Source organism: Epinephelus fuscoguttatus, linkage group LG8 (assembly GCF_011397635.1).
Source record: "Epinephelus fuscoguttatus linkage group LG8, E.fuscoguttatus.final_Chr_v1".
NCBI classification, from domain to species: domain Eukaryota; kingdom Metazoa; phylum Chordata; class Actinopteri; order Perciformes; family Serranidae; genus Epinephelus; species Epinephelus fuscoguttatus.
The window spans coordinates 31,294,057-31,366,145 of NC_064759.1; the positions used below are offsets into that span (position 1 = coordinate 31,294,057).

General features: G+C 40.2%; 2 protein-coding genes across 4 annotated transcripts; both read right to left on the bottom strand.

Moving 5' to 3' along the window:
* Positions 1-1,629: 1,629 nt before the first annotated feature.
* On the bottom strand, positions 1,630-33,459 carry mroh1 (maestro heat-like repeat family member 1). 2 transcript variants are annotated; one of them, XM_049583516.1, is made up of 45 exons: positions 33,324-33,459; positions 31,788-31,867; positions 31,387-31,532; positions 29,873-30,004; positions 29,614-29,776; positions 27,309-27,407; positions 26,938-27,089; positions 26,031-26,171; positions 25,819-25,911; positions 23,594-23,672; positions 23,085-23,198; positions 22,814-22,887; positions 22,529-22,651; positions 21,909-22,016; positions 21,524-21,668; positions 21,031-21,071; positions 18,780-18,921; positions 18,502-18,554; positions 18,153-18,260; positions 17,550-17,669; positions 17,284-17,406; positions 17,028-17,174; positions 15,974-16,000; positions 13,818-13,940; positions 13,636-13,715; positions 13,358-13,499; positions 12,730-12,825; positions 12,116-12,220; positions 11,724-11,859; positions 11,345-11,457; positions 11,006-11,158; positions 10,802-10,858; positions 10,494-10,591; positions 10,182-10,347; positions 9,719-9,888; positions 9,464-9,601; positions 8,955-9,069; positions 6,930-7,076; positions 6,728-6,794; positions 6,368-6,489; positions 5,978-6,127; positions 5,740-5,874; positions 5,368-5,470; positions 4,512-4,577; positions 1,630-4,413 (listed from the first exon to the last, which is right to left on the bottom strand). In XM_049583516.1, exons 2-45 carry the CDS (start codon positions 31,807-31,809, stop codon positions 4,337-4,339), a joined length of 4,911 nt encoding a protein of 1,636 aa, XP_049439473.1. In that variant the 5' UTR covers positions 31,810-31,867; positions 33,324-33,459; the 3' UTR covers positions 1,630-4,336. The 2 variants fall into 2 exon arrangements, with proteins under 2 accessions (XP_049439473.1, XP_049439474.1); XM_049583517.1 differs by lacking the exon at positions 15,974-16,000.
* Positions 33,460-38,831: 5,372 nt separating this feature from the next.
* On the bottom strand, positions 38,832-48,063 carry ncam3 (neural cell adhesion molecule 3). 2 transcript variants are annotated; one of them, XM_049583527.1, is made up of 16 exons: positions 47,766-48,063; positions 46,954-47,025; positions 46,622-46,822; positions 46,308-46,445; positions 45,910-46,050; positions 45,252-45,369; positions 44,618-44,772; positions 43,863-43,996; positions 43,431-43,566; positions 43,107-43,274; positions 42,459-42,578; positions 41,843-41,970; positions 41,556-41,724; positions 41,252-41,441; positions 41,005-41,130; positions 38,832-40,411 (listed from the first exon to the last, which is right to left on the bottom strand). In XM_049583527.1, exons 1-16 carry the CDS (start codon positions 47,830-47,832, stop codon positions 40,369-40,371), a joined length of 2,106 nt encoding a protein of 701 aa, XP_049439484.1. In that variant the 5' UTR covers positions 47,833-48,063; the 3' UTR covers positions 38,832-40,368. The 2 variants fall into 2 exon arrangements, with proteins under 2 accessions (XP_049439484.1, XP_049439483.1); XM_049583526.1 differs by having other exon boundaries at positions 45,910-46,053.
* Positions 48,064-72,089: the final 24,026 nt, after the last annotated feature.

The following is a 72,089-nucleotide window of genomic DNA, read 5'->3' on the forward strand; positions in this document are numbered from 1 at the left end:
AGTAGTCATTGTGCTGTAAAATGCTCCCAGCAGGAGTAAAGCCGGATGTTGTTAACATTCAGGGCTCAGCCCAAACCTTGATGGGTCCAGGGGTTTGCTACTCCCCCCCCTGTTACTATTTTTTATGTTACATAACATTAGCAGATAAGCATAAATAGCATTACTTATTATTTTGGAGTAGTGTTCACAGACTGAATGTTTAGCCGATATATCCGCTACATGTGAATCCATCGCATAATAATCTGAACTGCTCTCAGTGCAAATCAAGAGCCCCCAACAATGCCACGTAAATGTGGTCTTCAATACTCTAAGGTAACTATTAGACCAACAGAAGAACATTTACTCACTTTGATTAGATTTCTTTAGGAAATAGCAGAGTGGGATAAACAACATTATATCATTATGTAAATAACACGCAGCTGATGGTATTTTATAAACCTTTAAGACTTGGGGCCTTTGGGAAAACATTCAGAGGTAGAGCGCCAGAGGCTGTATGTTTGCACTGCAATGCCCTGTGAGAATCACACATCTCCAGTGTCAACTTTTCATGGTGTCAGAAAAGCAGCCCTGGTGTCAGCTTTGTGATGATGCATTTTCCAGCTGATCCAAGAACAATTCATTTAGCTTCATAAGTAGAATGTTGTCAACACAAAGGAACATCATTCAACAACAACAGACCTACATACATGTACGGTATGATCTATGTAAAGAACTTGAGCAAATATACTTATGGAATGACATGTTTATAATCTTTAATTTCTTCACCTGAACCTTTAAGTTACATAAGGTGTATTAATTTACTAAATGCATTTCCACACACTATCTATCTATATATATGTGTAGATTAGGAAGCAAGACACAGCAGACAAGCCTAGGTCAGTGGTTTGTCCCACTCACAGACACGAATCACCATGTACATCTCAAGAATACATCTGTTCATATGTAATTATCCTGCTGCCTGAGACAAACAATAGCAGTGTTTACCACCTGTCTGCACATGAGGCTCTTATACAAGAGCTCAAGTGGATCATATTTACTCTGCTGCTGTTATAAAACACAAAGAGAGGACAGTTGCAATTTCCCAGTATGTCACACTCACTCTTCTCGTCTAACATGGGTCAGTCAGTCCACATGGACACAAAGACTGATAGACTCAGTATGAGATCATGTGAACATGACACACAGCCACTCATAAAATAAAATCCCAAAACACGACTGTAACGCTTTGTTACGCTGGAACATTTACATTAATGATGAATATGATGGAAGAGCAGGCACCAACTCAAGGAATAAAATAAAGAGCGGTGAGGGAAATATGCTACAATTAGGCTGGGAGCATTATTTGACTCATTAGTGCACCTTTGTGTTTAAGTTACTTCTAATCTATTCTGTTGTTGCATTAAGGCAAACTGCACCTGAGGTACACACTGGAACATTGTGACATGAAATGAAATGATCTTGGACAACATCAAGAGGTTGAATCACCTAAGGAAAAAATATATATATATATATTTTCTGGTATCCTTGTTGCATGATCGCAGTACGTTGCTCTTTACTGCCCCCATATGGACAAACAGAAAAGTACATTCATGTTGAACATTCAATTTTGCAAACCAAAGAAATCACCAGTTATATTTTTGATGGATGTTTATTTCTTCATTTTAAATACACTGATTGCCGTCATCCACTCTCTCCTCTGATCCAGAAACATGAAAAATGACATGCACACATTCACACATGGAGCCACGTGTCACACACATGAGACATTAACAGCATTCAACATGTTAAAAAACAGGTAAATAACATGAAAAATGATATCAATGGTATAAAGTTCAAACAGCTTTTAAAACTCAGAACATTATTTATATTTACCTTTCACCCTAAACCAAGCCATAGTGTTACAAAGTGCTGGAAGCCACGAGCCCCTGTTTGTTGAACGTCTAATACAATGGGAGCAGCCGTTTATAATTGACTGATAATTTTACAGTATGAATGTTGGCTTTTTTCTACACATTAGGGAAAACATTTTCTTTCCTGTTACATAATCAAAAACTAAGCTGAAACCAGCTTTTGTCAGTTACCTAAGGGCAAAAAAAAGTCTCATCTCTTGTGAAGAAAATTAAAATTACGATACAAGTATAAACAGGTTCAGCTCCTCGTTTGCAATTCAGTTCTTAAAAATTAGGGATTACATGACAGAGCATGAAAGTGCAACAGAAATATTTAAGGTAGACAAACATATAATCATGTATTCTACAACAAACAATATTGCTTTCACCTGACTCTCTATGTGACGCTTTCTGTCACCAAATGGATTAAAATAAAGACATATAATGGATTATTTTCGCACTTCTTGTTGGTATTTGAGTGAATTAATTTGGAGACATAAAAGTTTCAGTATCATAAAGACATCCTTACACAATACAGCACTCACACGTATATTTACACAACAGTAAGAGACCTGCAAACCAATAGCTGTAGCCTAAAACTGTACAAACATTTGATGGAATAATGACATAGAAACAACATTAAGTGCATTCAAAGAGAAAATCATTTACAGCATGTCTATGGTGCTATTATAATATATGTTATAATATATTTTATCAGTGAACATTTGGCACTAACTGGCTACACTGGTCTGTTCTGCCTAACAACGTTGGTTAAGTAATAGTTTGATTGACAGGAACTGGCTGGTTCAGACTTCGGACTGTAGGTTTAACCTGGCTCACAACATAATATTCACCTCTCACAGATATATGTTAAATGGCAATGCAACTGACTAAGACGATAAGAATCACCACATCAGTTGGCAGATGCATTTATCATGGCTGCCGCAGAATGCCTGACAACGTTCTTGTGGTAATTAGTGCTCATACAGAACGCAGCTGAACGCTCTTGTGACCGGTAATGTGAAAATAAATCATAAAATGTGTGCAGAATAAAGAGAGAGCGGTCAAAGCAGCCGTCTCAGGTGGACCAAAGGAATTCTTGTCATGCCAGCAAGTGCGGCCATTAAGTTGTAGCGGTGGCAATGATTTGTAAACAGCGAAGTGAGCCTGGCACCAATATGTCCATGTGGTTCAAAATCGTGGCTAAACCATCTTTACTCTGTTCTGAACGAGCCAGTTCACATGTTAGCTACTGCACCGCTCCAAAAGCAGGACTGTTAGTACGCACGAGTCCTGCTGATAAAGATTGGTTATAAAGTTAAAAGTAAAAGTAGTTACTGACTGGTTATTGCTGGCTAGATGACCGGGACTACTTGACTTAATTGACGTGATGAGACCGTAACCATCCTGTTTTCTTTCAGTTACATCCTTCACACACAACTAACTCACAGCAGTCCAGCATTTTTAGCCGTTTATATATCATATCACATTAACTTACTGACGGTGTCGTGTATTTGGTGGGGATAAAGCTCAGATTGTAAAAAAAATCCAAACATGTTAATCAGAGGGAGGGTGTTTTTGACACTAATACCAAGCCCGCTTCATTGGAACTATCTCTAAAAGAGATTGTCTCAAACTAAAACTAACATCCACAACACTATCATGAAATGCTGGTACAACTTCACACACACACACACACACACACACACACACACACACACACACACACACACACACACACACACACTTCAGCTACCAGCCATGTGGAACTGTTCTCGTGTACTTTAAATGCACATTTCACATAACATTTGAAGAAACTATATCAATTCTAAAAAAAACTTTTTACTTAAGTTCAAATGTGTTTTAACATCTGCATTAGAAACGTCTCGGTACATGGTGTATTTCATTGATAGAACACAGTATATCTCTGGTACTGTCACTCTGACAGAATGCTAAACACTGCAGACGACGTCTCTCTGTAAAGAGCAACACAGTCTTTGGTCACTAAAATAAAGTTAAGAATTATCACCTCCTTTTAAGTACCATAGTTAAGCGTCAAACGAAGCTGCTAACGGCTAAATATATGTGCATTTGTGTGTATGGATAAGTACTATCAGTGTTGATTTTGTATGGTTTCGTGACATTGGTAAATCTTAAAGTTTGGCTTCTGGCTCTTCCTGCTTTGGTCCCTGTTTTGGTTTTAATGAAGGGTGCATTTGCGTTACTTGAACACTTATAATGACTGCACGTTTAAATGACAGGCTCTAAATGTTTCTGTAAACTGCAATCCAAATCATAAATATTACTTTTCTTGTCTTCTATGTAGCGGCAACCTACCACTTGTGACTAAAGGAAACACTGAGATTTGTATATGTAGATCATTGTCTTTGTGTGTGTGCGTGTGTGTGTGTGTGTGTGCGTGTGTGTGCGTGTGCGCGTGTTGTGTGTCAGTGGAAATGTCCCATGGCCTCAGCAGCCTTCACTCTCACCACAGGATCTGGATCTTGGAGCAGCATCACTAAACCTGAGGACAGAATACACACCAAATACACAGTCAATGCCAGGAGACAAACAGAATGAGTTTACATGTTTGAAGGAAGAGATAATTGTGCAGTGAATCACCTTTAGTGATGGTGCCCATGTTGAGGTGGGAGAAATGCTCCTCTGGAAGATTCCCGAGCAGAAACCCTGATAGCACACACACACACACCTCATCATCAGGTCACATCATATACAGTAGGAACACAATGACTACATGTACATGCACACCAATTTTCCACTATCACTCCAAATATGGCAACATTTATGGAGTTTCCTCATGCAGCATTCTCAGATTAAGATGTGAGATATGTTGGTATTATTTGGGTTTTAATACTTTTTTTTTGGAAATGTATACCGTGCATTTGGAATATGCATCTAATGTGGGAATTTTACCACAGTTTGCAAAACACTCCCTCTTGCCCATAAACTGTCAGCTCTGTGCGTTATCATGGATACATTGTGTACAAACCATCTAGCCAACAGTTTGTAAGGTTTGGGCAGAGATGCATGTCCAAAAGAAAAGCCCATACTTCTGGTTGAAAGGAAGAACACACCTACTTTTAAACATTATGAAAGACTTGGATATCAACGGGTTTTTCATGATGTACAAATATCGCAACACGATCTTTGAAAAAATCTTAGCACAAGCAACAGCTGTTCTACTTTTCCATATTTGACATGATAAAGGACATATTAGGGCATGTTAATCCTGGATGCACGGCTGCATGTTAACAGGAATATTAGTGGAATCTTCATTTTATCTTCATTTTAAGCCACGTCAAGAGCTTAGTAGGAATATCCCCTTTTTCAGAATGAGGGCAAAAACTGGAGTATTTTGTGCATGTTAACATGGTCACAGTTTCTGATCCATACATAAACTTAAGTTCAAGAAGTTAGTTATGGCATGGAGCGAGGTGACAGAGTGGTGTTCTCATACCTATAAACATGGCAGCTCCTGCTCTGACCTCAGGCCAGTTGCTCTTGAAGAACTGGATGACTGAGATGTGATAAAAGTTCAGCATGCCCGGAAAGTCCTGAATCTATAAACCACAAAACAAGCAAAGAACAATAACTATCTCTGATCTGTTGGTTCAACAACACCATCTGGTCTGCCTTTGCAAGGAATCTGTGAGGTGAAATACATTTTGCGTTAAAGCCAGAAGTACAACTAATTTGGATTTTTTGTTCAGATTTCCATAGGATCATTTCTTATTACAAAGTTACAAAAGAACCATCTGAATACATTTCATACTTTATAAAAAGGTGCACCTATTCATCCATGCTTTATATTTCACCGTGTGTGTCTCACCAGGTACTTGGTGAGGTCATTGATGAACTCTCCGTAGTGCAAGCTCTTGTCTTCGTGGAGGTGGTTCTGAAACATGGCTGTGATCTGCTCCGATCCCACCACCGGAGCACACACTCGCATTGAATACTTGCATGCCTGGACACATTTAAAAAAATAAAATAAAATAAATGAAACTTAAAGAAGCTGTTTTGAAAGTTTGTGTGTGTGTGTGTGTGTGTATGAACGTTTCCTACTGTACCTTGACCACCTCTGGGTTTGGGTCAACCAGGTGTAACAGCAGGCTGACCAGAACATTGTGGATCTGGTCTTTGAACACTGGCTCTCCTGAGCCAAACTTGGACAGGTTCCCCATTAGATGGATGGAAGCACAGCGGATCTCATCATTCTCCTGGATGAGCCAGAAGAAACTGTTAGTGTTGTATGTGTCTGTATGTGTGGGAAACAGCTTCACCTTCTAACAAGGTTGAACAGAGCTACAGAAGACTTGTAACATTAAGTTTAAGAACTCCTGCAGACAGGCACTGATAATATAAAATAAACAATTCTAGATACTTATGACTATTTTGAGACTTATACAAAGTACAGCATCATACAACATCTTAAAAAAAATATATACATCAAAACTTACACTTTCCAAGAACGGTTTAATCTTCATGAAGATATAGACCACTAGTAAGTGAACGTTCTTTTTGTCCAGATAGAGGAGAACTTTAGAGAGACCAGACATGGCCTCGAGGGTAATCAGCTTACCTGCAGAAAGACCAGAGGCCAGAGATGAACAATAGCCATTTGTAATAATGACAACATCCAGGATGAGACACTCGACATGTTGTATGACAAACATGATGGATGCGAAGAAGGAAAGTGAAACCCCAGACCACTAGACTGTAAGCTTTAAGAAGCACTGCAATCAATCAGGAGAGCCAGACTACAGATTTCTGTGACTTTACTTTTTCCAGCACAAGAAATGACTTGGCAGTCACTTTACCTGGATCGTCTTTCTCCTCCATGCCTGAACTCATGGCTGCCAGCAGCTCTTTGGCATATTTGTTCACCTAGCGGGCAAAGGAGGTCAAAGTAAGAAGAAGGACACAAGGATCCCATAAAAATGATATCTGTCAGAGATCTAACAGCTAGTCTGCATGTGTTAGCGCAGAGGATGTGTTCTGGTGTGCGTGTGACCATCGTACTTTTTCAGGTGATCCCACGGCTATATTGCCGAGCCCCCGCACAGCCAACATGCGGACATTACAACAGGGATCTGATATCCTCTCCATCATGTTGTTCATTAACACATCTATCAACATCAACTCCGTCACCACATGATGGTTTAAGAGCTGAAGAGAAACAAAATATATCAGGTCATTAATTCTCTCTGCCTCCTGGTCAATAAAAGCTGATCGATATTCTTTATCAACTGATGGCATTTTATTTTCATACATAATGTCACTTACATGGGGGTTAGGGATATGACAAAGAAGTCATTGGTAGTTTAGATATGATGATGGCAACAGGTGGGAGCAGTTACTGTTCATTTCACTTAACTTAATGAAACACTGGGCTATGACGATGGTGTATTAGGGCCACTGCAGGTAAAATAAAGGAGGCAGAAAAGGAGCCAGAGGAGAGGGGTAATATTCCATGAAAAACTCTGACATTAAACTGGCATACTTACAAAAAAAAAAAAAAACGTGGATACTCTTTAAGATTAAAGTGGTAAACGTATGGGTAAAACCTGACAAATTTACTGGCAGAAGGTCAGGTGATGTCGTATAAACACTGACAAAGTTAACATGGGGAGGATGTGGTTGTGGATGACTAGGTCAAGCACGGGACTTTTACCCAATACACCAGGGTTCACGTCCCCAGTGAGTCAACATCAGTGTATTATTTTTAGACTTGGCTGACTTCTTATTGTCAGTGTTCAGGATGTATAAACCTGCTGAATGCACACTGTGGCCATAAACTTTAGCCGAACCCAGTTTTATGTACACAGTGTGCATTCAGCAGCTGTATACATCCTAAAAAGAGAAAAAAAGTAAACCAAGTCTAAAAATATGAAAATAAATGCAGAGCTGTAACACAAACATGTGAGGCCCACCTCAGCTAACCCCGAGTGGGCCCTTTCCTGCAGCTCAGAGTAAGCAAATTTTAACATCTTCTACAGTGAGGACACTTTGCACAATGGAATTTAATGGACCACTTTAGAAAACTGGACATAGATTATTGTACTGAGTAATTGTTGGAGCTTTTTAATATTACAAGCTATAAAGTGTCGCAACCTTTGTCAAGCTGTCAGACCTTTCCCTCACCTGACAATGAGGCTGCAGGAGCACTGTGTCTCTACCTCACTTGACGCTGAAGCTGTGGGGTGCATGGTGGTCTCTTTCTCATCTGATGCTAACAGTGCTGCAGCGTCTGCCTCATCTGTAATGTAGCCCATTCTAATCACTGTCTTTACAATCAGGTAAGCCTGTTTCATCCTTGTGGACCTCACTGTGACCCGCTGATGTATATGTCAAAGAAAACTTTGGACCAGCAAAGATTTTTTTTGTTGAAATTTGTTTGTATTTTACACCAATGTGTCTCTGGAAATGTATGATATCATGATGTGCATGTGAATTCCTATCAATATGTAAGTTGACAGGTTTGGGATGGGATCCATTTAGACTGTGGGGCCCTGGCCTTGTGGGAACTGTGGAGGTATACTTTACAGGGCAGCTCAAGGGACATGAACCCCGGTGTCCTGAATTAAAGTCCTGTGCTAGACCTGCTCATCCACCACGACTTACCTTACTCCCTAAGTGGACTTTGTTGCTCTTTAAACTACGTCATCTGACTTCCTGGCAAATTTCTTTTCTTTTCTTTCTTTCTTTTTTTTAAGGCTTTTTGCCTTTAATGGTCAGGACAGATTGAAATGGAGTGAGAGAGAGAGAATGGGGGTTGACACGCAGCAAAGGGTTGCAAGCCGGAGTCGAACCTGCAACCGCTGCAGCGAGGCATCACCTCTGTACATGGGGCGCAGCACTATCCACTACACTACCAACGCCCCGGCAGTAGATTGTGTAGAAGAAGTGTTTTCTCAGAATATTACTCCTGTCCTCTGACGTTTGTTTTTTACCTACAATGGCCCAAATATACAGTCATACTGGGCCTCTTTCCAAATGTAGAAAAACTAAAAAATAAACATGATGCAGTATTTCATGATGTATCACCTCAGAGAAGAAAGCAGTGACTGTGATTCTCTGGCATTCATAGATGTTGTTCAAGGAGGGACACAGACACTCCACAATGGCGGGCAACCTTGGACCAGCATGCTTAGCCATTGCCCTAGAGACAAGGTAAACACCCAAATTTACACAGCCTTCATATAAAGAATGGATTCATTATTAAAAACACATTCACTAGTTATGTGAAAGAGAAATAAGCAAAAAGACAAGAGAAATTATATTTCAGTTCACGTTTTAAGACAGGAAAAGTTCATGTTTCATTTGCTTTTTAATATCAACTCCGAAGATACACCTTCATTAAAGGGTTTTAAATCTTTTTGAACCCCTGACAAATTTACTGAGCATCATTATATTCATACTGATGAGCAGTTTAGCAGAAATGTGTTGCAAATTCACACTACATGTTCACTGGATGATTCAAGCATTTATTCTAGTGTGAATTTGTAATTGAGATCTCAAACTGAGCCCACCCAGCTTAGTGTGTGTGTAGGTACCTTGCCAGTAGCGCAACTCCAGTAATGTGTGTATTCTGTTCCTTCATTGTATCCCAGGCCTTATCCTCATCCAGCCTTTTCATCACCTCATCTAACTGAGCCCGCGCTAACAAGATTCGCAGGGCATCAGCTGCTACCCTGAAACACCAAAAACAGTGACACCAAATTGTTAGCCCACAGATACACCTGAAATCAAATGTTCATAAAGACAACTCATCTTGATTTTACTAACTATGAAGACAAAAAGATGCCCACCCTGCTACATGGAGAGAGGCTGTGTGTTTAGTGTTGTTGTCCTTCGGTGCTGAGACCCCAACACTTGATCCGAGTCTGACGGTGAGACAGGAGAAGAGCTGAGCGAACTGACTGACTGCCGGCTCCTGACTCTGGCCATTTAATAACAGTTCTTTGAGACCACATGTCATCTGGAAATAAAGAAAACACAGGCACACATGCAGGTCAACATGAGAATCATCCTCGCTCCTTCTCAATAAAACGGTCTACACAGACTGCGTAAAGAAAATGGCTAATGATCGATAGTAAAACTACCAAATTTAACAATTATATCTTGCCAGAAGACATAAAACTGAAAACCCAAAGACCTTTGTGGGCATTTGCTACTTTAAAAACTGCCTAAATATAATCATGTATGAATAACTTAATTAACTTAATAGATGTAATGTATTCAGTGACATGTCTGTGAGTGTTTGTGACTTACAGCCAGTGGCTGATTGGTGGCCACCTTTGTTGTCCCTCCTCTGATGACTGACTCCCTCTGGTCTACATAGGGCGCCATGATGAGAAGCTTCTCCATCACCATCTCAATGATCTGATTGGCTACAATGGGGTCTGCTCCCAAGGCCATCCACATCTCGCTGGTCCAGCTGGACAGAGAGACAGAAATACCTCATGTTTTGGGGTTTTCCATTAAAAAAGTGACAATCAAAGAATAAGGTGACTGAATTAACTTAGTGAAACATTTTGTGGCCATGCTAAAGTAGAGTCGTTTACATAGATTTTGTATGTTTACCTGTCATAAGGAAGTGGTTGGTTAATCAGTGTATTGATAACAGTCTGTAGATGCTGAGAAGCCAGGATTAGTACCGTCTGTCCCACTGCCACTCTCACCTAAACAATGAAGATGTAATTGCACAGTGAGCAGATCATTGTTGCAAAATAAGCCAGAAAATGGAGAATCAGATCTGCATGATTTGTTATTCAAAGCACAAAAAAATAACAAAATATCTTAATATCAAAATATATTGAATAACAAAATAAAATAATATGAAATAATAAAATGTTCATGATGAATATTGCCATACTGATGTCTGTTCATACCTGCTCCTCTGTGATGCTCTGCAGACGCACATGTAGCACCTCCAGCATCTCTGGGACCTAACATACAAACAAGCACTGTGGTTGGTGTCCCACTACAGCTGTGTGTGCGTCACATATTTAATGTCTATATAATTATCGACCTCAGCAGATATGACAAAAGGCTGTGTGAGAGTCTGTTTATGTGTGTGTGTGTGTGTGTGCTACCAGCTCTTGAAGTCCCCCTCCTCTGTTCTTCAGCAGAGTATTAAGGATGACAGATGAGGCTCTGCAGCAGTTTGCCTGACTGTCGACCAGCCCTTCAAACAACATGAACACCAGCGTCGTCAGCTGCTGCTGAGGCAGACGCTTACTCATCACCTGACACACACAGGGAAGGACACAATTACACAGTTATACTGTACAGATTACCACTATGTCTACTAACTTGACACAAACATTAAAAAGGCAACACTGACTGTATGATTATATAATGATGGACACAGGAAAAAAAAAAGAAATTAATACATGTATTACAAATTTTAAGACAGCCTTGCTAAACTGTACCTTGGTGAGGTCAGAGCAGGCCTTATATAGAACTGAGTGGTCAGGGTTTTCTAGTTTGTCTTTTAGGGGTAACAGACCGTCCACAGCTTCATCCTTGTAATCCAGAGAGAAACCTTCACACAAAGAAAGAAAAAGACAAAAATATGACTCAGTCAACACAGCAGGCTTTACAAAAACTAGTTGTTGTATGTTGACATACAACAGCAGGCTTTACAAAAACTAGTTGTTGTATGTTGACATAAAAAGTCTAGGTTATAGTTTGACTATGAAGGTTGAATGAGAAATAATTATTCTAATTATCATTAAGTGACAAATAAATAATAATAAAACAGAATAATATGACAAAGGTAAAATAGGTCATGGCCCTGTGTCTTTGTACCTTCATAGCGTAGCTGTATGTAAAGCAGTGAGTATATACAGTCCACAGCAGCAGTGCGTACAGCAAGGTGAGGGTCAGAGCATCGTGGAGACAGTCGACCCAGCAGAGCTCCAAGGTTGTGGAAAGACACCATGTTCTACACAAAGATGCACAGAAATACAAAGAAAGGAAAGGCACAAAATGGCTGTCACACAAAATGTTTAATATTTAATTTTAACATCAAGTGAAGACAAAATATTCTAAATACTTTGGATCATTGATTATGTTTAAATAAGAATTATACACCCATTGTTATTACAGCTACCATCTATGGTGTGTTCAGGATGGTTATGTTAGAAATTCAGGACAAGACAAACAACCAGAAGTGTGTGTGTGTGTGTGTGTGTGTGTACCTTGACAGTCAGGTTATCCAGGTAGTAAGCCAATATATGAGCAGTAGCTGTGACAGCTCTCTCTCTCTCGTGGTCCTGTGCAGAGCTCAACCATGATTCAATGTGCTGCGCAGGATAATAAAACACGTCATGTCAGATGACACAGTGCCACAGTATGATACAGCTGGGAAAGTTACTTATTGATGTGCAGCAGCTCACTGAGGCCAATTATTCTTTTTAATTAGACAGCTGAACAAGTCATAGGGATACAGGAGAGACACACAGGAGAAAGTCGAGGGATTCAGCAATAGCGAGCAGGACTACTTATGTATCCCCAGACACAGCAAAAAAACTTACATTACTTGTTTAGTTATGATATCAACTCTGTCAGTACTAATGTTTGAAATAACTATTTTTAAAATGGCCTGAAAAATGCTAAATAAAGCTATCACCTGAAGTGGGAAGTGTTTTAGTGTTAAGGATTTTCTCTTGTTCAGCAATGTTCAGCAATGTGATGGCAACAGCTACCACTGCTTGCAGCCACAGTATTAACTACTCAGTTTGCAATATTAGAAATAGTACAAACACTCAGTACTATGACAAGAAGAGCTGATTAGTGCAACACCATGCTTCACCTTGAAGACACTCTGCAGACCATCAGGTGTGGGATCCTTGGCCAGTACACTTTTCAGCAGCTCCTGCAGTGCAGTCAACGTGTCTTTGTACAATGCCTGTACATATTTAGTTTGACAACATGAAAGAAGAGACAAGAAAAGAAAAAACACAAAATTATTTTATGAAATGTACATGTTTCAAATGTTCTTGCATGCCTCTACACAAGAAGAAATGTTAAAATAGTGGGAGTAGCTCATAGTGATCACAACCGTGCAGATCATACCGATTACTATAAGTAGCTGATTATTATAACAGATTACTTTTTCTGTCTCCATGACTAGCAGCCAAAAGCTTTGAGGAGACTACATTTTTCAGTGACTGACTTTCTTTTTCCTACGATTTCAATGTGCACGCAGCTGCCTCGGGTAGCCAGCAGACTGGTTAACTTGAGGCAAAGTACCATATAGGAGTGATTCTGTCCCAAGCTTTTTGATCCATGTTAGTGACTGATCACTGTAACTATGACCATTACAAGTGGTTTCCACTGTAGTTGTGAGCATTAAAATTTGTTTTGGCATAATTGAATTATATATAGCAGATTTGTGAGGTATAATGTGTGCATGCACATGTTGCCCTACTTTACTTTACCTTTCTCTGTTTGGGGTCCAGTATGTCCTCTTCTTTGGTTTTCTCTGGAGTGTGTGTCTCAGTTGGCAGGGAGAACACACTGTTCACACACACCTTTAGCAGGTCAAAGCTCTCATTTTCACTCAGCACAGGGTCCAGAGGCCTGAAACACTAAAGGTCAAGGATAACACACTGGAACAGATGGACAAATGACAGAAACCCTAGTGCAAGAATGCAGGGACACCTCAGATTTTTGTGAATGTGTGTGATAAACATCTGCCATTGTAGCTGAAGGACACATTAGGTTGGCACAGGTGGTCATCACAAGATGGCGTACTGGAGTCCTCAAAGAATCAGCTGGCTCTGCCTTGATAAAATCCTGATCAGTGCAGATACGACAGAAGAGAGAGAGATCAGAAAAAAACGTTGCCGCATCAGCAATTAAACATTTACGACTTGTTTGTGATGACTGATTACTGACCAGCATAACAGTAATGAGCTCCTGTTTGCGTGAGAAGATGTAGCCTTGTTTCTTCACACACTCACTGATGGCTTTGGCTATGAGCCCAACACTCTGGACCAAACTGAGTTTCATAGTCAGGTCCTGAAATAAAAAGAAAAACACAAATACATACACACAATACGGAAAGTATGAAATAACAAACACAGATTAAAAGATTCAAGTCAAGAGGAAAAGTAGGCTAAATATGAAGAAAATTGGATAATAGCTTTTTCCTAATTGTCAGGAATGCAAACAACAAGGCCAACTGCAGCCTCTTTCAGTGGATGCAACCCTACAAGTGTCAGCGGAGCAAACACAATCCAAAGTCATTCCAGCAATACAAAAATGAAGCAATCAATCCACTCAATCAATCAAATCAATCCAATAGTGATATTGTAGATTGATCCTCCATGCCTATGGATGGAGAGAAGTTTGAAATCAGAGTTGTGTGATTAGAGATTAGATATCAGAGATTGGTTGAACAGCAAACCACCCGCAGGCCCTGGTCTGAGAGGTGACAGAACACACACCAAGAGCTGTTAGGATTTAGCAAGAAATAATCAAAGCCCTTTTACACAGAGAGTAAGTCATTGGTGAGCATTTAAAAGACAATCCACTGTTAAGAAATGAAGGAAAGAAAGAAAAATGAGATGCCCTCATGTGTAGATCAAAGGGAGATGGATCTAAAAGGGAAGGTATGGTAGCTTAATGTAGATGCAGTTTGTGGTGTTGTGCGGTGGTTCTGCCAAACTATGCACATCACATTAGTCGTGCTAACAGCTTACAACTGCATAAATAATGCAGTACCATTGTAAAAGCTTTAAAAAAAGAGCCAAATATAGCAAATGTTAAAGGTGTATTTAACATGAACCTTTCCCTTTAAACTCATTAAACAGACATAAGTAATGTAATTGGCTTTATGTTAGCAATGTTGGTATTTTAAAAATAGTTTGTATCATATTTGGTTTAGTAATGGACAAAGGAAACACTGAGGGGTGAACTGACAAAAGGATTGCTCAGCTTTTGCGGCCGCTAAACTGGCACAAATAAGAAAAAAGAAACAATTAAGCCTCATTGCCAAAACAGTCCAATTCACAAAGATCAGCACTAACAGTGACATGCAGTTACAGTACTATACAAATGGATATTTGCAATCAGATGCAAAAAAAAAAAAGACAAATTACACTCAGCTGCATAACTTATGGGTGTGTCTGCGCTGCAACATAATTAGTGCCGTATCTATTGTGAATCAGATGTTGAGATGGGGCGGATAGAAATTCATGGTGCTATCAGTGGTGGCAATCCATTTTTTGTTAATTCGCCCCTGCAGGCTTTGTGAAATCCCAGCTGCTTTCAAAACTCATAGTGCTTCAGATGCAAGGTATCATCATCTGGTAACCATGTGATAGATTTTTCATTAGTGCAACAGAATAATAATCCACCCCACATCCAGCTGAAAGTATCAAACACTCCCTGTGGGCACTAAAAGTGACTTAAAAAATGTTTTGATACTTTTCATCTGTGAAATTTGGTGATAACTGGGTTAGGGTCTAATGTGAGTGGCTCAATTCAAGCTGACCACAGCCACTGTTCTCAATCAATGTGGAAATTATAAACTTATAAACAGCCACCTTTCAAGCCTATATGGGGGAGCATTTGATACTCGACTGTTGTATGGTGTATCAAGTGCTACATTTCACTTTAGTAGAGCATTTTGACTTATCTGAACGAGCCAGGTTATAGTCCACCTGCAACATTAGATTTGGTCTGTTTTTTACTCAGTATTGTTCAAAAAAGAAAATTAAAGTCCTCAAACTAAACTGCATGTGCTCCACCACCATGGCAAATTACAGAGACAGACATTAAAATCTAATGCTCTACCAGTGTGAAATACAACTAAGATACAGCACTAAAAAAGCTCATAGAAAAAGTAGTTGCTGCCTTGTATCAAGCTTTGTTTTCTTGGCTTTGAGACTGTCAGTAAAGATTTTAGTGATGATATCACCACAAGTGTGCAGAGTAGTGAGAAAGAGTAAGAAGAGAGAGCAGGATAAAATAAAAATAGGATGAAGAGTTAACAAGTAAGTAAAAAAAGGAAATTAATAGAGACAGCGCCCGTACTCCTGTGACAATACCTTTGTCTCTACTTTAATCCCCAGAACCTGCATGAAATAGAGGTAATAGAGTCATGAGTGCACATACAAATACAGCTGCCCTACCTGTAGGAAGTTAATGGGTCCTATTTTTATTCAAGCACTGTCTGGTACATTTGGTGATGGTGATTTCTTTGGTTAAACAAAAAAAATGAAACTCTTTTTTTCAAGATTATTTTTTGGCTTTTTGCCTTTATTAGATTGGATAGGATAGGCTCAGTGTGATGGGGGGAAAGAGAGACACCCGCTCTATCCGCTAAGCCACCAGGAGCCCCGAAAAAGGATCTTACTCTTTAAACAAAAATGTCAACCTCTGTAGGAATCCTTTCCATTATGTTGTCAGACACTAATCTGAGACTGTCTATGGCAAAAGCAAGCACTTTTTGCAGACAAAAACTGACAAGTCCGGGTTGAAAAATACAGAACTTATATTTTAATTAAAATAATGTATTTATATTTTAAGCAGTATTCCATTATTGTTACTTCTATTTGCTATTGTTGAAAAAATTACCAAAGTGGCACCAGGAAGATGTTACACCAAAATCAGATGTGGGACATCTTTTCTCAGTACAAAGTCAAAGACCTCACTTGACTGAATCTTCCACCTGTTTGTGACACTCTTTCCACCTGTGTACCGTATGCTGGTCATGCACTGCCACAAAAACAGGGCCTTATCTGTTTACTGAGATACTGACTCAGATACGAAAGACAAATCACAAGAGGTGTGATGCAACATGTTTTTCACCATTTACTGCCGATCACTGTTACACACATACAATGTCAATGGGTCAGTGCTCTCTTAAATTTAGTCCTGCTTTAAGTAACCAACCTAACAGAGAGTCCATTTAATTACAATAATGTAAAAATGCACTTGAGGCAAAAAAGTAAACCGACATTATTGAAAAGTCTTGAAATTTGCTGCCTAATACCAAATATAGATGGCAGCTTTAGTCGGCTGAAATCATAATATTCACATAATCTGTGTGAGCATCCCATTTTTAATCACAAATCAATGTTAAATAAATATTTACATTACCTTGGTATTGAAGTGTTTACTGATGCAGCGCAGGATGTCTTGATCAATGCGGGTCAGAATCTTTTCTGGTGGTGCGTTCAGAGCCACATGACCATAACACAAGATTAATGTGCTTTTCACCTTCTCTACCTCAACGTCATTACGTTCCTGAAAACAGGAAAGGAGGGAGAGATGAAGACAGACAACAGATGCTTTATCACAGCAAAAGTAATACAACCTGATCTTCATTTGCAATTAATCAAAAAGGTTCCAGTACTTTGAGAAGATTGAAGATGCTTGGTGACTTCTTGAAGGCGTCTGACTTGCCAAACTCTTCCAGCTTGGCCAGAGTTCCCTCCAAGTGGCTGTTGGCACACAGGCCAACACCCATTGCAATTCCCTGATAGATACAGATGACACAGACACAGACCATCAGTTAGAGCTTTAATCTGTTCTGGTGTGACAGACAATACCAAATACTGAGAGATGTTTTCTGATTTTTTTCAAAACCACAACATTAGACAAATCATCATCTGCAGGTACCTCTCTTTCAACGGCATCATTGTGTCGTGCTGCAAGGAGGATTTCCTGCAGTTGTTTTTTAACCACCTCCTTATTGAAACACTGCTGAAGAGTCACTCCTATACATCGATACAGGAAACTCTAGAGAGAGGAAAACATGCTGCGTAAATTATTTGCATATACACTATGTACTTAACTGTAGTTAGTACTGTTTCCCATCTACACTGCGTTCCTATCAGTGGTTCTCATACTACAGGTTGGGGCCCCTCACTAGGTTGCAACATCATGTTATAATGTTTACACATAGCATAAATACCACACTATCCCAAATTGCAACCACTTAATTTTGCAGAACATTTGTTAAAATTTTTTACTTACTACTTTACACTTCACCCTTGATGAGGGTGGCATGACTCTGTTTAAGGAGGTCATGAGCCCCAAAGGATGAACCACAGTTCAACACTGTCAGCTTTTTGAGTTCAATTATCACCAACATGAAGCACTAAATTAGGCTTACTGTGGGACCCTAGTACCTTGACAAACCACAAAACTATGTCTATTTGTTTAATGTCACTGGACAAATGTTGGTAACTATATCAAAGCAATAGCTTTGAATCAGCTCACCTTCTCCTCTAAGGCGTTGTTATACGTGGAGAGGTATCTTGTTGCTTCAGCTGCCAAGTGACTCACCCACTTGTCATCATCAATAGTAGCCAGGGTTTTGGACAAGAGCTGAAGACAAAAAAATTAAATGACATTTCATTAAATGAAGTTAGATTTAAATATTTTCATATCAATACAGACTTAAAATTTACACCATTAGTACAAAATAAATGGTAATTATCACTCTAACATGGGCTAAAGAAACAATTCTTCTATTATCACCACATTTTGGTTTTATTCAAACATAAAACACCGACACATTATAATGTGAATGAAATAATATTCCCAAAGATACAGTAGACAAGCACACCTTTAGCAACTTTTCCTCCCAGTGCTTCTCATCCAGGCTCTCTGCCGTTGACTCTGGAAACAACAACACACAGTCAGACCACTGAAGAGAAAAAAACTTTTGTAGGTGGTGAATGAAAAGGAAAAAGGTCCCAAGACACCCTCCCCCCTACAAATGTCTGCTGTAAACCATGTGGCGCAGACATAAATGTCTACTGCAGTGTCACTAGGAGAAAAAAAGACTAGATTATTTTATTTTTATATTATATTACTAGATTAGAAGATTGTTTCCTTATATACCCTCTAACACCGAAAGCAGAGGAGGTATCTCTTTCTCCCAGAGTATCTCTGTATTGGGGTGGATGTTGACACTGAGGGTTTGAAGGAGAGAGAGGGACGGAGCTCCATGACCTCTGTTACTGAATGGGAACGCTGCATTCACCTGGAAAACAAAGAAGCAACCCAGGACATAAACACATGCAGACATACAGATACCCGTCAGAGACGTTTTAAATTACAAAGTACCTTTTACTGATTTAAGCAAGTAAAGTGACCACTTGAGTAGGATTACTGTGTTACTCCTTTGATCCCTGCTTCATGTTGAATACTGTAGAGTAAGAGCAGCTCTAGAAATTAATACAATGATAATCACAGATTGTGACTGAAGCATTAAAGTAGGGCTGGGCGGTATACCGGTTTGTACCGAAAACCGGTATTAATTTTCAGTTATGATATGAATTTTTCATATACTGCTAACCACCTAACTTAGCCACCTAACCTAACTGTTTAGTCCCTCCCACTTAGGAAAACATTTGAGGAGTCAGGAGTTAGGAGTGAGGAATGAGGATTGCTGATAAGAGACATGAGACGGCCTTACTCTGAAGCATCACGTGAAGCGACGTCCTGTCCTGATGACGGCGGCACAGCTGGATTTGCTGCATAACGGAGCCAGCATTTGGCTTATATCCCAAGTCCCATTATATTTGCTGAAAAAGACTTCGTGTTAGGAACCTCTCGTGTTACCTTACTCATCGCACCTAACAGATCACTCCTAACGCCTAACGCTAACTCCTTACTGGCAGGAATAAGAGACATGAGACGGCCTTAAAGATGGCGGACCTTGAACGACTTCCGGTTCAAGTAAGGAGTTAGGAGTTAGCAGTATAAAATAAGAGACTTGGGACGCACCCCGGGTGAGAGTGAGAGCATAGGAAAGTTTAGAGGCGAGAATGGCTGCCGGAGAGAGTCCTGAAAGCAAAGCAACTGTACATGATGACCCAGAAGAACTCATACCAAAAAGAGCAGTGTTTCCCCTATATGCAACTAGCAGCGGCGCACCGCCGTTTACAATTCTCCTCTGCCCTCTGTATCGCACACGGCAGAGTTTTGCCCCGATGCGCGCACGCGCACACACACACACACACACACACACACACACACACACACACACGCACAGACAAAGCACACACACACAGACAAAGCGCACACACACAGGTAAGCACACTAGAGCACGGCTCGGACCGCATTTTCCTGACCGAAGACGACCGGTCCCGAGTCTGAGACAGTTACGGCCGGGCTCCACCGGGCACGTCAGAGGCGAGACATGTCTGCAGCGCGAGTCCCGAGTAATCAATTACAGCGGCTCCACCGGCAACGGGAGCGGCGCGACAACTCTCTATTTTACGCAGCTCTTCTATTTTTGTCGTGCTACGCTCCCCTACGCGACCCTCCAGCAGATAAAAACTACATGAAATAGTGTGCTAAACGAGCACAATGTGTTTTTAAATGAATAAACCATTATCAGAGGTGATATGTGATGACTTTTTTTCATGCATTTACCCATGTTTATCCGTGACATTGTATAAATGTCCGTGGCGGACATTTGAAAGCGAGTAGATGACAAACAGTACAGTAAACTTGTAGATAACTCAAATATATGTAATAACTTAGGTGGAAAATTCATGCGGCCTACATGCAGCCTACATGCAGCCTACATGCAGCCTCTCGGCTCGGCAAACGGCAAACAACCCCGCTGGCTTGTCTACGTGTCGCTTCAGTATGCGGTCAGTGGAGCCCAAATGAATGGAGGCGCAGCGTGTGTTGTGTTCAGGCGTTGTCAGGTAAATAACAAATTCCGGCACTTGAATAGGCCATAGCACAACACAGCAGCATGTCAAGTTGGCCGAACCTGAGCAAAATGCCGTGAAATACCGTGAAACCGATATGATTTTTTCTTAAAACCGTGATATGAAAATTCTGTCATACCGCCCAGACCTACATTAAAGAGAAAATCAGGCTTGATGGTTTACAAGGATTATTTGGCATGACAAACATTTTTTTCTAAACCAGAGGCTGCAATTCATTAATTATACTTCATTACAATCAGTTCCTCAATCCAGTAATTAGACGGGATGTTTATAAGCTTTTTGTTTTATACTGTAGACACAAAAAAAGTAGTTTATCCAACCTATTAGCACAGTTGTCTGTGTGTAGGTTTGGCTCCACATAAAGTCACCAGTTTGTATATGTGTTATTGAGTTGTTTTACTTACCAGCAGTCTGACCATTAGTGTTTGAGGAGAGGGAAGATTCACTGGAGGAGAGAGGTAAGACACATTTAGCTTGACATAGACCACACAGAACAACAGGAATAGTAACTTTCAAATTAGAGCTGGAACAATTAGTCAGTCTGCAGAGAAATAATCGTCAACTATTTTGATAATAATTAACTGTTAAAGTAATTTTTCCTGCTGGTCTCTGTTTTGTATCAAATCAAACTGGATATCTTTGGGTTACTGACTGACAAACAAGACATTTAAAGACATCACCTTGGACATTTTTCACTGTTATCGGGTGTTTTATAAACCAAACGATTAATCTAGAAAATAATCTACAGTTGAATCAATAATAAAAACAACCATTAACTGCAGCCCTGTTTCACATTGCAATGTGCTCTTTATAGCTGATTTATATCTAACATGGAACACACACACACAGCAGATGACCTGCACAGAGATGCACCTGGTCAGTAAATGTTCCTCTTACCTTCCTGTGTAAAGTCTATGTTGAAGCTGGGCTCCTGGCTACTTTTCTTCTTGTTGCCCAGCACTATCAGACTCTTACACAGAGGAGTGGTGGCATTGCTGTACTGTGAAGGGGTCAGATAGTACAGCAGCTTTGGCCATAGCACCTACAAACAAGAAATTACATGTTATGCGTCTGAGCATTGTTCACCTAAAACACCTGCTGTTAACTGACACATTATCTGATCTCAACTAAATCATTATAAAACTCAAACTTCAGAAACATCCAACTGCAGTAAAACAAACATCTGCAACAGTGTCAGCAGTTGCATGATTCTGGGATGACAAATGATTCAGTCATGAACAGATCAGACAGATGAATAGACATGTAGATAGTCTCTGCGTACATCAGCTAGTCGTCCAACAGTGGTGGTCAGGAGATGAAGAGTGTTGTCACACATCGTCCTCAGCGCCTCATTAGTCACCTCCTCTGGATCTATGGGCTTATGGCCTCGCTGGAGACACACAAACACATTCATATACAGATAAATGTTTTATATACCGTCCCATTAATCAATCAGTCAATCAATCAATAGATGTCCTCCTGTGATGCAAAAGTTTTGACAACTAGTCAGTTTATTTGCAAGCCTTGTCTAGTACTTCTTTCAAAGGCTTTAGCTTCAGATGTGAAACACTTATGCATTATCTGTTGCACTGGTAACATATTAGTTGGTGTGTATTTTCCATATTGTCCATTGACCTTATGTATGTGTTTGTTTGCTTAATTGTTTTCTTCAACTTTCTGTCATTTATTAGCTTTGGTAAACATAATATGGAGATTATTGAAATTACTTGAGCAGTAATGCTCTTTCTTAAAGATTCATAAAGCAACAACAACAACCACTCAAGCTTCTATTATCAAATGAGCCACATTATGCAAGGATATACATAAATGAATAAAATGGTTATGAGACACAACTTACACACAAATCCACTTATCAAATATTTAACACAAAAGAAATTGTACCCGATATGTGTCAGGTAAGGCACAGTGTTGAACAATGAATCGAACCAGTAACTCCCCTCCATCTAACTCCAGGTAGCCGTGATGAGCCATCGCACTGATCACCTGGACAACACGCTTCTTGACCTGGGACACAGAGAGAGCAAGACAAGAGTGTGAGACATAACAACATCATGATTATCTGAAAAAAACTCCCACTTAACTAAACTGTTAATAAAAATGTTAAAGAGATTGTGATTGAGCAGAATAGTCACATAGAGACTCTGCGTGTGTCTGCATGTGTGTTACCTTGTTGCTGTGGTCAGCCATGGGTTGTCTGATGCTGGCCAAAATAAGCAGCTTCTTGCTGTCCATTGTGGAAGCTGCAAGACACACAACAACACAAATAACTAGACAAGAAAAGATTAACAGATACATAAAGTAGGATTTTGTATCCTGCATGACTTTGACATAATTCAGGGCACGCTGAATGACTTATGCCAAATCAATCACTGGTGGCTGTGCTTTAACAGATAAGTGTGTATGGGATGAGCTGGGGTCACTTGGTGTATTTTCTCACTGCTGGAGTTGATGAGGTGCCGAAGGACAGCCAGGGAGCCCATCCTGCTTCGCTCATTACTGTTCTCCAACTTCTGAAGAACAAACATGACCATCCGGTCTGGAAAGGAGTTCGCTGCAGGCAAAGGAGTGAAAAGGAGGACGAAAAAAGGCAATAAAGTATGTAAACTATCAGATAAACAAAAACAAGAGCAAAACACAGGAAAGATAAGCCAGAAGAGAGAAGGGCAGAGAAGTAGACTGCCTGTCACAGTTAATATGATTATGTCGCGGTGGACAGAGTCTAGCGTACTAATGGATGATCTTATTACTTTTCTTGTGACTCCATAGATCTAGAACACATAGAAAGGTCTGGAGCTGTTGGACAACATTTAGCTATCACCCCTTAACCTGGTCACCAAAAACTTTGTCACACAACTCTCTTCAAAATTATCAGAATTTAATGCAGTGGCAACAACGAACAAATCTGACACACAGATACACACACAAGCAGCTGAAGAGCTTCAGTACCTAGTAAGCTGAAGCAGCGCAGGACCTCATTGTGGTTCTTGACAGTAGGAGGGTTACTGTAATCAATAGGTGCAGACACCTGGAGGACAGAAAGGAAACGTTAAACTGATCTCTGTGACTGCCACGTGTCAGCTTGTGAACCCTTACACATAATTATACGCTATGATATGAGATGTGGTGAAAACTGAAATTGCTGTTACATGGAAAAACAACTTCAATCATCAAATAAGTTTATTTAAACTCAACAAAAACGGCTCACTGTAACATGTGATTCCTACCCACGTATTATTAATAATAATAATTATTAGAAAAAATAATAGTATACGTGGTTATGGCAGTTTGCAGTGACTATTATTTGTTTGTCCAAGAAGTGGCTGACTAAACATGCTCTTTTTACAGCAACACATCACACATGAGAAGTGTCATTACAACCACAGTCTCTTACTTAGGGACTATGAATTGCATATACAGGAAGAACTAAGAGATCTGTTAAGCACCACACTTTTCAAAGTCATCTCTTCAAATTCTAAAAACAACTTATGCCAGATTCAGATGTGTACATGCACAGTTTAGTATTTACAAACAGTTGTAAAACTTTGTGTCTGATTACAATAGAAACGATAACTGTAGCTGTTGTAACAGGCACTGCCCCTGTAACAGTCTGGTGAAATACTCTCTGTCCCCATCTAACAACCCTTATCATACACACATTAACACTGGCAGAATCATTGTGGTAAAATGTCGAAATAGTCAAGACACAGAGCCAAGCGTCAGCCGAGTCACAAGATTATGAAAACATCTGACAGCAGTGACTCTCTGACAGTCATTTGACACAAGTAAATGAAAGCAGCATATAGTGGATATAGGATGCAAAAGAAGAACTCCAGTATGCCCACAATTTAGCCACAGATTTGTGCTTTCAATGTGGTGAGTCATGTCACGAAGCAGGAAGACTGAGACACAACAGAGAGCCAGTCTTGTGATAGAAAGTGCCGCACAGACGGCAACTGACTGCTGTCAGACCAGACGGACCCAGGTAAAGCTGATATAATGCAGAAGTGTTTGTTGAGTCTTCTATGCTTGCGGTTTGCTCAAGGTGTGTTACTGGGTGCTCCCACTGACCCCGCCCCCCCCAGAGTTCTGACTTGAAAACAACAATCTCTCATGACTTAAAGAGCCAGATACATTTATCTGCAGTCAGCAGATTTTACAAAAGTTCATCCTATCAAATGAGACTTTGGACAACTAGCTAACCACACTGGTCATATAAACCATACTTCACCGCTTGTAAGACCTTGCTTGTAAGAAAAAATGTGGTGGAGGCCTAATGCCTTCATCTGTCCTTTGTCATCCTCCTGATTTGACGGTGATGGGTGTGTGTGGATTCAGGCTCTAGTGTAGCTCTGCTTCATGCTAATCTCTAAGCCCGCCCTCTTGTAAGGGCCGTTTCATAGTCGATGCAAAGGCACGCAGACCTGAACGCACTGGGACGCATCGAGATGCATTGGCCGCCATGATGTGTGCTTGCGTCTCAAAATGTGTTGTCCATCTTTTTGATACGCAATGCAGCAACGCGTGTAATACCATGCGTTGTCAGCGGGGGTGATAATGCAAGTAACGTACTTGAAATTAACCACTTTTTGTTATTCACAGGAGAAGAAGGTATGAAATATGGCGGGCGAGGAGGAAAAACTTTGCGAACTCGTACGGGCACACCCCCATTCATATGGCAGTTCTAGTGCCCTGCACTCTAATAAAATAGCAGTACAAGCTAGCTACAGCAGTACTAGCTAGCTGGAATGTACCGGTGACTGCCACCCCCTATTGCGCGAGCGATGTATTGCATTTCAAGTGTTGCCTGCGTTGCTTGCGTTCAATGTGTTGACTATGAAAGGAAGTGCATTGCTCGCGTCGCATGCGTCGACTATGAAACAGCCCTAAGAATACACTGCTCAAATTTTCTGTTTCACTCAGAAATTTATCACAACAGAAGCTAAAGACGCATATTAACTAATGCTGCACACTGCATTCAGAATACCTGTGTAAGAGTGCTTAAAAGTCTGGTCAACACTACCTGGTCTGGGTGTATATCTATAACTACAGGAGGAGCACAGTCTCTATGAGCATGATTTCCGCCCAGCTCCCCCTTTATGAGCATCTATGTTACGTGCCACCTGGTTCAGTTAAATCTACAGTGTTAAATTTAGTATGTACTTCATGTGTACCTGTTGATGCAGTGCAGTAAGTAGATTGTCCAGCTGTGTCTCCAGCACCCTGCTGCCCATGCTGACAGAAGCATCAAGAACTTGGCACAGACTCTGAGTGGAGAAAACAAGAATTTAATCCTTATTAAAGCCAGGAGGCAGTTTTGAGAGAGTGATAGTTACAAAATCCATAATAGGCAGACCACTGCGTTCATGCTGCAGCCCATACCCACCTTGCTAATCACATAGTGCTCATTGTTTTTCTTGTACAGGGACAGGATGGCAGGAATGAGTTTAGGAATCTGCTCCTCCAGTTTATCACTGGCCATCAGATGGCACATAGAGCCCACTGCCTCAGCCACTGTTAGCCTCAACTAGAACACACAAAGACAGAAAGATAGTACGTTAGATTACAGATATGAAAGAGAGGAGGTGATTTGCAAAAATGTAACAGCATCTAGGTGTGTGTAAATAGAGAAGGAGTAAAAAGGGAAACACTAGTCACAAGAATACATATAAAAGAAACTGTCACTCAGAAGATAACACAACTAACAGGTCATTCATTAAAGGACTGCAAAAATCAAAATCTGCTTGGTGGCCATCTCATCACAGTTCGGAGGAATGGACCATAAAACAAAACACTGTATGATATCCTCCTGAGATAATCTGTTCTCCAGAGTTTATGCGTTTGTTTGTACTGAAATATTTGTTGGCATATTCCACGCCTAAGTTGTAGCAGGTTCCCTGTCATCTGTACTGCAGCATGAAGACATTGCAGTTAACTTGTTAGACTTGGTTAACATGGTCAAGAATAGGCTAAATACAAACACATATAATTACTATACTAGTAAGTAGCAGTTCCCATGGCCTGGATAGACAGATCACATTTTAATTTGTGGTGATTTTTATGCATCACTTATTGTTTTACCTTGCAGTGCTTTTTCAAAGTATGCCTTTTAGACTGCCGTCTACATCTTTGCATCCAAAATTAAAAATGACATGATTTAGTGGTCTTACCGTAGCTTCCCTATTTACTCATCTTCTTTAGATACTACCTGAACACCACTTTGTGGGTTTCATTCTCCACTGTATGTCAAACCCTCCTGCTCAACCCCCAACACTGAGCTAGAGCGACCTTACCTTAGACTCCCTGCTTTGTAACCAATTATTAAAGAGGATGTCGAAAGCAGCGTAGATTTCACTAGAGAACGTGTCTTTTCTGACTGTGGGATCTGGAGCTTTGTCCAGGTTGGCGAGGTACTCCAAGATACTGTCGCTGAAATGACACAGAGCTGCAGGAAGAGAAACAAAAAAACAGAGGGCAAGGGAAATTATGGAGAGAAGAAAACAATGCAATAATAAAACTGTAAGAAAGACTACAGGGAAGAAGTTTTATGTTTTTGGAGGTGAATACCTGCAGGCAGTGTTGTTTGAAGGGGGGTTAATATACTTCAACAATTATAAAAATGTTAAAAAAAAAAAAAAAAAAAAGCATGTAGGGAGGTTCTTACCAGAAGAGAAGACCCACTTCATGTTGTCTTGTTTGGCCATGCTTAACATGGGCAACATGGTGCCCAGAATAGCATTGAGAAAGGGTACCATTCCATAAACTAGAGAACAAGGACGAATACAGTGTTAAAGTTACATTATTCTTTGTCAATTCCTCTGTAAAGCAGGGAGACATAGATTGTAATGCTTTTTTACACTGATAATACCAATACTAAGAGATAATGTACAAACATTAAAAAGAAAAGCATAGAGAATACATTTGTTAAAATTATGTATCAAAATAAATAGAATTTCAAAGTATCTCTGTACTGGTTAATGATTTACAGCTACTGAAACTGGCAGTACTTCCTCTAAACATGCTGTGCTATGCAAAATAAATCCATGCAACACTACACACAATAACCAATGTGCTGCTGCAGATCTTTTAGACCCTGATCCAGATCGGAATCTCTTAATATTATTTAATCATTTGGTATCTGCTCATATCAAGTCTTGATTTTATTTCATTATGTTTTTAACATAATAAAGATGCAAATGCATGAACTACAACCCTCTACTTTCAGAGGAGTTAAAACAAAACCAAAGTGCAAATTGGCACGCTGAGACACAAGTGAACACCCAAGGCTTCATATATTGCTTCATCTCAAAAATGTAGTGCAATTCAAACGTAGCATAGGTATGGAAACATGTCATATCACACAGTCACAACATTATTTTTCTTGCCCCACTTGCCCGCTTATTCAAATATATCAGATTCAAACATAATTTAGCTAATTGGCACACATGGAAGAGACAGAACATGGGGAAAATTTACAGGAACGTTTGTGATGGTAATCAAAACATTGCCACACATTGTTCCATATTAGAGCTGCAACTTCAACAAACGTTAGAAAATATAATCTCTGTTATGTTACACACTGTGGAGCAGTATCTGGGGGAGATTACTGCAATAATTTCATTACACTCAACACCAGTTCAATGACTTTTCCGAGCCTGGAAAAAAGAGATTTTTCCAGGTTTTCCATGACTGTGGGAACCTTTCTGTGCAGCCTTTGCCTGAGTTATCTGAATGAACTGTGCTTATTATCGCTGACTGTACTTCTTTTGCATGAAATACATAAAAAAAATTACTCATAGCTTTTTGCTCGTGGGGATTTTGTTGCACTTGCAATGGCATGGTGAGTGTGGTTGTCATTGTCTTGTCTCTGAGCAGGGGCTCAACTCCACCTGTGCTAAAACACCATAAGCCACAGATAACAATAAATGCAAAGAACTCACACTCATAACTTAGGTAAATAACATAAATTAACAGTCTCTTATTGCGTTTTGCTGTTGTTATGACAGGTGATGTTTTGCCTGTAGACTGCATAAGTAATGGATGTAGCTTACATGACATCACCCATTGGTTTGTGAACTGCTATTCTGAAGCCTGAGTTCAGCATTTCCGCCATCTCCCTATTGTTTTTTTTTTGGAGCCAGAATTGACCATATCTGGACAAAAGATTGGAGCTGTGGAGTAATGAGGGGTGGATCTAACTTATAGACTGGGCGATGCTTCGCAGACGGCCTGTCATTCAAGCAGCCACACCCTTAAATATGTTTAACGTTGGGCTTTAATAAAACTGATAAGTCATACATAAAAAAAAAAAATGCATCCCCTGTACAAGCTGTCATGACTGTTGAGTTGAAGGGCTGATGACAGCTGCACTTGTGCTGCTGTGCATTAAAGCTCTGTGAATAAAAACAGAAAAAAAAGGATTGGACAGGGCTCCACACAGCTCAACATAGCAAATCCCAATCAGTTAAAAAATGCCTTGATCAGCCCCAACACCGATTCCTGCACATTTGAATTACATCCTAATCCTTTAGTTGTAGGGTGGAGAATTTGGAGTTGGAGTTTTATGGGGGTTTTAAGTTAGTGGGTGGGGCAACTTTGACAGCAGGGCATAGGATTGAAAATAAATCAGGCTTTACATATCTGACACTAATCATTTATAATAAGTTAATCAGTTCAGTGGCTCTGAACAATTCTAACTGCAGAAGGTTCAGACCTCACAATTTCCAAACCACCTGACACTGCTGCTAAACAAACCTAGTAGGTGCTGTGCAAACTTTTTGTCCTATAAATACTGTTTTTAGACAGGTTTAACAGGTTTATATCTTTCTGAACCCCTCTGAATACCTGCCTTGTGAGGAAGTTCTGATTTCCTGGTTGTTTGTGTGTGTGTGTGTGTGTGTGTGTGTGTGTGTTCTCCCTTATGGCCTTGTGATGTTTCTTTGAACTTGTGTGTGTAAATATTTGCTTACCGTTGGAGTCTGAAAGGTTTGCTAGTGTCTGGACCACAAAGAAGTGAGGAAGGAGCCCTGGCTGAAACTTGCTAAGTATCTCCTCCATGATGTCATTGATGTGCTTGTTACCCACGGCAACCAAGATATTACTGGCTGCCTGCTGCCAATCAGGGATGACCTCCTGAGTGAACCAAGAAGATGGAGAAAGAAACATCATTTATCATCTGCATTTTGCAAGAAACATAAAAAAATGAATGATTAAAATCTCATACTTTACCTTTGATCGCGTCATCTCATCTGAGGCCAAGGTGATGATACTCTTTATTCTGGGGTAACTTATCTCCTCTATCCTGCAACCCACAATCAGCTCAATAGTCTGAAGAATCACAACTCTGTGGCTCACGACCAACTAGAGAAAGACGAGGTGAGGAAGATGAAGAAAAACGAGACAAGAGAAGGATGACGCAAATAACAAAAAGAGCGCATTTAAATTACAGTATCAAAACCAATGGAATGCTAATAAATGACACAGCATTCATTTATCTGCAGTAAAATGTCTGCATTTGGCTTTAACACAGGCAAAGTGAAATATGATACAGCACATCTCAATAAACATCCGCTGTAGGACTATTATGTCACTGATGTTTCCCAAGATGTTTCCTCAGTGTAATGACACCAACATCTGATAATCACCAAGTCAGGGGCTGTGACAGTATGATAGCATGTTGCAGCATCATACAGAAACAAACTAATAACAAGCTCTATGGTGAGATTTCTGAGGAGCAAATTTGCTGCAAGAAAAAAATAAAGATCTGTATTTGAAGGATATATTCCAGTTAAACATGAGGCCACATTCAAGAAAGTCTTTTAGTCTGATTCTATTCTTTCCTATTTCTAACGAAATTCTGTTCTTCTGCTCTTTTCTAATTTCACTGCCTGTGTGTGTTTGTGTCTAGTTTAGTACCCAGTTCGGCACCCAACTTTAATGGTACTACAGTCCATTTTCTATCAGTTAAATTGACAAAACGTTCGGCTTACACTGTTGGTCTAACTTAAGGGAACTGTGATGGACATTTTCAACATTTTCTCACATTTCATTGGTAAACTGATAATTGATTGAGAGAGAAAATAAGAGAGAAAGTAGTCACAAGATGAATCAGTAATGATTCATCCTGCTTGACTGCCATCTGTAAAACCTGAACCCTCTTGGACAGCAACAGACATATCACTACTTGTTTCAGTCTTTACATCATGTACATACATGAAACTAAATCACATGCTGGGGGCTCTGAGAGGCCTTTTAAATGTGATCAGATTTAACAGATTAGCAGCAGACTACTGTTAGCAGTGGTTACTTAAGTCAAGACAAATCTTTTTCAAAACTATAGACATTTCCATCACAGAAGTACCAATCTTTCACTCAAATGTGTGGGGGCTTCTTATGCAGCTTCCACTTAATGTGTACAGTATTATTGTACTGTTATTATACAGTATGATTGCACTGTCCAGTCACAGCATTCAGCACTCACTATATGTAACTGTGAGCTGTTTTGACACAACACTAAAAGTAACACCAGCACTAAAAGCCAAGTTAATGGAAGTCATGCTCATGTAGTCATGTCTGGCATGTCTGACAAGGGCTAAAGATCATGTCTGTGGCAGGAATACTGATAATTCATTCCAGCTTTCTCTTATGCAGGCCTGAGGCTGACTACCTGAGAGGTGTTAGACATACAGTGTAACAAAGATGTTTCCTGATGTTTTATTTTATTTTATTTTATTTTTTTTTACCTTTGGGTGTTTAAGGAGGTAGTCCTGGCACATGGCTAACACTCTGTCTGGCTGCTGTTTTCCCAGGGTCAACATAGACTTTCTGACCTGTTCCTGGACCGCTGCGTCTTTATCAGTGGCCGCATCTAGTAGCGCCAGGGTCACCTCTAGAGGGCAAACACAACAGAACAGTGACAAATCTGAGAAGGAAGAAGAGGGAAACTGAGTAAATACAAATGGAAAGACAAAGTTTGAGACAGCTGTGCTGCAAAACTGGAAAATCTGGGGGAAAATATGCATGGCCTGGCATTCAGAACTGTGTCAAACAGAACAAATGGATTACTGTAGCTGAATTGCGGCAAACATTAAAGAAGTTGATGGAAAGAGGAGAGGAGAGGAGAGGAGAGGAGAGGAGAGCTCACGTTCCACATCCGATTCCTCCATGGTGGACACCAAGAGGGCTGGCTTCCTGGAGCCTGAGGCCAAGGATGTAGCTTCCCACCTGGGGTACAGATTCAGGAACAAAATATAAAATGTGAATATAAAGTGAATATTAATGTCATATATCTTGGCAGTAAGTCAAGGTCCTACAGCATTAATACTTAACTTCCTGCCTGTGGGCCAGATAGGGAGCTCTGAAGCCACCAACTATTTTCTAATTCACCATGAAAATAAACCAATTCAATTTTTTGTACTTTGAATGTAAATAAGGAGAGAGCATGAAAAGTCAATCAAAACAGAGCTTGTTTATTTAAAAAAAAGTCCATTGAAGAATCTGTAGATGTATAAATTGTAAAAATGTATAGCTCCCGGGTTTATTCCCACAGCGTGGGAAAACTACTGAATACACGCAGTAGTGTTTCTCTCGCTTGGCCCATAGACTTTATGATGTGATGATGTCAGATACACTTACATTATTTTTCTAGTATAAAACCTCCATGAATCAGACTTCCCTTTTATAACAGTGATCTGTTATATGGGGAAATACTTCTTGTGCCACAGGGGGAGGATCCCATGGCCTCCTGGACAGATGTACGGCTCTGAATGTCCTCAAACCCTAGAAATACCCCAACATACACCTGACTTGTGCAGGGATGCTGCCGCTGGATTTACTTCTTGGTGAAGATGAGTGGGAACAGCAAATGGTGAAAGGTTGAAAACAGGCAGATCCCTTATTAAATATACTGATAAATATTAATAATGTTTGTTTAATGACTAGCCCTTGGTCTCCTTTCAATCAGCAAAAGTGGCTCCAAGACAAAGTAAGTACAGTATCACAGTTCACTGAATATATTAAAAATGTACATCCCCCTCATGCCAGGTGCAAATAAGTGATTTGGTTGTCACGTCAGAACACAGGAGCTCTCTGAAGACAGTCTTCTTTTAGCTTCATTCAGTTTCTCTCATTCACATGACTGACACAGACCCAGCAGTTAATTAACATGACAGGCATGATGGGATACAGCTGACACACAGACCTCTATAGCAGCCTCAATAAGGCTAATATTAAGACAACATTATTCTCGCCAACCAAAAACATTTGCATTCTATCTGGATTACCTGAACCTGCTTTAATATCTACTTGTCACATGAGTTTCTTTCGCTTTAGCTACCTGCCCAGGCCACCTCTGTAGCTACTATGACAACCACCAACTGAATCCAACACGAATTAGCTAACAGTAACTTCTGAGATTAGGAAGCTACGTACAGATGACATTAAAAGCAAAAAATGTTACAATGTTAGCCGGGTTAAACCCTGAGCGTCAGGCTCTTTGTAGCTGGCGTCATTACTGAATTTCTGGCTTTAACCAGCCTGGGTGGTGATGCTGCAGCAGCGAGCTAACCCACTGACACACGCTAGCATGCTAATCTAGCAGCAGCTGCTACGGAAGAGCCGACAGCGTCCTCACATCACTGACGGGAGGAAAACAACAGCCTTGCTAACGAGGCTAACTTACCGAGTCCCAGTGGGCGACCGCTATACAATGACCTCTCACGACAATTAGGCTTCTTATCTCGGTTTAAACAATAGGCGCCCCTGTCAGTGGCACAGTCAGTGTTGGCGCTGTATGTCTTTCTGTCACTGCAGGTGTAAACACGCCTGGTCATGTGCTACGAGTCAGCAGGAACGTATCAGGCAGGGGGCGGGGCCAAAGAGTCAGTGACACAGCACTGAGGCACATAGAACTGCTACTCAACATCTACGCACACTGTCACTGTTGTACTGAAGCACAAGACTGCTTTATAGAGACTGTTATGCAAGACTTTACCTCGTTATCAAATTCATTTTTCTCGTGGTATGTGCGTCTCATGTTTGCATGACTTAAAGTTTTGAGCATTAAGTACTGAATTTCCTTCATTCTGGTGATTTTTATGATATTTTGTGCTTTCTTTCATCAGTTGTTAGTGAAAATGTCATGGTACTTCTGCTTCATCTGTACATAGTTGCTGAATCTTATTTCTGTTTCATGGCAGATTGCAATTATTGCTTTTGAGTACTGCCGTCACCTTCTTGGCTAGCGGCACAGTCTTGTCTGTGAGTCGCAGTTATTAGAAATTATAGCAAAATAAATGTCCTCTGCCACCGGCTATTATGGGAGACGTGTCCTCGTCTTCAGTTCCATCATCGTCCCGATGTGTGACGCATGGCCCAGTGTGTGAAAGCACTTTACAAAAGAGGACCCCCAAACCCAAAATACATAAAGGTGTGTGCGTGACATCTGCTGCAGGTGAAGATGGGCATATCTGGTGTATACTATCCAAAGTTTGTCTCCAACTGTCCAGCTGTCCTGTAACACTCAGTATACAGTGTTAGCTGTAGTACCACTTAATAACACAACTATACAACTAGGCTAACTACCAAGAAACACAACAACACAGACTGAGCTTTAATTTTAACATGCTTTTTATTGTCTCTTTATTGCATGCTGAATAATTGGGGGCAGTTATTCATATTTACAGTTTTCTCCATGTCATTGGTGTGTAGGAGAAAGCCAACATCTTTGGGGGAAACCCACACAGACATGGGGAGGAACATGCAGACTCCACACAGAAAGAGTTCAGCTGGGTCTTTCTGTGAGGCCTCCGTGCTGATCACTGAGCCTCCGTGCCACCCTGCACTCTGTTACTGTTACTGAGACGGGAAGGTGCTGTGTTGCTGTGGTGTAGGAGTCTCAGATGGATGTGGACTACTGCCTTTGTTCCATCTCCGCCTCACATCAAAGAAGTGGCAGAATCTTTTCTACTGTGAATTGTTCTTTTTTTTCTACGGGACATGCAAAATAAGGACAGGAAAATCATTACAGATTCCAACACCAGGATAAAAGCCTTTTCTCCCTGTTGAGGTCAGGATGAAAGTACCAAATACACCCAGCTAGCACTGAGAGAGTCAGAAAGAGCTTCTACCCTCGGGTCAGAAGGATCCCCCTGCCTACTCATGTTTATTATTATTACTACTATGTTTTAAATGTGCAAACTGATGGAATTTACAAATTTCATTTCACTGAAACTGTATTCATATGATATGTGACAAAAAAATTAATTGCTTGACCGTCCACACAGACCTCCTCTTCTACCAGGAGTTTGACCATTAAAGCAACCAGGGTCTTCTCCTGCTGTTCCTTTATCTCTTCTTTGAGCATGGCAATTTCTGCCTGGAGAGCCTTACTCGCCTCTTTTTCTTTCTTTGAGCTTAGTGGTCAGCTCTTGGTTGGCTGAGGTCTGTTGCTCAAGTCTAGTTTTCAGGTCCTGCTCATGCTGTCTCTCAGCTCCGTCTCTCCAGAGCTCATTGATCAAATCTTCCACCTGTTTCTGCAAGACCTTGTTCTCTTTCATCTCTGTCTCGAGCCTGGTGGCAAGCTCATTTATCTTTTCCTCCTGACAGGCAATGTGCTGCTCTGCAGTTTGGAGGTGAGCTTTCAGCACCTCTTCCTGGGTACCTGGAGCCTTGTTTGCTATCTTGCATTCACTAAGCTGCCTGGCTCACTTGTTGGTATCCAGGGTTGTTGGATTTGCTCCTGAAGTCATTTTCCTGACGCACTGCGTCTCTCATGAACAGTTGTGAAACCAGGTGAAAGGTCTGAAATGAAACAATTCTGTCTGGACCGATTCTGCATGTTTACATTTTGTTTACACTGGAATCACATGGAGGTTCTCACAGAGTTTGTTTCAGCCGCCCTCAGTTTCAGAGTCCTGGTTTATCACTTTGATCCCCAAGAACCATTAAAGGCACAATGACCTAAATGTACACACAAGGCCCACCCCACCATCAACACTCATTTACACACAGAGATATGAATGGATACTACATGGTACTTGTTTTAATGTCCTTTAAAGGTCCAGTGTAGTAATTTGGGGAATATATTGGCAGAAATTTGATACAATTTCTAATATATAAAAATCTTTTCTTTAGTGTGTAATCACCTGAACATGAGAATCATTGTGTTTTTGTTACCTTACAATGAGCTGTTTATATCTACATAGAGAGTGGGTCCTCTGCCATGGAGATCGCAATGTTGCACCGCCATGTTTCTACAGTAGCCCAAAACGGACAAACCTAACATTGGTGTTACTGTGTTTTTTTATTTTCGCTTCAGCCAAAGTAGTTAGCAGACCCCTGCGGCCAGCATCATTGGAGAGACACTGTTATTCTAACATGAACTGCTTTAATCACTGCTTTTATTGCTGTAAATCACTGGGTGTGTTTGTTTTGAAGAGGAGGAGACTTTTGCAGATAATTTGGCTCCAAAAACCTCCTGAACATGTAGCTCTTATGTTATTAGAGAAAAAAGATGAGCACACATTAGAAGGTGCTGAGCTAGCGGCCTGTCAGTGACAACTTGAAAAGCATAAGAGAAACATTGATTTGTGAAGTGAAAATGTTTTATTGAGTGTTTTTATTGTTTTTAATAGCCTGGTCTGTTTGTTTTGAAGAGGAAGATTCCTATGGGGATAATCTGGCTCCCAGTAAAAACCTCTGGAACAATGAAGACTGAAGGAATTCAAACAAGTTTCAGCTGGTTGCAATCAGCAATCTTCACCGCTAAGTCCCCCTAAATCCCCCAAATATCTTACACACTGCTTCTTCAAATCTGTATTCCTGTGATGTCTTGTTTTGGAATGCTGAATTTCCCATCTGCAAAACAAATTAACCCTTGGGTATTCACAAAGAAAGCTTGAACCTTTGGGTGACAGTTTTCATAGGGTGTACAAAGAATAAATTTTTTATGAGAACTACTTTTGATGAATGGCACAGCATCAGTCTTAATTTGATAGATTATGAGATCTCTGTAGCAAAACAAGCCAAAAGACTGGCAGCATCTCTTTTATGTTAATAATACAGTGCAGGTTTCCAGTCACCCAAAGCTACACCAGTGCATTCATATGCTTTTTGTGTGCACTGAACTCAGGCTTCATATATGTCCATCTGTTTTATAAAACAGGAGTGTTATAGTTCGTCAGCTGCATATAAGAGTCAGTGTGTCTGTCTTCAGACACCTGGGAGAGTAAAGGTAATAAAGATTATTTTGTCAAAACTTAAGGAATTTCATTTTTGGAGAGTGTCCCGAAAGCTCTCATATTCTTCAAGAGAGAAAATGCAGATAGCCTGATAGTGGAATATCCATATCAACGGAAGATCACGTGGCCCAACATCTGGAAAGCAGACTTCCATCACACCAGGTTTAAAGTCCAAGCTGTTTATGACGTCCTACCAAGTCCTGAAGACGTCCATGTCTGGGGCAAAAGTGAAACATCCTCCTGCTCCCCTTGCCCAGGAAGGGGAAACCTGGAACATCTCCTTAGCAACTGCCCAAAAGCCCCTGGAGACGGGCGCATCGCTGGTGCTACGACCAGGTACTTAGGGCAGTTGCTGAAAGCATTGCCACTGCTATTGACACCATCAAGGGCCACCACAAGCCAAAGACCAACATGTTCCTCAAAGCCAGAGAGAAGCCCCACATACAACCCAGAGCAGAGGCTGGCCCCTCACCACCGCCCCTGGCTGGAAACTGGAACTGGATCTTGGAAAACAGCTCCCAGCCCGAATAACACCAACATGGCTTCGTCCAGACATAATCATTGTCTCAGACTCCACCAGACAACTGATTATGCTGGAGCTCACAGTACCCGGGGAAGAGCGTATGGAAGAGGCCAAGCCTTTTTGTCACTATCATTCATCAAAGTCATCATTGTTCAGTATTACATCTGTCAGATCAGGTTCACCTCTTGAATTCCTGTTTTTGCTCATTGTTTCCTGGTGTTGCTAAACACATGAGACAGCTTGAGGACTGAGTGGTGTTCAGCAGCTGACTCACCATCATTGATGCAGTAGAACTGATTTTAATATGGTTTCTCTGCTGTTTAAACATGCAGAAATCAAGTGAAACCAGTGCTTTCCTTGTTTATACAGACATGGAAATGCTTACATGCTTATACTTCAGAAGACCAGCCAATTTTGCCAGGGATGACAGCTCAACATTTTAGCTCAATGATGTATATCACCAAATATGGTTACAACACTGTATTTGCTGCTAAAGTCTTACCTGTGCTGTACACATTTAGCAGCAGAAGCTAGATTTTCTTTTTTCAGGATGAGAGCCGATTGGCTCATCGTGTCCGCAGCGGCAGGACACCGAGCCTGCAAAACCCAAACTCACACCTCCACAGTTTTTCAGTTGGGTTTGATTACTTTTGTTTTCAGCACGGCTGTACAGAATGGTCAAATGTTTATCTGATAGAGAGTAAAAATCTCCATTAAATTTGCTAGATTAACCTCAAATGTCTATAACTCAGTATCACACTGACATGCAGACACCTGTTGTTTCCCATCCACCTAGCATAACCAAAGCACTTTTTCAAGCCATTTGAAAGAGTATACCTAGGGTGCCCATTAGCTCACCTGGTAGAGTAGGTGGCCCATGTACAAAGGCCTTGTCCTTGCTGCAGCGGCCTCAGATTTGATTCCAACCTACGGCCCTTTGCTGCATGTCATTCTCTACCCCCCTCCCCCCACGCTACAAGAACTGTCCAATCAAGTAAAGGCATAAAAGCCCTAAAAATATTTGTATTGTTGTATGTCTTTAAAAAAAGATTAAAACTCTTAAAACTCTGTACATCAGTTGGGAAAAATACAAGAGTTGAAAAGGAGAAAAAAAATCTAAACTCCTTTGAAAACCTGTCACAGTGGGTGTGATTGTAAATTCTGTGTTAAAATGTAAAGGTGTTGGGTGCTTGGACCTGGGTATACCTCCCCACAGATCTAGTTTCTGTTGATTTTAGAAACCTGTATGATGAATTCAGTCTTCAGTGTAATCTCTTCTTTTCATGGCTCTCTGAACAGATGGTAGTTCTGATTTTTTCAGCCATGAAAGACCATTCTGTGTTCATGCTTTTACTGTTTGTGACAGAGATGCTATTAAAATGAGAAAACAAAGATTTATTTTGTGAGCACAAAAGACATGAAGCTCTTTTACAGTCCAAGTTTTTATCGAACAAAAAGATGTAACAGCATGTGTATGTACAGCCATGTACAGTGTTCAATGCAATATTACAACAATATCATAACACTTCAATAAGACGGTCAGGTCACTTGAAAACATGAAAGACGGCATAGCAAGTTAAATATTTGACCTGAAACATTTTCACTTGAAAGGTGCTGTGTGTAACTCTGGAGAAAGATGGATGATTGTCAAGTCTAGGCTGACAAATAACAACGTCAGTATCTGACACTCTGGGAATGAGACTCAAGAATCATCTGTCTTTCTCCAGAGTCACATACAGCACCTCTGAACATGTTTACTTACTGTAAATTTCAATTTGACAATAGGTCCAGAATAACTTACAGCAGTGGTCAACTTTGTTTGGGTGTATATATGTTTTACATGACACCTATTATTACAGGTACATCAAAGAAGGTTCTCATAATAAAAGCTGCTTTTAATTACATGCTCCCGTGAATTAGGTGCTGAGAATTAAAAAAGAAAAAGTTCTTATAGAGCTGATTACAAAATCAAATATGGCCTCAAGTTCAAAGCCTCTCGTGATAAATATCTCTCATGTATGGTTTAAAAACAATAAATATTAGTTTATGATAATTAAATAAAAGTTAGGCAAGTTTAGTTTAAGCTGAAATGTCCTTTAAATGGTTCAAAATACAGGTCAGTATCAGGATACAGTGTTATTTCATCTGAAAGTATAAGATGTTTAGTCTTATATTACCATCAGGAGAGCAGCCACGTTGCATGTTAATAAAAACATTAAAAACAATAAAAAATATATACATATAGGTAAAAAACAGAATTCTTCAGCGCATTACACAGGATATCCATGGTACATTTACCAAAGAGTAAATATAAAATAAGATCTTGTGTCTGTGCACAACATTCAAAAGGCTGAAGGTAAACATTTGTTGTGACTTTTAGAAAATATTTGAAGCTAAATTTATAACACTAGTAATATTACCCTGTAAAACACAAGACATCAAAATTACGCTGTAAAATGAATTTTTGTAAAATTGTAATGTAAAATTTGTCTTTTGACCTAACCTCCATCAGAGCACACAGAACAAAAAAAAAAAAAAACAAAAAAAAAAAATTACAAAAAAAATGACGTCTGTGACCTGTCCAGGGTGTACCCTGCCTCTCGCCCGATGTAGCTGGGATAGGCTCCAGCCCCCCCGCGACCCTCAAGAGGATGAAGCGGTTAGAAGATGAATGAATGAATGAATGAATGAATGACGTCTGTGTCAGTCTTTATGCGAGCTGATTTTCAGCCCACTGTCCTCTCACTCCAACAGCACAGACGTCTGAAACAGATCAGTTTAAATAAACCTCAGCAACATCAGTTTTTTTCCTGCAGCCTGTCAGTAATGATTGACCTTTCCCATGGAAGTTGTATTGAAGGTAAGGATCGCTGACTGTTCTGACTCAGTTATTAAGACTCAGTGATTGTTTGATATCTTCTTGTCTTTACATTATTACTTTACTGTTTCTCTGGTGTCTGGTCTCATGCATCGTCAAAGTGCAGGTCTCTGCCTGACAGTTTTTTCCTGTAGGAAAGAAATAAATCATCAGTGAGATGTTGATTTAAAAAACGCAAAAGTTCAATCATTTACTCTGTGGTATACATTTTATCTTCATGTGACAGACTAAATGAGCAGAAATAGCCATAAGACAAACACACAAGGCTGAAGGATAATTATAACAGTAGCTATAATTATAAAAATATAGTTTATAAAAATCCCACTAACTCAAGTGGATGGTAGAGTCCATACCAAAACTGAAATGACCGCGGTGACACTGGAATCTCTTTCCAAGCTATTTCATGAATGATTGACAGCCAATCAAAATCCATTCACAAGACCATCACATTTGCTTATAATGGGCTGCAAATCAACAACAGCGATTTCAATAACTCTTCTGTTCCATGGCACATTTTTACTTTTATTAATGTAGCCATCAGCTCTGCATATGAGGGGCAGGCACAGACTTTAGAGAAATGTTTATGGAAGCTTAGACTTTGGTCATTATTCATTCCTGCAGTTGTCTATGGATGGAGTATTGTATTGGACAAGTATTTAAACACACAAAGCTGTTTTCTTCAATAAGTAGGTTTGCTGTATATGAGAGTGAATGAACATACTCGTGTTTGGTGAGGGGGGCTTTGTCGCAGGTGACCTCTGCAAGCTGCCCGTCCCTAGTGAGTGTCTGAACCCCTGCATCATGCACACTGGCTCTTGGAGTTGTTATACCCTTCAGCTTCACTTCTCTGCAGACACACAAAAGAAATATGATGATGGCAACTTGATGACAGACAAAAATAAGCTATTTTGTTAAAATATTCATGTTGCATGGATATACTCTCGCAGACTTCTGTAGCACCTACTCACCCATTGGTGGCTACCTCTCCGTCTTCAAACATTTTGAGGCCTGGGACTTTCTGTCCAAAGAGTTTCACGATGGACATGAGCAGGCCGCAGCGATTTCTGTAGCAGCAGGTGACATCTACCACCAGGAATACCACCAAGAAGATCACCATGACGATGCCAATCACGCTGCCTTTGGTCATGCGGTTGCTCACTGGGAGAGATAAAAAAGTCAAGGTGAAATAAACGTCTTTGTTGTTGCAAGAAACATGTTTTTCTCGGTGAATTTTGGTTTTGGATTTGGGTTAGGGCATGGGAAGCCACATACCAGGCTGTGCTGCGATGGTGAAGTTGAACCTGGCAGGGATAGAGGAACCATTAGCATTGATGGCTTTGAGTTCCAGTTGATAGTCTGAGCCGTAGGACAGGTCTTGAAGGGAGATAGAGTCAGCATCGGATGGCAGCTCCTCATTTTTCCACTCAATCCCCTCTTTATCCTGAGAGAGTATAAAGAGACAGCATAGGAGAAGATCAAAGGATAACAATAAGAAAAACAAAAGGACCTATGAAGAATAATTCACTGAGAACGAGAGACAAACTTATACCGTCTCTTACCTGTCTGTATCGCATGTCAAAGCGCAGCAGAGGAGTTCCACCATCATCAAGCTGTTTAAGAGGGATGAAGATGGAGTTGCCCTCTACTTTCATCTCACTGGACGACAACACTGGACTGTCTGGTTCACCTACAGAGCACAGACAGGACACATCCACTTATAAGAGTTATGAATAATAACTAACACCTTATCTTTATTCATATAGGCTAAATACAGATTAGCTGAGCATGTCAGTAATTTTTTTATTGTTTAGTAGATAAGTGTGTGGTCTTTACCCTCTGTGGATGGATGACAGTGGATTACATGGTGTCATCAGCAGCATTAATGAGCATCGGGCAGCGGATGATGATGTCATGGGAATGTTATGATGATGGCAGCATGAAAGATGAACAAGAAAAATGAGTGATGGTAGATGAGGAGGAAATGCCTTGTACTGTATATACCACATACACTAGCATAAATGAATATTTACACACACTATACATTAATTTAAATGCGTAAACACAAAATATGGACACACAAATGCTGCATATACAGTTAAAGCTGCACACGTAGCATGAAACATTGATATGGTGTGTGTTGTCAGTGTATGTTGCCGATGTGTTGATAGCACTTACGTATTCCCTGGGTGCGGACGGTGTTTGTTTCTGAGAACTGTCCCACTCCCATGGCATTCAAGGCAGCCAGACGCACTGTGTACAATGTGTATGGCTTGAGGTTGGTGAGAGTTAGAGGACCTACAAAAGCAAACACACAGAAAGATACTACATTAGCTACTGTGCACAATTAAATGTCATTTGGGTATTTTAAAGGTCTAGTGTGTAGTATGTAGAGGCATCTAGTGGTGAGGTTACAGAACTGAACCTTCTCATGTGTGGCAAGCATGAAGGAGAACTATGATTTTCAATGCAAAAAAGTGAAAACATGAATGGTCCTATCTAGAGCCAGTGTTCAGTTTGTCTGTTCTGGGCTCCTGTAGAAACAATATGGGAGAAATCCTGCTCTGTATTTAGACATAAACAACTCATTCTAAGACAACAAAAACACAACAAATTCTTATTTTCAGGTGTTTATACACTGATGAAAACATAGTTTTATATACCATTTCTGCCAATAGATGCCCCTAAATCCCACACACAGGACCTTTAAGACAGAATAATGTTTATGGTGTGAGCAGTTTAAAGTATAAATGATTCACTAACTGATTTTCTCCTGATAGTCATGATACACAACTGCAAAGCTTCTCTGAAGAGCCATTATTTTACCTGAAGTTGGGACTGCGATCTCCTTCCACTGTTCTGCTGCACTTTGCCTCCACTGCAGGACAAAACTTGTGATTGGTGTCCCTCCATCGATGGGTGCGGTTTTGAGGGAGAAGATGACTGATGTTGGTCCAGGTGAGACTGACAGGTAGTGAGGTGGACCAGGCTGGGCTGTGTACAAGGAGGCAGGTCAGAGTGGAGGAGGGAAGAGAGAGAGAAAAAATTGTCAAAAGTATGTCAGAGGTATGCAGATAGGTAAAGATTAAATCTACTTTTCCTTCACTGAACTTTTCTTTCTTAAACACAAAGATAGACATAAACTCTTACTGTGTATTGCAATGTCTCTGGATGCATTTCCAGAGATGCTGACAGCCATGCAGGAATACAGTCCACCATCAGAGGGCACTACCTCATCAATCACCAACACACCATCAACGACGCGGACTCGACCGGTGGTGGAGTCCTACCAGAGGAAGGAACAGATTGGATCAAACAAATTTGGAAATGCTCAGATGTATTGTCTTTGGAGTCGCTGTTAAAAGTCAACACACTGCAAATATGTCAGTGAGTTGGATAGCGAGTGTTTGTCTAGTCACAGAGCTTATACAGTTGTTAATTTGTTGTTAAGTTGTTGATTAAAATGGGCAAGGACTATGTTTTACATATAGGCTGACTGTGTCAATTTTATTGTGACACAGCTGACGTTGTGTGTATGTGCATGTGTATGTAAGCGTGTGTTATGTGCCCATATACGCTTACCAGTGTGCGTCCATTGTTCTTGTTGAGCCAGTGCAGCTCAGGCTGAGGATGGCCTGAGACGTTACAGGACACAGATACACGCTCACCCATTGATACACTCTGCTGCTCTGCTGACACAAACACCTCTGGGGCCTCTGAAATGAAACGTGTTAAATGTCACCATAGTGCAACAGGATGAAGTACATATGTCAAAATGGTTGAACAACAGGTTCATTCATAATATCATTCTTAGCACTCATCACCACTAAATACCTGCACCTGCTCAGACTCGACCTTTTGATTGTAGCCAAATTTAGCCAAACAGCTATTTAAACAGAAACGGTGGTGTGTTGATCACCCCATTGTGTGTCTCTTAATTCAGTTAAATTCAAAGGGGCTTTATTGGCACAAGAAATATACATTTTCACTGCCAAAGCAGGTATGAAATAAAGTAGAATTTGGTTTCTATATATGTTGCTGCTTATTGGTTAACATCTATGACACACCCACCCAACAAGAGAAAAAAAGGACTTCAAAGCCCATTTTACACTGATTCAAAGAAACGTGTTGTTCAACCCGGAAACAATAACAAAGAGACACACACCATTTTGCGATTCAACGTGCCCCTTGTTTTTAACCATTGGATACAAGGGTGTAGCAGCAGTAAGAGTGGCGGCACTTTCACACGCTTGTTATATTATTGTCCCGGTTGTCGTGTTTCAGTGAGCTAATGGAGCTATCAGTCTCAGAGGTGTAAAAAATAAAATTGAACTAACCAAAAACATGAAGCAAAATAGTAGCACTGCTCTCAGATATCTTGTTGGTGGCGGTGCACATGTACTCTCCATAGTCGACCCGGGCAACAGACCGTATGGTCAGCTGGCTGCGGTCTGAGTTAAACTGATGATGTGAAGGGTCATATGCTACAGGCCTGGGAGGGAGACAGGCAGAGTGAAAAACACAGTGAGTAATACTGTAAGGATTTGTTATTCACATGGATTCAAAATGAGGAGAAGGGAGAGATGATGCCACAGACCATTAACAAAGCTGATAAGGAAATGTTTTTTGGACACACGTGCACACTGCTCCAACCACTGGCACACCAGATGTCATGCTACAGTAGCAATACTGAGAGTGGAGGGCACTGGTGTAAATATTCACACAACATGACCCAGTTAATTTACTGATGGTTGATTGTCCCAAACAAGGTTATAATTTAAAAAAGTGTAGGAAAAGTCAGCTGACATGAAGGAAAGCAATGAAGTGCAATGTAAAACTGCTAACAGAGCAACTACTGGTACTAAATAACATCCACATTATATGTGTACATTATCAGTACACTCATGCATATTGTGCCTTTTATGGAGATGCTAAAAAGATGTGACCAACTTTCTGTCAGCGAGGACTTACATGGTCCAGGTGATGTTGGGTTTTGGTACACCGTCTACTAAACACAGCAACGAAACATTGGCTTCTGGTCCGGCCATCACTTTTTTCACTTCTTCTCTCAGACGCACAGATGGAAAAACTGCAGGAGGGACATGTATTTTATTTAAAATGATGCTTCATTTACACGTCAGATTTGTCATGGCATAATTAAAACTCGAAGTAAAATGCTAAATTTGTTTGTGCCTAGCCAGTAAGGCATAGCTAACCATAATGGATAAGTGCCATTGTGTTATGCTACACACAGGTTCTGCAAGAAAGAAAGGAACGTTACAAGGGTGTAGGTTTCATTTCAACAGTTGGGGGGGGGCTCATGAAACAGGTGGTCTGGGGTCCCTCCCTCACAAGTGCTTGAAAATCAAATATTTCCTGCATTCTGGTTATTTTTTGTGCACCAATTTGTACATTTTCTGCATCAATGGAGTTCATGTCTTTCATTTTTTCAAAATAAAAGTCCTCTGCTACTGTCATGATTTTTATTGAGGGAGACAAATACACATGTTCTAAATACTGAGGGAGCCATGTGCCCCGCTCTACCCTGAAATCCACACCTGTGGAACTTTGTGTCATATATTAGCTTTCAAACCACTGACCACTGTCTAGATGTGAAAAATATACTGACCATTGACGACAACAGAGATGGGGAGTTGCTCATTGATGGGCCTTCCTCTGATCTGGGCCTGGCAATAGTATGTTCCAGCATCCTCTCTCTTCACATTCTCAATGAGGAGTGTATTATCAGGCAGCTGACGCACACGCTTTCCTGCTGAAGTAGGAGATGGGAGCACAGAAATGCAGAGACAGACAGCAAGTGATGGAAAAGATACAAAGAGTGATGGAAAGAGGTGAAGACAGGCAAACAGAAAGATAGAAAAGAAAGTTATGTTTCTGAATGAAAGTCTAAAATTCAGTCACACCACTGCAGCTGCAGTTTACACAATGTGTAAAGTTTTGTGTAAATCATAAAATTATTCTTCAAACTGCAGGAGAGCTTTAAGTGTCCCAGGGTGCTGCTCCTACCATTAGTGGAGATTTCTTCTTTGTTTCTGAGCCACTGAACATCCACCACTGGCTTGCCAGTCACCATGCATGGCACCAAACCATTTGTGCCCTCCAGAAACTCATGGTAGCTGGGGGTACTTCCAAATGAAAGAGCCTCTGACAAAAGAGAAGAAGACTGGGATGCTTACTTTTGATGCAATACAAATGAACAATATCATCAAAAGAAGGTTTGGTTTATCAATGTTACCAATCAAATGTTACTAATCTGTATTCTTTAACTAAATAAAGCTCTATTGCACCAGACAGGTTCATCAACAACTACCAGTACATACCATAAACATAAATCTGTGTCAGAGCTTCATCCATGGGTCCGCTGTTTAAGTCACACATACAGGTATATCTGCCTGCATCTTTCATTGTAGCCTTCTTAATGACCAATTTAGAGACGGTTTCATCCACATGTTTCACCATGTCGCTATCATCAATTTCCGTGCCATCCTTAAACCATGTCATTTCTCCTTCTCCAGTCAGGACTGGACGAGATAAGCAGAGGGGGCAGAGACAGAATGAAAGTTAATACTTTGAAGGTTCTAGGTTCAAACTGGAAAATGGAATGCAAATAGACAAGTTTCAATAGTCATTAAATGAAACTGAAATGACTCACTTTTACACACCAGAATGATTTCTTCTCCGACGAGGAAATCTTGCTTACTAGTCATGATTTCCATCTTTGCATCTAGAAGAGGAGAGAAGAAGAGTTTTTCTTTTGCACCTGTTTCTGCTTTTCACCAAGACATTTAGAGGCAAACCCAGTAATTCTCAATTACACAATTATGTATCACCAGCTGATGCTCTGCGGGTGAGCAAAGTTTAAGTTGATGGCACAACGGATTCATTTAACATTGTAAATTCTACATTGTTGCTAAACTAGCCAACTTTAGCATCACAGAGCAGTGATTATTGCTATTTGTCATTTTTTTGCAGGTTTGATGCACCATAATCTAATGTGAAAACATGAACAAAACTTATCCCATAATGTAAGAGTTGCTTTAATTTGCAATTTACATTTCACATTTTTTTCAAGGTAATTATTTTGTTGGTCTTTTAAGGTGCCTTATCACATTTTATAGCACACAATTTTTTTTTTAAAAAAAAGTCTTTAATTCATCAGCTTTTTCAGCTGCAGAAAGATGTCAACTGTTTATGGGAATGTTACATATCTTTTTCAATCTGTTTAAACAGACAGAAACTAACTGAAACTTGTATTTTCCTTGTTTATACAGACATGGAGGCTTTAGATTTGGGACAAAAACAGTCAGATATTGGTTATTTCCGTAATTATTCCCTGCTTACACAGCAACATAAACTTACTTTTCGCTCCAAGTCTCAATACTTCAGCCATGCATTGTGTATCAAAATATATCACTACAACACTGTCTGTAGTTCCAAAATTTTAATGGTGTCAACAGATCTTACCTGTGCCCTGCAGCAGCACCAGCAGCAGCAAGGCCACCTTCAGGATAAGAGCCGACTGGTTCGTCATGTTCACCTGGCTGTTGATGGGAAATCCTGAATGACTTCAAATCAAAACGCTGCGGGTTTTTCTGTTGAGTCTGAATGTTTTGGTTTTCCAAGTCAGCTCAGATGGACAGAGTGCACAAATACTAAGTGTACAAACTTAACAAAAAATCAAAGAAATATATATCTGACTCTGTTTCACTCTGACACCTGCTGTTCCTCTCCACCAAACACAAGGAGCCTTTGTTGGGGAGAGGGTCTGTGTCAGAGGTTATATAGGGCCACAAGAGCAGTGGAGATGAGAAGATACGAGAAAGGGGTGGGGGACAGAGAGAGAGAGAGAGAGAGAGAAAAAACATTGCTCTCCCGTCCTTCTTTAACCCCAACAGAGTTACTGTTGGTCATTCTGGGAGGCGATGTACCGAATGACTTCCGGCCCACTCTCATTCATGTCCTATTTCTCCCCCCTTTGACTCACATGTATCTCTACCTATCCTTTGTCTTTATTTTTCTATATGCATATATATATATATATATATATATACATATATATATATATATATATATGTGTGTGTGTGTGTGTGTGTGTTTTTATCTCTCCTTTTTTTGTCTCTCTCCCCCCCTCTCACTATCCACCTTACTATCTCTCTGTCTCACTCTCTCACTTCCCCCAGGCTACCGGATGAAAGCAGGGAGGCAGCCCCCCTCGGGGAGGAAGAGATGGAGAAAGATATTTTTATCATTCCATCATTTTTTTCTCTCTCGTTTTGAAAAGGGTCACATTCTTCTCAAGCACACGCAACAAACTGCACACACAATATGCCAAATTCACCACACTGTCACCATTCACATTTCCTGAAAACGTACATCCTTTAGGATACTGAAATCAGTGACACCCATTCTACCACAAAGAAAACATTTTCTTAACTTCGAAGAACAGCCCATACTCACTGATTGCAAAAGAAACTGAATTCAATGGTGTTAATTGTCAACTAGTACTTTTAATCATCGGGCTAAAAAACAAGCTTTTGTATAAGCAGTCAAGAGGGAGTCACATCAAAGTAGACTTCGAAGACTTAAAAGTAAAAGTCTGATTAAAGTCAGTGGTGTGTACACAACACACTGTTACTACAAACACTAACGATGGCTCTGCTCTGTTTAACTGTCATCGCAAGCCATGCTACTGAGCGAGCAAGAACAATAGGCCTTTTCCACAGCAAACTTTTTGACATGTCACAATAGGAAAAACACAGGTCTAAATAATACGATTAATTAGACAACATTTTGAGTTGGGTTCACACTGGCCACAATTCATTGATCTGTGACTTAAAACAAATATGGGTCAGGGGTCAGGGGGTCAAGTGGAGGGCCCATGGCCCCTTCCCCTCTTCTTATCCTCCTGCTTCCAGCCCTCTTGCTTGGACCACACCCATCTTCAAACTCAGCTTTCTTTTTGATCTCAATTACACACCTGCGAGGGTGTGTGAATGCTTCTTGCACGGTTGTGACGCAAGTGCATTTGACAAAATCTTTCCACAGACAGAGAGACTGACAAACACAGAGACAGACATTCAGTCACCAAGGAATTCCCATTCCTCCGTGATGGATGGGGCCCAGGCAGATCTCTGGTGGATCCTTGGTCTTTGGCAGGTCTTTGCCTGGAATGAGTTCCCTCGCCCTTTCGTGTTACAAACACCTGGCAAACTACTCGGGCCACTCCTGTAGCAGTTCCTGCTACATTAAGTGTCTCCAGGACCACATTCTGCCATGATGACACACACACACACACACACACACACACACACACACACACACACACACACACACAGACTTACAAGGCCATTGCGATGCTGGTATTGTTTAATTCCAAGCAGCTGTTTCAGTTTTGGGATCCTGGTATTGTGCATGTTGGCTCACTGTCATACTGTCATGGCCTACTGGCACACTTGAATAGAACAGAGCCATCGTTTATGTTGGCATTAATGTAACATTATTGTAAATTTGACGCTTCATGTTTTAACATGAATGGGGCAAAGAAGTCAGCAAAATGAATAGCTTAGCAGAAACACCCAAACACAGCTTACGTCACTGGTCTTTCATCTACGTAGCGTTAGTGCCCTCTGGGTCCAATCACTTCTATTGGCTAACAGCCAGCCTGCCCCTCCCACCTCCCCCCTTTGAAAGCCTATCAGTGTCCCCACGCTGCTGTCCAGCCAGCCAATCAAAGGGGTAGAGTCCAAAGGGGCCACCTATCAGGTTGATTATCAGTAGGTGCTATTATGGCTCATTAGAACAGAGTGTGCTCATAATGAGGGCAGTAAATTAGGTCCATTACCAAGGGTGGGCACACACTGACAGCCGCCCTACATCATATCACATTTTCTTGTTAACTCTTACAATTGATAAAACTTTTGTTTCACTCGATGGCCAAGGCTCAACAACAACAACGCAAATGTTTATGTAGTGAAACAGAGACCAGAGTTTCTCACAGAGGCTTTACACAATGATATCAGTGTTCATTACAAAGTGCTTTGGTCAATTGCTATATATACGCTCTTCAATTTTAACCTTTGTAATAAGCTTTTAAACGGAACTAGCAGTGACAGTGATTGAGGCCTTATGTACAGCAGCCATACAGTGAACAGTCCTCTGTTGGCGTGCAAACTGGATCTGTTTAGAAACAGAAACAAACTGCTGCTGTGCATTTGTGCGTTTTGATACAGCTCACAGGAAAATGTATGGTCATGCACTTTAAACACATGTAGACACAAAATATGGACTTAAGGATGATAAAGTTACGGAAGTTGCAGTTTCTGGATAGAAGTAAAACATTGAAATCACAGGCTGATCCAACATGTATGAATTTTATCACAGCAACTCATGTTGCGACACAGTAGTGTGTATACATAACGTGCCATAGGTGCTCATTTGGATTCAGGTCAGGGGAACGAGAGGACCAGTCAATGGCATCAATGCTGTTATCATCCAGGAACTACCTACACTCTCTGGTCACATGAGGCTGGGCACTGTCCTGCACCAGGAGGAACCCAGGGCCCACTGCACCAGCGTAAGGTCTGACAATCACTACTGTTGTACTGCTGCTCCCCAGAGCATCAGTGACCCACCACCAAAGCGGTGATGCTGGATGATGATACAGGCAGCATAACGTTCACCACGACATCTTCAGACTGACATGTGACGCCTGTCACATGTGCTCAATATGAACCTACTCTCATCCTGTGACAAGAATGAGGCACCACTAGTGGACCTGCCAATTCTGATGTTCTCTGGCCAGTGCCAGTCGAGCATGTAAAACCATTCTCTTTTTGGAGGTTGTTTTGCTTTTGTCTCTCCATTGTACCTGTTGTCTCTTTCATTTGCACCAAAGCAGGTGAAACTGATTCACAATCACTTGTGCTTCCTAAACGGACAGATTGATATCCCTGAAGTTTAACTGACCTGGTGTTACACTATGATGATTAAGTGTTGCCTTAATTTTTTTGAGCAGTGCAAGTTCTTTAACTGACTAACCTGTACCTAACCTTAATTATGAAAACATTTATTGCTGTTTTTTTAGTTCAGTTTTAGGTAAAATAATAGTCTTCCTAATGATATGGTGTTTTTTTTGTCTGATCTGTTTATGAACAGGGTTTTTACTGTATCACAGAAACTTGTTTGCATATGGACAATACACGCGTGCTGTCTCTGTTTTACAATGCTGTTGACAAATACACAGACTGTACACAAAATACATTGTATGTAGTAAAAATATAATACATTTACATAACACATTTTTGTGTCTGTGTAAATATAATACAGACGAAAACAATGTACACACAAATACAGCGACATGTAGCACACAGACAGACAGAAACAATGAAGTGACAGCTGAAGACACGAGGACGAGACAGGCAGGAAGGAGAGGGAGACAGACACAGACTCTCGTGACTGGAGAACACACACCCACACTCTTCCCTTTGTGCTGATGAAATAGACCTGTATGTGTATGTGCTCATGTGTCTTTGCTATGCAGATAAGCTTGACTCAGTAAACAGTTCTAAAGCACAAAACATTATACTATTTCCTCACTGTTTTATGGTTTTATTTTCACCCTGAGAGATGAAATCTTCTGGAGTCAGGACACAAAAATCTCAGCAATTGTTTGTCCACTTTTGGAGATAACATAACATAACATCACTAAATCTCATCTAAAAGTCCTGATTGGCTTGAATGTATGTACATGATACTGTTATTATATGTAAAATGTAATAAAAAATATTAGGATGTTGTCAATCTGAACACAGACACACATTGTTCCTTTGAGTTTGACTGAACTCATATCAGTGTTTTTTGTAATATTGTGCTTAACAAATGTGCGGAGTGAGATTTACAGTCTCAGATTCATATGGTTTATGATGGCTGATGATTGGAGCCTGTGAACTAATCCTCAAATTATGTCACTGTCTCATTTATCCACATCACAGGGCTTCCACGTATCTAATTTCTAACAACTTAGTTAAGATTTTTCATGCTAACAGGACAGGAAATATTTCAAGTCAAAGTTAAATACTAAAATACTAGCACAAAACCAGCCAAAATTAGAAAAATCATGCCATCGGTCCCAGCACAGTGCCGACATGACGTCACTATAGTATTACTGCAACATCAAGATGCAGGAAGTACTTAGTGCACACACTATGATAATAATCAGTGCTTAGCCTGCACACGTGACACCAGAATGGTTTGTGTGCGTATGTTTGTATGTGTGATTATGTGTGTAGTGCCTCATGCCAGACACGTCCTCTCCAGCTGAAAGTACGGTTGACATAAACTAAAGAGCAGGGCTATAACACTGGCTGATTTAAATGTTAATTGATGTATGTGTGTGTTGCAAAATATGTTCAAAGTATGTGCTCTCTTCACAAGATTATCTTATTGAAATTAGCTCCCAAAGAGAATCAGGAAATAGTTTTTTAAATATCATTAAGGGGACACACACACATATGAAACAGGGGGTTTGGCGGCCCTCTGACAGAAAGTTTGAAAACATCAAACACTTAATTTTCAGCATCCTGGTGAAATTTTATGCCATAATTTATAAACGTCACACCGTGTAAATGTCTTTAATTTTGCCACAATAAAAGTCCTCTGCTACTTCCATGGTTTTATTTGAGGGGGACAAATGAATGAATATCTTAATTTATTGCAAACCAAAATAAAAAAAACACAATAAAAAAGACAAACAAGAAAAAGACAATGAAAAGGAGTAGGTAGAAGTAAAACTTATGTGTCCCTACCCCTTTCTTAAATTTCTTCTGTTAAATCATATATTATTTCAACAGATTCCCAAATTTATTTACAACTAATATACAACTATAGCCAGTCACCCAGTTAAATAAACAAGTATTAAACTTACAGTTAATTTATAGTCCAAAAGCACATGTTCTAAATATTAAAGGGGTTGTGTCCCCTCTGTCCCACCTGAAATCCCATGTGCTGCTCTGCTACAGCATAGTTGTTCAAAGTGCAGCAGTGTGCCAATGGAGGCCCTCAGAAACAATTTGTATAATGTGACATGAAATACATGCATTTTGATCACATGGTCCATTTCAGCTCTTTTATTAGCCTACATTTAATACTCTGCTTGGCTACCTCATCAAACTGCGCACCCCTAACAAAAATCTGACAGGTGAAGAGTGATACCGTGCAGGTGTCATGGGAATTATAGTCTGTCATCGCTGCTAGTGCTCTTAGCTAAAGTTTGTGATTTTGGTAGACAACTGGGCAGTCTGATGTAGAAGTGAAATGGAAAAGCCACCCTGGACTGTATGATTGACAAGTAAAAATGTATGAATTCTCACTGTGTCAGATCTCAGGGGACAGGTAAAGTGATCTGTCTTATCTGCAGACAGGTTAATTCTGAACCCAAGGAATTTATTGTTAAATGTCATCATAACACCAATCACAAATCCTACAAGTTTATGGGTAAAGAGTGCAAACAGATGGTTGAACAATTCCAGGGAGACTTATTTCAACCAAACAGTTAATTTTTGCAAGCCTTGTGAAAAGCAGTGTAACACAGGCAAGCTATGTGGTATCTAGGTGTAGTAAGCTGTTCTGTGATGGGGATTTTGAGCTTAACTGCTCGCTCTCTTGTTTCAGGTATTGTAAATTCAATCACGCTACAGTGCAGTTGTAATTAGCATTGCAGTAGTCCAAGGTCTGATTATTACTTGCACGCAGATCCTCTCATCCGTCACATCATCGCTGTTGCTAAAATAGCAGCAGACCGGATTCTAAACAAAAGAAATGCTTCCCTTGTCCCTGCTCTCTCTTTGTTATCAATATGAAAGTGATTCAGCTATTGGCTATATTTATCCAGTTTGTGTTTATACACAGAGAGGACAGTAATAGATACGCCCTCAGGTCATCTAGAACTCTGTTTACGCCAACCATTGTTGTCACATGAACTAATAAACAAACACTGCAACTTGTACACCGTATGTGCATGTTTTCACCCTGTTGTGTCTATTCTGAACCACCGTTCAGCCAGACCTCTGCAATTCCTTTAGTTGATAATGGGAATGACCTGGACTGTTTCCTGCTCTGTGCTCCTCATTTCCAGCCTCTTGTTCCATACAGCAAGCTTGTAGTGGAGGACACAGACAGGTGACGGTCCTTTAACGTGGGTCCGTTGGCTTAGAATCTGTGATTTCACATCAGTTAAATGTCAATCCCAGTGAACAGGCAGGACGAACTTAACTAAGAAAAAGTATGGCTATATGAACCAAGGTCTGTGGCACGGTCAGTGGCACAGTGCCTTGCTGATTATCCTGTACCCACAGAAAGATAAGCATGAGGGATTATTTTAGGGACTTTGTTAAGAGGCCAGAGCGGTACAAAGTATAGCACTATTCAAAGAGATGAATTTTCAGCCAAAGCCATGTCCTTCATCAAACAGCTGGGTAGTCTAAACAATCCTGAATGTCGCCATCAGATCTTTCATCGAAACATCTAAGGCCACTCAGGCCGATCCAGCTGCAGATGTGCCGCTGATGTTCCATCGCTCCAATTAAAATTCAGCCTGCAGCAACCATCAGAGTGTGAGAACTAAGCACTGCAGAGCACATTTTAAGAATTACAACCTTTTACATCAAGTGTTATAACTAAAGGAAATGGTAGTATACACATAGCATGAGGATGAGGGATAGTTTGAGAATCTCGGTCTGACAAAATGTTTGCTGCTGAAATCTAGACCTAATTTTTAAATCTTTTGTTTACATGTGTAATGTGTGACAACATTTCAGGTCTGTTGTCTGATTGCAAAGAGGAACGGACTGGGAATGCAGGGATATTGTGACATTTGTCAAGAAATTATGAAGTACTATACTCTACATTGCATGACTTCACACATTCAGCCCATTATCAACGTGTCATCTGAAGCCAGCTTCTGTCATTGTTGCTGCACGTCACTAAAATTCAAAATACACTCAGCAACAACAATAGTAGGAAGACAGATGGTAAACTGGTGTGTAGTCAGTTTGTCTAGGAACTACGCATGTGTGCTCGGACTCATGAATTTAGAGCACGTTTGGATCTAACAACAGATCAAACCACTGCCTTACAAGGACAAGAAGAGAAATAAACTATTTATCTTGAGCCAGCAGTGCACACATGACTCCTCTGTGACCTGCAGCAAAGTACGCTTTGTCTTACACCTGAGTATTTTTGCCAGGACGTGCACACACGATCCCTCCTCTCTGATGAACGTAGACCCACAGACATGCTCAGGCAGGATTCACATCAGATGTGTTTTCCATTTAAAAATCAACTGACTACTAAACTACTACTTTACTAAAGGACTACATAAATAACCTCTGTTACAATGGAGCACTTCAGTTCAAGTGTCCACTGACATTTTGAACTGAAGGGGAAGTTGTTGACCCTAACGAGCTTAACAATACAAACAACCAGAATGGAGCCTGTTTATTTGACTTATAGTTTATTTTGCATACCATCACATGAGTGACTGAATTCATGTCCAAACACTGCAGCCAGCTGTTTCCAGCAAATGATATTTTACTAGAATTTCCGTTAAGGATGTTTTCTTCCAAACACATGCGGCCTCTCATTTAGCCGACATCATTAAAAATGACTGTGTTGAAAAGCTCTTGTGCTCTGGATTTTCAGTCAGTTGCCTGTTGTTGAGAGAATGAGAGGGGAAAAGTATATTTTATGAATGAACTTTTTTTTTCTTGGAACTTGTGAGTTCGGGAGGTTGAAGTGTTTCACTTGCCTCAACAGATACTGTGCATTTGTGCATTTACATGTAAGGAGTGAGTAAGACCAGGGCCAGCAGCGCTAAGGGACAAGGTAGAGGTTCAGCTAAACAGTGCTGGGTAAACTGGCACGTAGCCTCTCCATGCCGCATTACTACAAATTATTTGTTAGTAGGTCTTATCTTAGTCTTAAGTGTTGACTGAAACCTTTTCTTTTGTGGAGTGGTGCCTTGGGGAGTTGGTGGGGGGAAAAGAAAAGATGTTTTATATATAAACACATACAGTAAATCTCCTCTCTCTTAAACACTCCCACAGTCACTCACTCACACACACACACAGGATAAGCAAAAATTCTGGCTTTTCAAGGCTACCTTCAAGGGTGGAGACAGATATCATTAACATTCAGGATTCAGCACAAGCCTAAGGGGTGTCAAAGAGGTTCGAAAGACAGACATCAGTGCCTAATCCAGGAGGCCTCAGCCTGCAGGGAGGCAAAAAGCCTGATAGTAGGCCTGTTGAACCGCAAATACAGAACAAGCAGAACCCAGAGGCAGAAGAACCTACTGAAAAGGAAGAACCACAGCAAAGCCATTCTACCACTGAAGGTCCAGAAGAAGAGGAAGAAGAAGAACGAGAATTGGTCTTCGATAACTTGACCTGCATGTCCCCAATAAGAAACCTGTCACCAGTGAGGAAGAGCCAGGACTCAGTGGAGGAGAGGAGCCCCCCTCGAAAAAGAGTTTTAAAAATGTAAGTAAGTGTGGTAATAAATAAAGAATCAGTGTGTGATTTATATTATGTAATAGTCATTGAATTAGTATCTACTAGTCCATACCCATTGAGTGAACTGTTGCCCATGTACAGTTTCACATGGTGTGTGTTGGGGGATACAGGTCATGGGAAATTGCAGATTAAATAGTCAACTGAGCCCGTTAAGAAGAGCAATGTATTCAGACAGAGTTTTTGTGAATTTGATAGTACGATTGCAGCCACAGAAATCTGTCACATTTTAGCCATTTTTCTGTTGTTATAGCGCCACCCAGTTGCCAATTAGAGTTAAATTTCTCCAGTCACCTTGAGGCGTCCTGTTCTACATATCTACCAAGTTTAGTAAAAATCAATATGGCAGTTTGGCCTAGATAAGAAATTAGCTCTCTAGAGCCCCCATTTTGTTTGATCAGGTCAATAATGGAGGGGTCCCCTCAGATTATGTGTGGTCATATGCCTACAAAGTTGCATGGTGATCGGTGAAACCCTTGAGATGTTATACACCTTTATGTGATGAACCACGCCCTCTGCAATATTCATTGCCTTATAGAAACAGCCAACAGTACAGAACAGTCATTTGCTCACTTATAAAAAGTGAGCTACTTGGCACCCCGATTATATTAGCTTTCCTTAGAGAAGCACACAGTAGCATAAACACCATGGACATAAATTATTATTTGAGTGGCACGAAGTTTAATGTATTTTACAAAACCTAAAAGATTCAGGGCTGGAGCCCCAGAAGCCACCTCCTTCTCCACCTCTGCTTATCTTAACACAGTTCTCACATGTTCATATCATATGTCAAAAGCGTTATTGGTTACCATAATTATTCCACTCTGGCTTTATTTCTAAAATGAGAGATGAGGGGGAAAACCCACAGTCCACATTTTGTGTTTAAAAAAAATGTGAAGGCCAAGCTGAAGTTAATGTGAAGCATCACCAGTCAGAGTTTTCCAAATCAAGTGTCTTCCAACCTTACGGTCTTCTAAGTACAAACTTTCCTTGGTCTGGTTTTCTTTGCAGAGCATCATATCAACAGTAACACAAAGAGAAAATTTTGTACTAAAAAGACACTCCCATAACATACTTTATATTGGACTCGCTGTATGACAACTGTCCTGCTGGATGTTGATGTAAATGCAGCTAAATACATTCACAGTAGACCACAAAAGCTGCCATCTATGTGCGCCTGCCAGTCTGATGATGTCACCTGGAGCTGGTCAAACCCACAGTACGTGACTGTTATTGTGTCTAAGCCTCATTCAGGGATTTCTGTTGTTTGTTTTGTTCGGTCTTTTTTGGGCCTCCCTGATCACATCCTCTTAGGCTCTACAGCGCTACTCATTCTATTATCCCCGACCCCCCCCAAAACACACCCTCCCAACCACCCACTCCTCCGCATGTGTGGAGTGTCCTGTGTCCAGGAAGAGAGACGTGCTGCTGAAACAATGGAGAGACATCATATCTGCAGCTCGGAGCCACAGTGCAGACAAAGCAGTGGCACGTCGCTAGGCCATTATGTCATTTTGTCTTTCAAAATATGAGAAATGACTGCTGAATGCATGTTTACAATTTGCTGATTAAACGCTTACAACAATAATAATAATGATAATGAGGAGAAGAAGAAGAGGAACTTTTCAAAAAGCAGAGTTACAAAGTGAAGTTCATACACAAAAGCAAATCAGTGAAAGACATAGTGGAAAGAGACAAAGCATCATGTAGCAAAGCAAGTAATTACAGGGGCAGTTACAAATATAAATTCAGGAAACAAGTGAATTAAAACAAACACACAAAAAAACTAGGTAAATAAAAAACAAGTTAATATGAGTAAATATAAAAGCATTGAAGTCAATTAAAAGCTGCTTTATACAAGTGTGTTTCATGGAGTGATTTAAAATAGGACATGGACTCAGTATGCCTGCTCTCCCTGCAACACAGTCTCATCCTAACTCACCAATACCGCTTTGTCAGTGGATCTAGACGTCAAAATATTACACACTTGGTGGCCTCCTGTGTCGGTTTTGGATGTTCACAGATGGCGTGTCAGTTTCTGCTCGTTAAATGCATACTGTCTTTTTCAAAATAAACTTACTATGTGGGGCGATTCTAGGATCAGAGGTTTAGGGGTGCTGAGCATCCAGAGAGCTGCCCGGCCAGGCAAGATAAATTTTATTGTTTTGTACATTTTAACTCAATTTCATTCCCACATTTGTGAAAGAAAAGCACAACACTTTTTGGGAAAGTCTGTGACTAAACCATCAAATCTGATAAAGGTTATTTAAATGCTGAGCCACAGCAAAAGAGGAATGGATTGGAATCATAAAAGAAACATATCGTAACCCTAATTTCTGGGGGAAGACAACTCATTTTGATACAGCAGCTCCTCAACATACACATAAACAGTATGTATGTTTCTGGAATAAACCAGCCCCCTATAGTGAGTACCAAAAATACCAAAAATGGACCTTGGACTTATTTTTTGGACTTTTATTTGAAATGCAATGCACAACATGTAACATTAACACATTAACAGTAATTGACTTTTTCAATGTTTGTCTCTGCCTTTTTCCTTCTTGTCTGTATTATATAATACAAATACATAAATAAAAATACACTTCAAAAAAGAAAAGTGCTTGAAATCTACAAAATAATAATAATAAAATAATAAAAGAGAGGCAACCCTGCCTATGGTACAATGTATGCAACAAACACACACACACACACACACACACACACACACACACACACACACACACAATAGGAGTTATAATGTTAATGGGCATCCAGTCAGTTAGCTAGTCAGTAGCACCTTGGCTTTAATATTAACACATGCACATGACACAACAGCTAGTTTCTCTCATTCCAGTTCAAACAGAGGGCAGTGGTACTGACTACCTGTAATGTTTCCTAGCTAGAAAAAACATCAGCTAACTCCTACCTAACAACATAAACAGTGACCTACGATTAAATGCAGCAAAAATGAGGACTGGTAATGATAATAATGTGTTGGTATTGAGCGGTAGAGGTTAAGAAATGTGCCACATATCCTGGTTTAAGCCAGGTACTTACACCACTACTGCAATTTAGGGGTGCTTCAGCCTCCCCAAAAATGGGCTAGAAACGTCTATGGTTTTTACGTTTATTTCCTTTAGGCAACAAAAGTCTCTGAATAGGTTTCGCCAACAAATACAAAAGTAATGTTACTTTACGTGACATGTGCTGCGATCAGACTGTCGATCTGACTATCAGCGTCCGACGCTGACATCCACTGACAGAGAGGTGACGAGTTAGGCTGTGGCTGGAGGTGTCAGAAATAGCTCAGTACAAAGTCTGGGTGCTTTAACAGCAAATGCACAGTCACCTTTTGTTTAGAGCTGTGATGTTGTGACAGGTAACAGAGTTTTGCTTGAGGATCTCAGGCAGCGCACTTGGTCATCAGGGGAGAGCAGCTCAGAGATACAAGGAGGTGGCAAACAAGATGGGACCTTAAAAGTGAGTGTAAGTATTTATTAAAACTGGACATTTGTGCACCTGATTAATAAAGACTGAGAATCTCTGATCAATAAAAAAAACGGAACATATACGTTTATTTAATTCTATTATATTCCCTCCAAGGAACCTATAAAAGATAGTATTATAGTTTTCTTGGTTCCCTCAAATCTCATTTATTAAAGATAAACCCTGGCAGGTATAAAAATATGGATGTCCTCTTTGGAGATTTGCCTGGGGCCACATCCTCTTCCTCCCTCCCAGGCTCACTGCCTGACTGTCTGTGTCTCTACGTGACCGGTCCAAGGTCTGTCAGTGCCAGTGAAGGCCGCCATGGCAGCAGATAACACTAACTAGCTTCCTGCCATTACTGCTAATTGCCCCCACGGCCCGGAACTGTGCAGACACCCTGGGTGGGGCGTGACTGAAGAGTGTGTGTGTCTGTGTGTGTGTCTGAGAAATGTAGGTTATTGGCATGTCTGCAAACGCTACCTAGCTGTTTACATGGCTGAATTTATCACTGTATACGTCTGCTGTGCGGGAGACACATATGGTTGACGTGTTGGGTCAGTATTGTTGGTGCATTTATAGTAAACAGAAGAGAGGATGAAGAGTATGTAGACAGCGGAGGGATGGGTGGGAGAGATAGTATGTAGCCAGACAGAATGTGTATATTGTCTATCACAAAGCAGGGGAGGACAGACCCATCATCAAACTAGCTAAACAGCTCTGGGCTGATTGACATAAGTTTAAATAAGGAAAATGAGTTATACTGGGAAAGACCAGGCGTGTTCGAGCCAAAGAACATAGGTGAATGTTAACCTATAGAATGATGTCACACAAGATGAATTAGGTATTTGATTTTTTTAAAAAATAATGTAAATAAGGACAAGCAAAGAAACGTAAAAAACATAAAGCAATATCAGTATTGTAGTATATAAAAATAATTAGAATATTGTGCAGCATCAGTAGCCAATGCATGCTAAAATAATCAAAAAAGTAAATAAAGAATGCCATGTACTGTATATTACAAGAAAGCATACAAGGGTGGTGGAGCATCAGCATTTCTGACGACTTTCCTGTGTCATACAAAAAGGGAGGAGAGGATGTTTAGATGTGGCACTGTATGTTATCACTGGTCTATCTGCTGATGTCTACAGCAGGCTATATGACCCTTGGGAGGGCTGGCAGCGGGCTTTATGCATCTAAAAAGGACATTGAGCACGGGCAATTTAGCATCAGAAATATTATGGATAAAATATGCAGCTTCAGGGACTGCAGATTTAATGAGACAACAATTTAAAAGATTTATGGCTTATTTTCAGGCCATAAGTGTGCTGTGTTCAGCCTATCTGCGGCTTTAACATTTCATTTTTTTTTTACAACCAAAAGTTATAGTTTGGCATTTTAGGAAATAGCTTTATAAACTCTTGTCCCAAGAGTTAGATTGATATCACACATCAATATTATGTAATACTTTCATGTCTGTACAGGAAATATGTTGCTGGAGTCTTACGCCCAGGCCACACTGCCTGTGTGAGCAATGCACAGCGGCTACCTCGCTAAGCCGCTCGCACGCGTGTTCACATAGACAGCGTTGCTGCTGTGTTGTTGCTGCTGCAGAGCTGATCGCTGCCGAGCAGACCGTTACTATGACTTCTTTATTTCCATCATTAAAAGTTAATTCTCCATTCATATACGGAGCAATGCAAGCCAAATGCAGGGATTCTGTTGACGGAAACATTGAAGGGTTTTATTTTGAAACCGAAACAGGAAACGAGTAACAAATCAATATTTATATATTTTCATATGTGTGACTGATTTAGACACTGTAGTGAAAGGTGGTATAATTTCAATATGATTATCAAAATATCGCTTTCATTGTCTATTTTTGCTGAATGCTGTATGTGTCACATGGAAAAATTAGGTGAGACTGCCATGTGATTCGCTGAAAGCGAGCACACCTGATTAACTGATGAATCTGTCAATCAGAATCATAAATTTGATTGACAGATTCATCAGCCAATGGTGACGTTCGTTGACCTGCGACGTCAGGGGAGTCTCAGAATTCACCACACATATATCTCTCACAAATGTAGAGAGGTTCACAAATGAGAAGCAGTTTGTAAGTGCACGTTCAGTGATTCGTATGATCTGTGAATTTATATGACAATTGTGCCTCAAAATAATATTTGTGAAGCAGAGCGTGTGGATTTCCGAATTTATATTACAAGTTTGCATAACAATTATATTTGTGAACCAGAGCGTGTGCATTTGCGAAACAGATTGTGTGCATTAGTGAGTCCAAAATACAACTGTGTTCCAGAGCATGTGCATTCATGAAAAAGAGTTCAGAGTTCATTCATCATACAGTGTTAATACTAAGCTACGCTAAGCGGCTGTTGGCTGTGGCTTTATATCCACTGCTTAGACGTTAGGGTGCTATCGATCTTCTCATTGAACTCTCTGCTGGAAAGCAAATAAGCATATAGTAATAAGCTTGTATGTATTTAAACTATGGGGAAGTATGTGCAAAAACATGATGATACCAAAAAACCTTTGGGTCAAAAAAACAGCCCAGGGTTGCTTCCAGTTTGGAGCTGACTTTCACACCAACTGATTTTTTGATTTCATGATTTCATGTCGACGTTGATAATGACTCCCTGGCTACCGCGTTTATCTCATTATTAGACTCCATTGGCTTCAGTCAGGGTGTACATGAACCCACTCACTGTTTTAACCATACCCTCGATCTAGTTCTCACGTATGGAATTGAAATTGATAATCTAAAAGTCTTTCCACAGAATCCCTCACTATCGGATCATTATCTGATTACTTTTGATTTCTTTTTACTCGATTACACGCCACTCAGCAACAGTTACTATACTAGATGTTTATCAGATAGTGCTGTCGCAAAATTTAAGGAAAAGATTACTCCGTCATTAAATTCAATACCAAGTCCCTCAGTAACAGAGGTTTCCTGTACCGACTTTGATCATTTTGTCGATAGCGCTGTAGGCTCGCTGCGAACAACACTTGACTCTGTAGCTCCTCTTAAAAAGAAGTTAAAAAAGCAAAGAAAGTTCGCTCCTTGGTATAACTCTCAAACCCGTAAGTTAAAACAAATATCGCGAAAATTTGAAAGGAATTGGCGATTAACCAAACTGGAAGAATCTCGTTTAATCTGGACAGACAGTCTCAAAACTTATAAGAGGGGCATCCGCAATGCCAGAGCAAACTATTACTCAGCATTAATAGAAGACAATAAGAACAACCCCAGGTTTCTTTTCAGCACTGTAGCCAGGCTAACTGAGTCACAGCTCTATTGAGCCTTGTATTCCTTTAGCCCTTAGCAGTAATGATTTTATGAGCTTTTTTAATGACAAAATTCTAACTATTAGAGGCAAAATTCATGACCTCCTGTCCTCAGATAGTACCTATCTAACCTCAAACACAGCTGTAAAACCTAATATATATTTAGATTGCTTCTCCCCAATTTCTCTTCAAGAATTGACCGCATTGATTTCTTCATCTAAATCAACGTGTCTCTTAGACCCCATCCCAACTAGGCTACTTAAGGAGGTCTTTCCTTTAGTTAACACTCATATATTAGATATGATCAATATATCCTTATTAACAGGCTATGTACCACAGTCTTTTAAGGTAGCTGTAATTAAACCTCTACTAAAAAGCCCACCCTGGATCCAGAGGTGTTAGCCAACTATAGACCAATATCTAATCTTCCCTTTATGTCAAAGATCCTTGAGAAAGTAGTCGCAGACCAGCTGTGTGATTTTCTCCATGATAATAATCTATTTGAGGAATTTCAGTCAGGATTTAGAGTGCATCATAGCACTGAGACAGCACTAGTTAAAATTACAAATGACCTTCTGATTGCTTCAGACAAAGGACTTGTCTCTGTACTTGTTTTATTAGATCTTAGTGCGGCATTTGACACAATTGACCATCAAATTCTACTGCAGAGACTGGATCACTTAATTGGCCTAAAAGGTTCTGCACTGAGCTGGTTTAAATCTTATTTATCTGATCGTTTTCAGTTTGTTCACGTTCATAATGAATCGTCCTTACGTACCAAAGTTTGTTTTGGAGTTCTGCAAGGTTCTGTGCTCGGACCAATCCTATTTACTCTATATATGCTTCCTTTAGGTAACATCATTAGAAATCACTCTATAAATTTCCATTGTTATGCGGATGATACACAGTTGTATTTATCGATGAAGCCAGAAGAAAGTAATCAATTAACTAAACTCCATAATTGCCTTAAAGACATAAAAACCTGGATGAGCACCAATTTCCTGATGTTAAATTCAGACAAAACTGAAGTTATTGTTCTTGGCCCCAAACAACTCAGAGACTCTTTATCTGATGACATAGTTTCTCTAGAGGGCATCGCTCTGGCCTCTAGCACTACCGTAAGAAACCTCGGAGTAATATTTGATCAAGATTTGTCTTTTAATTCTCATTTAAAACAAACCTCACGGACTGCATTTTTTCATCTGCGTAGTATTGCGAAAATTAGGCCTATCCTGACCCGAAAAGATGCAGAAAAATTGGTCCATGCTTTTGTTACCTCAAGGCTGGATTACTGTAACTCTCTATTATCAGGTAGCTCTAGTAAGTCCTTAAAAACTCTCCAGCTAATTCAGAATGCAGCAGCACGTGTACTAACAGGAACTAATATTCAATCATATTTCTCCTGTTTTAGCTTCTCTGCACTGGCTCCCTGTAAAATCCAGAATTGAATTTAAAATCCTACTGTTAACTTATAAAGCTCTAAATGGTCAAGCTCCGTCATATCTTAGAGAGCTCATAGTGCCTTATTATCCCGCCAGAACTCTGCGCTCTGAGAACGCAGGGTTACTCGTGGTCCCTAAAGTCTCCAAAAGTAGATCAGGAGCCAGAGCCTTCAGCTATCAGGCTCCTCTCCTGTGGAATCATCTTCCTGTTACGGTCCGGGAGGCAGACACCGTCTCCACATTTAAGACTAGACTTAAGACTTTCCTCTTTGATAAAGCTTATAGTTAGGGCTGGCTCAGGCTTGCCTTGTACCAGCCCTTAGTTAGGCTGACTTAGGCCTAGTCTGCCGGAGGACCCCCCTATAATACACTGGGCACCTTCTCTCCTTCTCTCTCTCTCTCTCTCTCTCTCTTGTATTCTATTACTGCATCTTGCTAACTCGGCCATTCTGGATGTCACTAACTCGGCTTCTTCTCCGGAGCCTTTGTGCTCCACTGTCTCTCAGATTAACTCATATCGCAGCGGTGCCTGGACAGCGTGACGTGTGTGGTTGTGCCTGCCAGATGCCTCCTGCTGCTGCTGCCATCATTAGTCATTAGTCATACTTCTACTGTTATTATACACATATGACTATTGTCACACTTGTATACTGCCAGGTACTTACTACTTACTTTCATACTTTCAACATATTGTACCGCAGTAGCCAGAACTATAACTATAATATTATTACTTTCATTAATGTTGTTGTAAGCTACTGTCATTACCGTCTGTCTCTCTCTCTCTCTCTCTCTCTCTCTCTCTCTCTCTGTCTCATTGTGTCATGTGGATTACTGTTAATTTGTTATGCTGATCTGTTCTGTACGACATCTATTGCAGGTCTGTCCGTCCTGGAAGAGGGATCCCTCCTCAGTTGCTCTTCCTGAGGTTTCTACCGTTTTTCTTTCCCCGTTAAAGGGGTTTTTTTGGGGAGTTTTTCCTTATCCGCTGTGAGGGTCATAAGGACAGAGGGATGTCGTATGCTGTAAAGCCCTGTGAGGCAAATTGTGATTTGTAAAAATTGAATTGAATTGAAAAAAATTGAATTGATTGATTCGTTTCCTGTAAGCTACTCAAAGTACCTAATCTTCACGGTGTAACAAGACACCAAAAATACAGTTGCAGTGGTAAAACATTTTATTACATTTCATTGCATTACAGGTTACTTTACAGCTCACTCATAAACAAGCTTTTCCACCTATTCTCCCAAGCTTGGTATAAAAACTGCTACAGAGACTTCTACTGTAGCTGGTGTGGAGATTGGAACATGCATTCTCCTTTGTTCACTTGCATGCCTGGCCTCCTGCATTTTTAAATGCAGAAGTTAGTGGCTAATTGAGAAAAAAGTTACTGGGGCATTGTGAGAAGACCTTACATATGCACTGATTAAACTAACTTTTAGACCTAAGCAGCTTTTATCAAACACTGCAACTGATCATAAACATTTGGTTGTCTTCGACTGAAGCTTCATCGGATAAATGTGAGCGTCGCTCTGGGCAAAGGAAATCTACAGACTTAAGAGGACTTGGCTGACTGAGTTTTACAAACTTTAAAAAGATCACAGGATCTTCTGAGGAGTTATTGGCTATCTTGTGCAAGTGTGTATGTCTACAGTATGTTGATGAGAGGAGGGCATCAAAGCTGGCCGGCATCCTGTGGGCAGCCCAGGGCAGGACCAGTGGGCACAAGGCGGCAGCGAGGTGGGTGTCCTGGAGCAGGCACCACACCGTCTGCCTCACCACACACACACACACACACACACACACACACACACCCTCCACAGGGCACAAAAGGCCACCATGTAATTGAGGTAGTGTCAGAACTCAGGGGAGGGAGAGATGGGAGGGACACACAAACACACATTCAGAGGATTTATTCTAGAGCATGAACCAATTAAACTTAGACATTAACGTTACATCTACAACGTTGTTTACAATCTAAAGCTAAAATGAAGGACAAAAACAGTGATTGAGGAGTTGGCTTAGTGGTTGTAGTCAAATAAATGATCATTGAAATGAATATGAATAATAATATAATACAATATTTAGTCCTTGTCTATGGACATCGCCATGCAACACTGCTGTGTTTCTATAGTAGACCAGAACGGACAAACCAAACACACGCCCTAGACAGGTCCATTGTGTTTTCATGTAGGTGACAGAAAAACACAGAATTTTTTTTGTGTGAAACTGCTTTATGCAGTGTTTTTACTGATTTAAATCACTGAATGCATTTGTTTTGGAGAAGAGAAGACTCCTGTGGATAATTCAGCTCCTAAGATGGTGCCGCGAGAGTGGCAGCTGGTTACAGTAGCTCCGACCCCTTTCTGCCTTTTATGTGTGTTTTTTTTTGTGTTTTTTGATATTTTCTTCTTTATATATATATTCTTTCTGTCTGTGCTTTGAGCTGCTGCGACATGTGAATTTCCCCAGTGTGGGATCAATAAAGTTTATCTTATCTTATTTAAAAACCTCCTGGATGTCTGCACCTTCAACTATCAGAGAAAAAGGTGAACACAATATTTTCAGACAAAATTTTTTGTAAAGCATGGACATGGAATTTGTAACATAAAAGTGGAATTGCAGTTTGAATAAATTCATATATTTTTCAGTAAATGCTTTAAGGATATTTTACCAGACCAATATTTTCTTTAACCTGTGATATTTTTTAAAATAACTCTTTCACTGAAAGACAGAGCTGCAGATAAGAGAAGACAAACTTGTACACAAAACATTTAAGTCAGCAGAAACTACAAGTTAAAAAAGGATTATGGAATGGAATAAAATATTTTGTCATTATTCAAACATTTTAATATTTATTCATTTAATTTAACTAAAATGTCTGTCTGTTTGTCTGTCCTTCAATTTTCTTGACAACCGTTTACCTAATTGTTTTCACAATTAGCGAGTCTATTGCTGAGGGCCCAAGAAAGTGCAAGCTCTTGAGATCTACAGGCCGTATTTATTGGTGAGGCATTATCTGCTCTGTCAAGTGTATTAAGAGGGGACCTCTTTTAACTGATACACCACCAAGCATGCTGGGTACAAGTTTGCTCTCTCTCAACTCAAACCTTTCAAGCATCAGTGATGTAACTTTTGGAATGAATGCTTTTGTTTCCTGAAATAAGCGGCCATTGACCTCATGAAGGCCCTTTTGCACTTACATAATGTGTATACTCGAGCATTATTAGGGGACACAACTATACAATGACAGGTGTATCCCATTGTTTAGGATCTCAGGAAGTGCAGTGTCATGTGTGGAGTTGCTTGGATTAGCGGCTCTCGAGAAAGCTGCAAGCAGCAATCGGCCCGTTCTGAACAGGCAGGTTTTGAAGAGAATTAGAAGATTAGTTTAGAATAATGCCAAACCAAGATCAATGACACATCTGATGTTTCCTACATGACTTAATTCAGTCTATAAGGAACAAAACTATCAGGACTGGGAGATGCGATCATTGACAAATTTGCCATTGACTTGCCTCATGATCATTTTACAGTGCATCACCTATAAGGCTGTTTGGCTGATCCTGGTGACATCGTTTTCCTGTGATGGGTTGCCCAAAAAACTGTTGAGTGCATATTTACCCTTTAAATAAGGAGTCTCCTCTTTTTTAAAAGACTTGTGTTAATTTAAATGTGCCAGTAACACCAGCTGCAGCCTTAGATTCAAGCAGCAGCATCACTTAACGGGTTTCCATGATTGTACACAGACTCTATAAATAAATTATTATTATTAGGACTTTTGTGAGAGTGTCTAAGAATCCGTCAGCCCACGTCCATCAGACTGTCTGTGTATTTGGTGTACTGTAGGACTGAGTGAACAGAGTCTGCAGGAACAGTGGTGATGTGCAGCTGCCATCTATTGGTCAAACCTAATACTGTAAATGTAAATAAATGATCTGCTGCAGAATTTTTTTGACTTCACTGACAGTGAAATGTTCTGAATATTAAACATTTGACAGATACTTAGATTACTCCTACCAGGGTGGCAGCTTTCAAAAAATGTGTGTGTGTGTGTGTGTGTGTGTGTGTGTGTGTGTGTGTGTGTGTGTGTGTGTGTGTGTGTGTCTTCAGCCAACAGTATATTCTATTTCCACAGAATGCGAGACAAGAACGAAAGACAAATCATACATGCTGGCTGGGTCATAATTATAGTGACACAATACTGAAATACATGATAATACAGGGGTTTGTAAAAATCAGTCCAGAGCCAATCCCTATCCATCAATGAGCAGTGAGTGGAGTACTGACAGTCTGTACAACCAGTAAAAGTACAATCAGTTCTATAAAAAATACTCAAGTGAAAGTTAAAATTACCGTTTTAAAAACAAATAAAAAATGACCTGGATAATAAGTTATTCAAATTTCAGGTTACTTTCCATTTTAATTGAATAAAATGAAATAAATAAACACATAAATAAATTTAAAGGTCAACAGACCTAGCTACAAGATATCTTTATATTATTAGTATAACATCAAATATTAGCTTTAAACATGAAAAATTCGTTAAGTTTTACCTACAGTATGTAAAACATTTTCCAATGTGCTTGCAGAGGTTAGAAGATGAGTTTTAAAAAGTGGAGATGTGTTGTTTTTTATTTATTTATTTTTTCTTTTGAGGCACAGCAATCACGTCATCATGCAGCTGTTGTCTTTCTACATTTTTTGTTTAAAAAGTGTGTCCGGATGTGGTCAGGGAACGTCGCTGAAGTTGCTTCTTGTTCTGGGTTTTGCTCTGGCATGATCTCCACGTCACTGTCAAGACAGGTGGTGCTCCTTTTATTTGCAGGCAGCTGGCAACTTGGCATCTGCAGTAGAGGTTCTCCTCACATGCTCTCCTCCCTACACTCAGTGCTTGCATTTCGAGCAGACTCATTATAGCTAAAGTATAAATGACAAATGTAGCAAGGTGGAAAGAAGATTACTGGGACTCAAATATTGTTCAAGTAAGGAATAGAAATAGTTAAAGGAAAGGAACATGAAAAGTACTTGTTCCTTAAAGAATTGCTTCTCTACTCATGTGCATTACTTGTAACACCTTGCTAGTTGCCCCTGTGAGAAGGTATACTGTTAATTTAGTTCTTACTTTCCATTCTAGGCTGATTGGTGGCTATTCAAAGACTGTCTGCATCTATTTTTATCCACAGGGACAGAATGATTTCAAGACAAACTCACACAAACACAGGCCTGATACTATGTGACTAAGGACTGTCTGACACATTCATCTTTATGTAATATCTGTAATGTATGCTCAAAGAGCTGCTATGTTATTACTTCTTTTGTTTGATGAATGCAACAACTGCCTGCTTATGCAAAGAACAGGAGATGATGAAATGGCATTGTATTTTTTCACTGGCCTTTTAGCTGTTATTCTGTCCATAGAATAAAACACTTTCAACTTGCTAGATGCTTAACCTTTTGTAACCTACCACTCGTTTGCATCAGCTCTTTGCTGCTTATTGCCAGGCAGGTAGGATGCACTGGGCATGCCTCAGCTTGTCTGCTCTGTGGTTGTGAGGGCTGTATGAAAGCAGCTAGACTGAACCCTACAGTCAGTGGTGCTGCTGCATTTTTTCCATACTGTTCAGCACTAATGACTGTGACTTTGAAGAGCTATGCAGGTACTAACAAGTTGTCTATAAGTATAAATCTGGTTCTGTTAAACTTAAATACCATTATAACAAATAACATAAATAATATTAGTCTGCACTCCTATTTTAGTTTCTTTACACCATCAGGTTTAGGATTCATTTCAAGATACTTGTTCTCACTAATAGAGCCCTCAACAGTCAGGCACCTGAATACATCAGTGATCTCCTCCATCAATATATCGCCAGTAGGTCTCTTAGGTCTTCAGGCAGGACCTACTAGCTGTCCCCTGCTCCAGACTCAAAACAAAGGTGATCGTGCCTTTGAAGTCGTCGCTTCAACGCTATGGAACTCCCCTCCATTAGGTTTACAATTTGCAGTCTTCTTAAAAAAATTTAAATAAACAAAATGCCATTTGTCCCTTCCTAGATTGTCTAGTGCTTGTTCCCTGTTGTATTTCTTTTTGGGTCCTTGCTCTGTGTTTTCTTTGACTTTCTTGTTGCTTTGTTTTAATTGTTATATTGCCTTTGTTTTTATTGATTGCATGTTTTATTGTTTGATTATTTCATTGTACTTTGTGAAGCAATTTTATTTCTGTGAAAGGTGCCATATCAAATAAATGTATATATTCATTATTATCATTATTATCTAATCATGTCCTTCAGATTTCTACCACCACCCCAATAATTGATAAATATATGGCTTTCATTTAAAATAAAAAAAAATCAACCGCATTTAATTTATTCAGAAGCAATGTCCACAGGTCTCCCAAAAAGACATACACTGAAAATCATTAATGTAAATAAAGCTGCTTTTAAGAGATTTTATTAAGGTTAATCATTCTAGCAGACTTTATTATTATTATTACACTATTATTACTTTAAATTCCTTTGCACCTCATCAGTCATGACCTAGTATCACATCTAGTCTAACCACACTGATTGATAAGCTCTTAATGATAATATCTGCAGTTGTTACAGGGGTCATTTGTTCTGCAATGTGTTGCAAAATTTGTCAATGGTTGACTAGACTCACAAGTCAGTCTTTAGAGATCTCTGATTGTCTGGTGGCGAGACTAATGGTTGACAGACCAAAAACGGTGCCTTTTTCTGCTGTGTTTAACAGTCAAAGCATTTTGCTGAAAAATGGAGAAGAAAAAGACCCCTGTCAACAATGCAGCAACACCAAGAAAACATCATAGACATAACATAGATATTATCAGTGAACATGGTTAGACTACATGTGATGTTAGGTATTGCTTGGTGAGGTGCAAAGAACATTAACATAATATTAATGTAATTATAATTACATTATCCGATTGCCAGTGAATGTGGTTAGTTGAATGTGGGTCTTTGGTCCCAGGC

Coding starts and splice junctions, on each gene's coding strand:
- ncam3 (XM_049583526.1), bottom strand. CDS start 47,832: ATGACGAACCAGTCGGCTCTTATCCTGAAGGTGGCCTTGCTGCTGCTG. Junction 41,725..41,842: donor TTGACATGCGATACAGACAG/GTAAGAGACGGT, acceptor ATACTCTCTCAG/GATAAAGAGGGGATTGAGTG. Junction 41,442..41,555: donor CACCATCGCAGCACAGCCTG/GTATGTGGCTTC, acceptor TATCTCTCCCAG/TGAGCAACCGCATGACCAAA.
- mroh1 (XM_049583516.1), bottom strand. CDS start 31,809: ATGGAGGAATCGGATGTGGAAC. Junction 29,777..29,872: donor ATGAGATGACGCGATCAAAG/GTAAAGTATGAG, acceptor TGGTTCACTCAG/GAGGTCATCCCTGATTGGCA. Junction 18,261..18,501: donor GGGAGGAAAAGTTGCTAAAG/GTGTGCTTGTCT, acceptor TTTTGTCTTCAG/CTCTTGTCCAAAACCCTGGC.